We start from the raw sequence: 72,089 nt of genomic DNA, 5'->3' as shown, positions 1-72,089 counted from the left end.
AGGAACATGCAAATAATGTTGTACTTACAGTGTTTTGTAATTTTTTCTTAATTAGCTCCAGGGCAAAACCACTGTGCTTTTGAAAAAAGCCCCAGAGGATTTTAATTTTGCAAGAATAATATCTAAACAATGGTTATGAGATGGCACTGGAAATGGGGAATATACCTTGTTCCCTTTGCACATGTCATTTCTGTTAATTTTATAAAAAATATCTTCATTCAGTTGTTGCTTCTAAATAAGACTTCAAAACATGCCCTAGTGTTAGATTCTTTAATATCCAGTATATTGCACTCCAAGGATCCCAATGCAGCCAAAAAGGGAGTACTCTCTGTTTTAGAGAGCTATGCCTCCATTAGGTTGTTCTCTCAAATTCTCCAGTAAACTTCCCCCAGAAACAATAGGTTTTTCCATTAGGATCATTTTTTTCCCCAAGAAATAATAGTGAGTTCAGAATTACAAGGACACTAGAAATCGAAAATCTGCAATTTTCCAGGGTTACTTCATTATAATTTTTTCATTCATTGCATTTAATCTCTGGAAAAATGTGAATTTTCAATAACTCCTCCAGGTAGATATTCAATTTATTATTACTTGCATATGCTTGTATTGAAAGTAGAGCTAAAGATTTGCTTCTACAAAGACTTTTTGTTCATGGTAAGTGATGCACTAGGAAACTAGGTTAAAAATATGTTGCTAGGAAACAGAAGAGGATCCTAGCAACTGCTCTGAAAATGAAAATTGTATGCCTGTGTAAGGATGGAGCTTCAACCCACAGCAATCCAGCTAGCTAATATTGTTTTCTTAAAGAGTATTAATTCTGTATCCTCAATCTTTGCTATTTTATTAGTGAAATAGTATTTCTTATTTAGAATAATGTTCTTAGAGAAGGAAAATTTTTTTTTTGTCCATTATAGTATCTTACAATGTGCTGGTAGCACACTCAGTATTTAGCTGGACCAGAATTATATGCTTTTGAGATCCATGTTCCTCATTTATATGCAGGGCTCACCAGCTAGAAGGATGCTCATTAACCTGTGGCTTTATGCAGTCCATACTCTAAGAGAGTATTTGTTTTATTGAATTTTTGTCATTATGTTCAGAGATTTAACACCTCAGGGAGAAAGTATGCAGTTTTGAACCCAAATTATTTTTAGGAAAAGAAATAATAAGGGATTTTTGAAATATGTGTAGCCTTCTCTTCATTTAGCACTAGTTTCACTTCCTTCCTGGACTTTCATTTTTCCATCTTTTTTTCCTTGTTGGTTGTCTTCCACAATAGTTCACCTCCTAGCATTTATACCTTTGCTTTTCTGTGAAACCTTTTCTCCCTTCCTCTTGCATTTCTCACACAGTCATCCTCCCTTCTATTTTTCCAGACCTTGCCTTCTCTTCTCTCTCTCCTCTTCCCTGATCCACGCAGTTATATTCACTTTCCCTGATGAACCTTTGCCTTGGAAAATAGGGCATTAGTTACAGGACTAATGTGACACTGTGATTCATTCCAGCATTGCTTCAAGGCAGAGGGGCTTTTATTGGTGAAAGCAGCCAGCATGGTACAGAAAAGTCATTTTTATCTTCAGTGTTTAGGCTAATGCTGTGCAAGCTCAGGACCACTTGATCTACACCCACGTGACTTTTCCATCTGCATATGTATAGACACTTAAATATTATTGTCCTAAATTTATGTGTTTGTTCTTATGCATGCGTGGGTCAGACTGTCTTGATCTTTACCTCAACGTCAAGATAAATTCTTATATCCGAGTACCATCAAAGACTTCAACATGCAGAGCTGGTGTGGGTTCCAGCATGTGTTATTCTTCTGTGTATAATACAGAAGAATATTTGTTGAATGTTCTTCTTGGTTGTTGAGTCAATCTTGGAGCAATAGAAAGAGTAAAGTGTGCAAAAAAAGCCAGGCAGTTATTGTGGTATGACATGCTGTACCCTGCAGGTAATGGCCTGTTAAGGAGGAGAAAATCAGGAAGAGATTTAGATATCAAAAAGGACAGAAATAAGGGATGACAGGTGAAGAAAAGACAATCATATGTGAATTTACTTTCTACAGCTATCTTGAGTAAACTACCTATAAGGCAAATATTGCTGAGGAGTAGCTTTGGAGAAATTGTGATTTATAAAGTGGGAGATGGTAGAAATCACTGGAAGGAAGACAGCAATTCCTGAACCAGGAATCATATCCAAGGCTACTGTAGAATCCTGAGTATCTCTCTTTTAGAAAAACTTGTTTCTCTTCTATGCCAATTTCATGGGTCATTGGAGAAACAGATCCATTTTATACTTGTGTTTGTTTTTTTGTTTTTAAGACGTTCTTCAACACTCCTTTCTACTGTGGCAAAACTAAAGCTATGGTATGTGCTCTGCAAACATGAGAAATGTACTTGGCTTCAGTGGCTGTTAGACAAATATATTGCCAACCTTGTGCAGTGTGGACTCACTTAATAAAGGCTAACTCTGACTGGAAAAAAATATGTACAGTAGCTGGTAAGATAGTAATGGGGCATTGCTTCTTTAAGGGAACCCTGTTTTGAAGTGACTAAGAGTGTAGTCCTTGTAAACACAGTGGAAAACTCAATAAGTTAAGAAATATTAAAAATTAATTAGCCCTGTGTCAGGGTTCTTGATTAATAAGTAATTGAATCTCTCAACCTGCTGAATATGGAATTTAAGTTTGATGAAATTAGATCTCTGTGATGTGAGCTGATCTCCATTTTAAGCCAAATAAAATCCTCATTGCAGGAATTAGTTTGATGATCTCACTCAGATCCTCAAAATATTTTACTTTGCATTACTAAACCACTTAATTGTTTATCAAAAGCTGGTGAAAGTGTTAATTTACAATATATTAGGTCAGGATGAAACACCTCTGTTAAAAATGGTGCTAGTGCAGAGTAAACGTCAAGTATATTCTGGTTTTCTTTTGCTTCATTATAAACGAAGACTGATCACGTTAGATTTCTCCTTGTGTATACAGTCATGTATTTGAGAGCATGGGGCATGCAGTGGAGGAGGTGGATAAATTGGGAATTAGAGATGATTTCTCTATTTTCCACTACGTGTAGTTCCACATCTTGTTATTTCCTGCAGTATTGTCATTTGGCTTATTTCCCTTTGAAAGAAATAACTTGCATTTCATATATTCAAAGGTATGTATTATGAGGAAGTTGAAAGAAAATTGGCTGTCATGAATAATTTCTGTGTGAATGTCAGTCACCTAAGTCTCTAAGCATGGCTGAGCACACAACATGTTTAATAAAACTTTACAGACCCAAAAATTTGGTTGACGTGAGCAAATGTTTATGATTAAATTGAGGATTGTTTCCAGTCCAAAGCCCAGCAAAAACAGTCCTAATGGCTCCAGCAAACTAAGAAGGATTAAAGAAAATGTGTGCTAAAGCTGACAGTGATGACTGATCAAAACTTCAGTCTTTTTAGCCCTAAGGTAACTGGGTCAGATTTCATCAATGTAAGCCTTAAGGTATAAAATAGAAATTGAACTTGCATGGTGATGCAAGCTGGCTATGAAATTAGGAGGCCTTGGCTCACAAAATATGAAAAGTTGGCATACTCAATGGAAATGATGTTCAAAGCAGTTCACAGTAAGAATGAGGAAAACAGCTTGTGCCACTTTGGAAGAATAAACAGCAGTTCTCTTTTTGCAGTACTCACATTTCACACAATAATAAGTATTAGGAAAAAACACAAAATTAATATCAAAGTAGGAATAAAAATAGTGATCCTTTGAAGTCTCTAAATGTTTAGAAAATGTCTATTATGAAGCTACTGCATGTAAATGATAAAAGATATTTTTTCTTTGTGAAGAAATAAGCATTTAGGAAAAGATCCAAGTAGCTACATATAATAGTATATTTTCTTCCAGAAAAAATTCTAATAAGAAAACATGTACTTGAAAGCAATTTGAGAAAATAGCGAATAAAGACATTTTTCTTTTGATACAGATTTTTATGGTTGCAATTGTTACTGCACGAGAGAGGTTTCTTCTGAGGAGACAGGGGGACAATTTATTGTATCTCAAAAGCACAACAATTAATTCTTTACATTAAATCCTAGGTTTTCAACTCAGCAAGAGGATCAGAATTTGAAATGCATCAGGAGAAAGCATTACCTGGTGAGAATATCTGAGCTGCCAGAGCACAATGTTAGTTCTAATTTTACTTTACTTTTCAAAATAGAAGCAGAGCATTGTGTCTATAGGACTCAGTTCCTGAGATATGGCCAGGGATCTCTAAAAGAGCACTGGTTTAAAAAGATGTCCAATGTCTTACCTGCTTCCCCATGCTCTGGGTGTCAGCCCAGGAGCCCCAGTGCTTGTCAGAAGCATCAGCATAATCAGCTGTCACAGTTTGAAAAGATACCCATCCCAACTCATTGTGCTGCAGCACCTGCCCAGGAACACTGGGATCCCAAGAGCCAGCACTTAATCCTGCAGACAACCAGGTAAAACTCTGAGTGGTACACGTGGAAGGAATAAGGCCCTCTTCAGCAATTCATGTGAAAGTCATATTTTTCTTTTTGAGGTGCTCCTCAAAGCTGACAAGCCCTCTAAAGACAGCAAGTACAAAGGGTGCGTGATGCACTGTTGAGTAGGTGGGCTGTGACCTTTTGTTTCTTTTGAACTGTTTCATGATGTGAATTGCCAAATTTTTTCCCCTCTCTTCATTTTTGCCTGTTGATCTTTTGAGTAAAAACCCAAATTTAGGCTGTATAGTTTGTTATGTGTTTCTAAAGTGGAGAAAAAGGATGACAGAGGATGCTAATTTAGAAAGACACAAGTGAAAAGTGATAATGAGAAACTGCCACAAACCCCATATGAAGTAAAATATGCCTTCAAAGCAGTGATGGGCCAGTAAATTACACTGCCATCTAAAACATATTGAAAATAGACTGGATAGCTGGGGGTGCAGCAGGCTGGGGAGTGGAATTTGCTGCAGTACTGGTTGCTGTAGGAGCTGGAGCCTGGGCTTTGGCTGCTGTTGGGCACATGCATGTGCCTCACACTACCCTGGAAGAGATCCTTCCCTTTCCCACATACCCTGTGCTCCTCCACTGCTCCAAAGCTGCCAGCTGCAGCAGGCATGTGCATTTAGCAGCTAAAGCATGAATAAATCAAGCCATGCCTTGTGGCTGGGCATATCTATTTAGCTGGTAAAGGTTGCATGTGGGAAGAAGGTATCAAACTGGAAATATCAGGAAGGACTGTGATGTTAAGGTATATGAGCACCTAAAAGCTAAGCTGGCAGGGGGGTTGGAGAGGACTGCTTGGAAAGAGAAGGCAGCAGGCTGGATTTATCTGAAAAACCCTAACCAAGAATTAATTTAAAAGCGCATCATGCCATGGATGTTTGATTCTGAACCTTAATGATATGTGTATACTTTCTATTAAAATGTAATTTTTTTTTTGTTAAGCTTATTGTCTGCCATCTTTTTTGAAGTCAGTCTCCTAATAATGTTACATTTATTGAAACAAATTTAGGATATTTCCAGTGATGGAAATGTGGTTATTTCCAGGGACTTCTGCCTGGAAAAAACATTGGCATAGAACTGGAAGAACAGATCTCTCAGGAATTTTTTCTCTCTTTCACATGCACAAGATATCTTTCCATTACACTATATATTTACATGCAAACGCACCCAGACATATATAGGACATTTACAAGGTGATTTAGGAAACCAGCAAAATGATAAACAAGCATAGCTTTCCTGAACAGTACTTGTACGGAATATGGTAATGAGTGCATGAGAGATGTAATTATGAAAAAGGAACAGAGTATGAGCACCATATTTATGGTGATACAAACAGAAATAAAATGAGTAAGAACTTTATATGTGTAGAGGGACTGTGGAGTGGAGGTGTTTTCAAGCAGTGGGTGATTTCTGCTGGAAGGAGAGCTCTTGCTGAAGTTCAGAATACACTGGAAAAAAAATACTGGAATTATAAGTAATCACACTTTGACAGAGGGTAGAGAGAAGTAGCACTGTTTCTATTTCTTTTGAGAAACAACAGGACAAAATGAAATACAGAAAGCACACGTTTTCAAAAAACAAAATTCTATACAGTGCTTTGAGTCCAAAATGTGGGGAGATGATGTTACTCATCAGCACGTCTATAGTTTTATTGATAGAGTGCCCTGTTCTGCTTTGATATATACATGCTTGATTAAGATGATGAAGTTAAGTGAAATGATGATTATCTGATGCTAATTTTAAATGGTTAAAGGTGAAGCTCACCAGTGGAAATTGTTGGTCAATCTGCAGTAACATAGTGTAATATTGGTTATTTTCGTGTATTCATGCAAGGTGTTTTGTCAAAATCACTCCTTGTATTAATGGGAAGGCAAAATTACAGTAATAGTTTTCATTTACATTTTATTTGTGAGGCCTCCTCATCCTTCCCCAAGGAACATTGAGAAGCCCCAAGAAGTGTCTGCCTGACTTGAGGGCTGGGAGGTTGTCTTCTGTCAGTGAGAAAAGGGAAAGGACAGATAAAATGCTGGTGCTGAATGTCAACCTGGGGATTAAGCATGGGTATCAGCTAGGGTTTTTTAATTTTTGTGAGGGGCTTTTGATATGTTGTACCTGACTGCTTTTTTTTTTTTTTTTTTTTTTTTGCCATTAGCCACCTGGCAAAGGGCTTTTAAAGGGTTCAGCTGAAGTTGAAGCAATAGAACCAATGTACACAGTAGTTAATTAAATTGGCCGAAGCACTTTTGGCTCCACTTTAGGGAAAGGCCTTATAAAGATTTTCCAATTTGCTTTCAATCATCTGAAAATTAATAGCAGCACACTGTTCCAATATAGAATAAGATCTTTTATCAGAAAATTTCAAAGTGACCTCTGTAAGTTTGAATTGACCTCTGTATATGAAAAAATATATTTTCAGTGAGCTGTGATAGCAAAAATACTGTTAAAACAATAATTTATATAATGGATCTTTAAGAATGCATACAGTTTTACTGGACATTTACGAAATTACCAGCATGTACTTTTAAAAAGAGTTTATAAGGTTGAACCTTATTTACACTGGATTTTAGCGGAGCAGTAAGCTGCAGCAGAAATTAAAGGAGTATTAAATATGAAAATATCGTATTTGTTATGCTTCCATGCTGTCAGTACCATTATACCATCCTACATTGCTTATTCTTGTTAATATTTTGGTTTCCAAATGAAGGCATTATTGAAGAGTGGACTCATATTTTAAGAAAATTATTTTTCTTAGAAATTCAAGGAGACTATTTAAATACTCATTGTAAGTAGGATCAGTTTTAAAATGGAGGAAGAACCCAGGCTTCAGTACACACACAGAGATATGTTTGTGCTTTGATGTATTTTTTCCCAAAACGTATTTGTGTATAGTTTTAAGTCATTTGGGCAGAAATTTGAAAATAGGCACCAAAGATTGTTTTTTTCCCTCCTAAGAACTCAATTCAGCAAGAGCATTCAGGCTGGAGTAGATCTGTAGAACACTGAGCTTCTCTACCTGTGCCTTTAGAGTGGTTGATCTTGTCAGTAAGCTTAGCCTCCCAGAATAATTTTGGATAGAAACTTTCTGCACTAGCTTTCTCATCTTGGACAAATATCTGAAAAATCTCTATACTATATTCAGTTTTTACAGTAAAGTCTTTAGGCTTGTGCTTAACTCTATGCAAAATGTGGAGGCTTTTTTTCTGATCAAAAGCTAGTACTTGTTGACATTGTTCAGGCCATTCACAGACATTTCATGCTTCATATTTGTATTCTGAATTTGAATCTACATTATTTCCCTTCCTAAATGTCTTTAAAATTATATGATACTGTATAACATGTAGGTCTCAGAAATCTGAAGCTTGCTAATGAATCTGCATGTACTTTTTAGCCTATTAAGCCTTACCTTTAATTTCTACTCTATTTGTTAATATGAAATTAACTTTAATTAATATTGCAGGTCAATTGAAAGAGGTAATAAAGTCAAGAGGTAGAAACATGCCAATCTAAAAATACTTCAGAATGAAAATAATAAATATAAAGGCATATTAACAAAAATATGAGGATTGATAAGGAAACAAATGATATAATGAGTTCCTTTCTTATTTATTTCATTTAGTAAGTTTAAAAATCCTGTTTGTTACTATTTCATTTAAATCCTGGTTCTCATCTGTTTGCGTATTGCTGTGCACGTGTTCCTGGGAACACCACAGTGCTGCAGCAACAGAGGAACTGAATAGCTCACACTAGAATACTGGGCATTATCTAGTGTTGTGTAAAGCTGGCTCAAAGAAAAATATTTTGGGATTTATTTAGGGCTATAACTATGACATCTGTTTTCAATCAATCTTCTCATTGATACAAGTTAAATATTGATAGCCTTACTGAAATATCAATTACATAATTACTAGGGGAATGTTGCAAATTAGGTAGGAAGGTACCACTAAAAGATGTAATTGGGAGTTAGAAGATATGAATAAATTTAGAGCAGTTCATAAATTTAGAACAATTTTTTTCTTGCACTTCATATGTACATACTTTCATTTTTTTTTGTTTTGTTGCTTTTGTGGGGGGATTTTAATAACTTTTATAGAATAATTGTGAAGAATAAGATTCTGATGATAATAGCTTAGATGTGTATTTTGTGTGAGCATGCCCATAGAAAAATATTCCTATTATCCAGCAACTCATGCAAAGTCAAATGTCTTTGAATATGTCATGAGAGAAGAGCTCATGATTGTTCATGAACAGTTTCTTGCAGCAGAGGTCAGAGATGCAGTAGATTTAAAAACTGCTAAACCCTTAGGTGTCTTTGTAGTAAAGTTGATATGTGAATTCAGATAGTTCCCAACTGACTTTCCAAGCCCTACCTTGCCTGAGCAGGGCTATTGCACGTATTTTGATGTTCTACTAAAGTATTGCAAAAGTCCAAAGTTACGTTTACTGCTTTCTTAGATGTCATTTGGCTTTTATATTTCTGCTATATCTGATTACCACGCAAAGATTTCTGAACCTGGCAGCCTAAGCCCCAGATGAAAACTGCTGTTAAATGGTTTCACGATTATCTAGGTTTTTAGGTCTTCACCTTTGGCCATACACTTGCCCCTCAATCTGAATTATACTTCTGTGATTTCCCTTTCAAAATCAGTATGCTTCCACTAAAAGGCTGTGTTTTGAAGAATTAGAATTTCTTGATGTTTGACCAAAAATTCCAGACAAGTTCTAACCTTTTTCCAGACCCACCCATTTTCTACTGATTATAGCTTGCCTAAAATCACACTACAAATATGTGCAGGAAGACATGCCTGCACTGGCACATAGAGGCAGGTCTGAGCTCCCTCTGGTTGTGTTAGTCTACAAAAGCCAAAGAAAGACTGGGCAGAGACACCTGTGCAAGTTCAATTAAATTCCAGCAACCTTAGTGCAGCACTTTCACACGGCCCGTGTAACCAGTTGAGAACTCACTGTTAGCTCATTGTGTTCACAACACTGTGTAGAACGTGATAATTTCACATGTTCACCATCCTCTGCTTATGAAGTCAGCTCCTCCCAACAAACATACCTTCAAAATGTCCCTTTTTTCCCATCCATTCCAAGGGGAGAATGGTTTCTCTCTTACCTGTATGTCAATCTGTATGTGGAACAATGGAAATGAGTGATTTTTTTCATAACTTGAATTTGCTTAAACAAATTTTATCCCCACTGATCTTAGCTGGTAGAAGGAGAGGTATGCTTCTGCACAGGGTAAATACACAAAATCTCTACAGTAAATCCAAAGCATGAGGGGTTCTGAGACTGAACTATGCAGACACTGGCTACAGTGTTCATTTATCATGGCACTTTGGCTGGAGGTCAGATATCAGAAATCTCAGACAAAAGCACAGCACATTGTTGAGTTAATAATGGAGGCTAGAATTTCTTACATACTGGCTCCAGCACCCTCCTGACTATAAATCCAAGTTGGATTAATTAAAAAGTAATATAACTAAAGAGTGGCATGTAGAGCTGCAGCATGAATGAAGCCCCATTTCCCATGGACTGGTGCCTTGTGGTTGTTTGGCCTTGATAGTTAAGGTATGAAAATCCTGTGGCTTTTCTTACAACTGAATATTTATAAGTGCTGGCATGCAGATTCTTAGGTGTCATGAAAATTGTGATCTCCTACTGCAGCCTTTTCTTCAGCCACCAACTTACAGGATCTGATCTCAATCCTCAGTTTTATATTTTTACAGAATGTATGGAAACATAATAATCTTTGAGATCAATAAACTTTTGTATCATTTCCACTGAAATCAGACTGTGAGTTCCAAAGCTCTTTAGGAAGCACACATGGGGATAGGTATGGAGTGTACTCAGACAATGTTTGACAGCAGAGCAAACTATGGCAGAAACAACACTGCATTTTTCCCAACTGTCATTAGTGAAAAGTTAGAGTATATTTTTCATAATTCTGGATGTCTGTAGGGGAAAATTGTTGTCTTAAAAATTTCTGCTTTGACAAGTTTGGACTAAATCTTGATTTGTGCCTGAGGAAATAATGCCAAATGAACTAGTTTTCTTGGAACTTTCAAGACACAGAAATAGGATGATGGACAATAAAGCAGGAGATTACGAGACTATAGACTTGCACAATTTTGATTGGTTTTGAAGCTTCAATTTGGCACTAACCTACAACTCAATTGTCTGCTGCTCATAAGAAATGCTTTGCCTTTCTTGCACAGTAACATTGTCTCTTCTTTCAAACAATAACTTGGAAGTCAGTTCTCAATATTTTATAAATTTTGTGATTTTTAAACATTCCAAAGTAAATCCAGATACCTTGGCTAAATTTTAAATATTAAAGAAATAACTTTTTAGGGGAAAGTAATAAATATCTCTGTGTTTATAACATTGATTTAATACTGATTAAAGCAGAAAACCTAGTTTTTCTCTGAGATATGTCTGTGATGCATATAAATGATTGTTTGAAAAATATAAGTTATCCGAGCCTTTAGCACCAGTAAGATATTATTCTTGGCAGACATCAATTTCAATGATATTTGAATCTCAGTTTATGCGAAGTTCTCATAAGAAATTATTGCATTCATCTGTGTAAGGCTGAAAAAATCAGACCAGAAATAACCTATGCAAAATGTGGAGAAGTCTGGAGAATGAGCCCATGGAAATGGCACTGATTACCTGACCTTACTGCCTCCTCACAACTGCTCACGTCCAACACAGCTCACTTTTCCTCTGCTTTGGAGTGTGACCACTCAACAGCCCTTTCTCCCTGCTGGTGTTGTCTCGTGATGCTGCTCCTCTGATTTCTGCAGATTTATGGAGCAATCTGCCAAGAGAGAGCTGAGTTATGAGGCAGTATACTCAGGGGAGTTACCTCATTAGGAACCCTCTTTGCATTTGCCAGTTCAATGCACGTTCCTTCACTGGACAGTGAGCAGGCACTTACACGTGTACTTACTTACACATGCACATGCACAGAGGAACAGTAGCTTTGGATCTGCATCCTAGAAGCAAAAAGATCATATTTAAAACTGAGTAGTCTCTGCATTTGTGAATTAAATGGCTGTTTTTACAGCTGAACCGAGTACTGAGATATTTGCAACGCATTTACCATACTCTTGAGGTGTAGAACAGAGAAGTGGGAGTTTCTGAAGGGAGCAAGGGAATATGTACTCTGGTTGCCAGCAGCAATAGAAAAAAAAAAGCTATATTTTTGAGAAGAAAAAGTGTTACTTATGTCTGGGTTTTTTTTTTTTCTTTTGCAGGATGACTTATATCTGTTTTAATTTCTGACATCCTTGTCCTTTTGATTTGATCTCAATGTTCAACTAAGCTCTATTCCAAGGCTTGCGATCTAATAATTATTTAAATTCAGGAGTGTAAAATAAACCTGTTAAAACTCATAATCAGAAACCAGCTATTTCCAGATTAGTGTGCTACATCTGTTCTGACTTCCAGCTATGGACAGTATTATCTTGAGGCCTTGATGAACAGTAGAGGATGCTGAGGAACCTGTGGAAATCAATTTGCTATGCCATAGGGTGGCTCTGCAGATCTGCACAAACCTATGAAGTCTCAGATGCATCTACAAGCTCTATCACTAACTAATTTTTTTCTGTTGCAATTTTCAGGTCTTATTGGAATATCTGAAATGAGTGATGCTAGACTGATAATCACAGATAAGGTGCTTTGTTAGTCTATATCAAGGTATAAAAGAACTCTTTGAAGTTAGTTAAGCATGTCCAGATTAAAATACTATAAAATATATCTGAACACTGAAGTTTTATAGTGGTGACTTTTTCTGATTGCCTTTAGAGTTGTCAAAAATGTTATATATTTTTTGTGCTGCCTCAAGGTCCAGCTGTTCTTATCTAAAAACCCTCTTTATTTGCATGTTATTGTCTCTTCTGAGTAATAAGATTTTCAGAAGTACCTCAATTAGATTGTTAAGGCCTTTAAATAGTTTTAGAAAAGTTATCTAAATAAATTCATTTCCTAAGGGTGTATATGAGAAAGACCTATAGAAACAAACAAAAAAGAGTTCATTAGGGGTTTGGAGCACCTCTGCTATGGAGACAGGCTGAGGGAGCTGGGGTTGTTCAGCCAGAGTGACCTTTGAGCACTTTCAGGTACCTATAGGGGCCTAGAAGAGAGCTGGAAATCAACATTTTACATGAGCATGTAGTGAGAGGACCTGGGGGCATGAATTTATGCTAAAAAATGTTGGAAGGTCCCTGGAAACATTCAAGGTCAGGCTGTCCATGGCTCTGGGCTCTGTCTAGTTGACAATGTCCCTGCTCACTGCACAGAGGTTGAACTAGATGAGCTTTACAAGGCCTATGACAAAGCCAAAACATCCTATGACTCTATGAATAATTTCATTAATCTTGAGTCCGAATAACCTGTGATATTACATTCCTATGTCAACAATGACTGCAATATTTTCCTATTCAGAAAAACCTGAGTTGATACTTTGAGTCAATGTTTTCCAAAGGCTTTGGTGAAGTATATGGAAATGCTTTTGAGGATCAATATAAATATTCACAAGACTAAATTTTAGCTTGTTAATTTGAAAACATTGGGATTTTGAATTTCTCTTTGTATAGTAATCAGAGTATTTAGAAACACAGGAACTGTGACATCTGTGATTAAGGGCTGGAAGAAAACTCATGGGAAGTATTGTGAGTGCTTGCTCTGTTCTTCTGCTCTTCCTGGACGTCCACATTCAATCACTGTCAGGAGCAAAATATGAACTAGGCAGATCTTTGTTGTGACTCAGGTTCTTGTAAGTACTTTCTGCATTTTTCTGTTGCTTGAATTGTATTCCATTACAACAGTGAAACCTGTAAGCTCAGGAGCTGTGCATGTTTTTTCGCTATGCCCAGCATAATGGGACATTAACCTTTGCCACTTCTTGGTCTGCTCTGGAAAAATATCAATAACATGACTAATAATGTAATACTACATTATTTTCTCCCTCTAATGTAAAACTACGGTTTTACATTAGAGGGAGAAAATAATGTGAAAAAACAGTGCAGGGAAATAAAAAGTGAACTTCCATGAAAGTAATGGGAGTGGAATTAAAGAGTAAGCTCAAACACTAAATCAGTGTTCAGGTAAGAATGTGATCTTCTGCAAGTTTACTGAACCTAAAAAAAGCTGGGACATTTGGGCTTCACTTTGTATCCACCCATAATACCAATATCTGTATTCATATTTTAATGCTGTTATTTTAGTAATCCCAGATCCTTCAACCAGATCATAATATGCTGGTATCCTTTGCTTAATCAGATTTCCAGCTAATGTGGTTGTTTTTATAACTGTGTAAATAATTTGAAAATAAATATTGCAAAGTTAACTGAAAATAAATATGTGCATCCACAGTATGATTGACAATTTAGCCTGAAGTCTGAAAATATGTCTGCAACATTGTTCTGTAATGAAGTAGTTGTGTGGCTTAGAGAAACTCTTGAGGAACGGGACAGATGTACCAATAAAGTGTTTTTACGTACTCACACCTCCCTTATGCCTTAGCATAAGGAGTTGAAGACACAGGACTAGGTGCACATTTTCTGTGACTCAGAAAAGCTGTTCTTTCTCTAGATTGTTGCATGCCACTGATATGTGCGTGTCCTCTTTCCCCCCTGTTAATTTCATCAACTAAATCAAGGTTTCAGATGACATAGTCCATTGAAGCTTTTGATAGATCAGTGCATTATTTGAATAATTCAATATTGCTGGTGTGGGATTAGATGAGTTGTTTTAAGGATCAATGGAAATGTGAGTGCGTGACCGTAATGTCTCTCATATCAGAATAGAAATTAATTGCCATTGCCATTCCTCTTGTTCATCTTGGCTGTTCCTCTAGAATATACTCTATTGTTTTACTGCTGGAAGTCTTTGTCAACCCATGTTCACCTTTTAAAAATAATCCTGCTAAAGAAAATAGATGCAAGCTTTCTCTCTCCAGGGTTGCTAATTAAATGAAATAATTCTTTTTAGTTATGTCTTGGTGATTTTTTTTAACATTTAAGTGACATATCATCAAGTGGCCCATCAAAGTGTGTAAATTTCATTCTTTAGCAAGGACTCTTAGGACATGCCACTGCTGCCAGTAATATTCTTTATATCTATGATAACAGATGAGTGTATTTTCTTCTTGAAAGACTTAAAATACCATGCTTATGTCTAAGTGTATTTTTAATAAAGTGCTTATCTGGCAAAGAGTCATTTGAATATTTCTTCCAGAATGATATGAAAACATATGTTAAATATATGAGCTCCTTTTTCTTTATGGCTGAATGTGTATAAATTAAAAAGTGTACTAATACTTTTAAATATTCCTGAATTATATTGAGTTGAATTATAGAAAAATTTGGCACATATTTTTGTATTATCATGCAGTAATATTCATGCTGCAGAACAAAATATATTTCCAAACTTTCAGACCTTTTATTTGGCCTTTAAATGTCCTTTCTTGAATTCTTACATTTATTTAATCTTTTACAGATCTCTAAGGCAGAAGAAAAATTATTGAAAAATAATTCCACGCAATCCAAGAGACTTCTACCAGAGGGGAGGCAGTGCTGGATCCGATGGTCAGCAACATAAGGGAGCAAGTCAGGGACTTCAAGACTGAATGCAGCCTGGTGGAGTTGGTGGAGTTTTCAGTCCTAAAGAACAGGAGTCAGGCAAGGATTAGAGTCTGGCACCTGAACTTTAGGAAAGTAAACTTCTAGCTGTTTAAGGAGATGTCAGTTGGATCCCCTGAGAGATTGCCTTCAGGGACAAGGGAGTGAATTGGAGCTGGCGGATATTTAAGGATGCCTTCCATAAAATGCAAGTCGTCATAATTCCCAGGACCAAGAAGCTGGGCAAGCAAGGTAAGAGACCGGAATGGCAGAGTAGGGAACTGCTGGTCACACTGAAGGGAAAGAAGCAAATGCACAAGCAGAGGACAGGTGGCCTGGGAAGGGTGTAGAGTTGATGTATGGTCATGTACTTGGCAAAGAATAGCAGGAAGGACTTCTACAGGTATGTAAACTTGTAGAAGAAGAATGTCAAAGAAGGTGTGCCCTCCTGATGAATGATACTGGCAAACTGGTAAAAATGGAGAAGGCTGAGGTACCCAACAGCTTTTTCAATTGAGTCTTCAATGGCAGCTTCTCTTCCCACTCCTTTCAAGTGGATGGATGGCAGGATGGGGGAGCGATGTCTTTCCCACTGTAAGAAAAGATCCAGTACGTGACCACCTGAGAAACCTGAATGTCCATAAGTCTATGGGATCCAACGAGATGTACTCAGAGTCCTGAGGAAGTTGGCTGCCATTTTCTTGAGCAGGGTTAGCTGCAGACAGTGAATAAAAGCTCCCAGAACGACATACCTCTTTGAATCAAAAATATCCCTCATCACACTAAAACAAGTGTTATTTTTCAGCCTGGTATTCCTGCTATAATTTCACGATCTCTGGGCAGGCATTACAGCCTCTGAAGCAAAGCAGTCTTAAACACAGCAGTTTCAAATCCTGCCTCCTCTGATATCTGTGGCAAAAATCCCAATGGAGACAAGATTTCACCATGTTTATTCAGGCTCAAGTGTATTCCTTGATGTTTATGAGATCTCATTATGCAAACAGAATACTATAAAAGTTCCTTTGACAGCAATTTCCTGTCCTCTGGCATAAAAGCAGGTCTGGTTTGGCACAATTATTAGCACTTGGCACAAGGCAGGGTCCACCCACCAGTTCTAACACTAGAGAAGCAAAATGTGTATAACACAACGATTTTACCCCACCTCCTAGTCCTGTCTTCCATAAGATAGATCTCAGCCAACACAGACAACTGCACAAATTCTTCCAAAAATTAAACATTGAGAAAATGCTTCTCCAAAGTTCTATGTGTTGCATAGAGAATTCATGTGAATGAGAGGTGTTGTAATGTTTTATTAGTACTCACTTAGGATGACCTTACACTGCTCACAATTGGCAAAACCACAGGTGAGTCACCTTGGTTAAACCACAACACATGGCCATCCTAAATGCACACCAAGAAAGTCTGCATGCTGCACTGCACCAGGAAGGCCACTGAGCCATCAGTGAGGCACTTATTAAGTAGTTGACAAGAGTTATTCTCTTCTGGAGGGTAACTCTGGTTCATTATGGCAATCCACAGGAAAAAAAAAATGACACTTTCTTTGGTTTCTATGATGTGAAGATGAAGATTAAATTTGCAGATAGTTGAGTCTAATCAGCAAACAGGACAGGCCAGCTTAACAGACTTTTGAGCATGGGAAAAATAAAAACATCCATTTTTTTTGTACACTAATGGTGTGCTTATTTATCAGTCAAAAACTTCAATAAAGACACAAGTCATGGAACAACAATTTAAATACAACAGTTAATTCTAGACTGTGGCATTTTCCAGGCTATAGCTGACATGTCTAATATGTGAAGGTATGTGACCTGCAATATGGCTGGCTTTATAATCAGAAGAATAAATTGTTAAATTTATATCATTTTACAATTATGGAGGGGAAAACTGCTTCAACAAATCTTTTGCTTTCTGCTGTCCTAAATTCTGTATGCAGCTCTTGTGCTGACATCATGAATGTGACATGCTGCTCTTGGAAACAGAATAGTAATTTCAGTATATTTGTCTTCTTTCCTTAGTGAGTCCCTCTATTACCAGTCTATATTTCCTGCTCCACTTTGATGTCCTATTTTGAGTTATGAGTTTAGGATCTTCCAGAGTTTTGTCCCAAACTCTATGGGTGCTAATATGTAAAAGAAAGATTGAAAGTGTTAGACCTGCAACTTGTTTCAGATGGAAAGGAAAATAAAACTTTAATTTTGGTTTACTATGGCTATAGAATTAATCCTGTGATAAAAGGGAATAAATTGAATGTTGAGAATTGTAACTGTAGCTAGATCTTAGATAGTGAGAACATCCTGTGACAAAAATCTAATCTATTTGCCTTCATGTCTGATATTACTTGTGATTTTCTCTTCTTCTTCTTTCCTACATATGTAGCACTTCTTTCTGGATATTTTCATTTTCAGTTATTTCTGATTTTCTCACTTTTGCAATGTTCCTTGTAAATTTCCATATGAAAATCCTGTTCAGACTTGTAAGTTTTGTAACAATTACAGTATTTTTATTTCAATTGCAGTTTCATCCAGAATATTTTGTTTCATAGAAATAAGACACTTTTAAAAGTAGACACTTCTGGGAATGAGGAGAGGTGGCAGTATAATGACAAAGATGCTAGAGAGTAGCAAAAAAATCATTATTGTTTAAAAACTTGTCACTGGACTGTTAATAATCATGTAAAAATTTAGAAAATATATTTATTTTGTTACCTTTTTTTAAAATTATGCTGTAATTCTGCGAGATTTAGTCACAATTGAATTCACAACATTGAATTTATTCCCCCAATGAGTATTTGGAGTGGCTGAATTAGTGAGAGCATTTGAATCTGTGGTGCCAGAGAGTCTAAGCTTGCTGTTTTAGGATAATCCATTCCTGATTTCTTCTTGCTTTTTAATGGAGTGACTCTTTTTAGTTTTACTTAGAAATTCCAATCTCTTATGTCAGAAGGTTTGGCAGCTATTTGGATGATTTACTATACTGTGAATTTACTATCTTGCTTTTAATCCCAGACAAATGATCCACCTGCCTGGTATTCACTTCCCTGTTATTTTCTCCAGTAAATCTCGGAAATAGGATTGGTATACTGGTTTGTGTGTTATGGTGCTTTTTTTCCCCCTAAAGTCTGCTAATGCTGTATATTTTTTTAGCTTTGCAATCAAATAGTTTTGCTCAAATAATATGCAAAACCACTCACACTCTGCCACTATAACTGTCATAGATCATGAGATATTCATAGAGTGACCAAAGAACTCATATTACTTAGCAGAAAGTTAAACATCTTGTGAGTTAGTATTTAATCAGATAGGCATAACCCCACGTTTTAGGAGGAGAGGTAGCATGCTCCAAATCACAGTGCATGTGCCGTGCTGCAGCATTCCAGAGCCGTTAGAGCTCTGCTGATGATCAGGGCATTGATGCATATCCATGCTTAGAGAGAGGAAAGATTCCCTGCTCAGGATGTCAGAGATACAAACGAGTGTATCACTGTTCAGGGGTGAAGCAAAATACTTCAGAAGGGAGCATCCATCTCCCTAATAATCTTTCCAGAGTCTTGCCTGTATGGCATTAATCTTAAGGTACAAAATTTTTTATAAAAATATTCCTTTGTGTATTTTTTGTTGTTTAAAAAAAAAAATAGCATCCCAGATGAAGTAAAGTGCCTCAGAATGATATTTGTATCAACCAGTGAGTTGAAAGGATGTAGTCTAGTAGCCAACCTGGAAGTAAGAAGAGATTTCTGCACCCTGGTTCAACAGCATGTAGCTGTTGATTTTGAAGGAAATGCGAATCTATTACAGAGTTTTGGAGCTATACGCTTAGGTGAACAGATTTTTTTTCACAAAAGTTCAGCATTGGAGATATTTACTAGAATAAAAGTGATGTTGTTTCAATTACCTTCTGTTTGACTTAGAATGGCTTAGAAGGTTTTAAAGTTATTTCTCTCATGTCTTAAAGAATGTCAGGAAAAGTGGGCAGTCTAGGATCCTTATTTCCCAGTCTCTCAGCTTGGAATTGCTAGATTTTGCAGAAACAAATGTTAATTTTAGGAGTCACTTAAACTTCTCTTTTCCTTGACATTATTAAGTTTTATGGTTATGAAACTAAAGAACCACTTTCTTATATTTGATGGTGTGTGTGTTTCTGTCTGTACGTCTGTCTCCTGCCATCATTCAATGACTGTTTTTGTCTGGGCAGAGGAGTGACAGAAAGTATTGGGTGAGCACTGAACCACTGAATTTCTGTGTAAAATAAGAAGCAAAACCTCTCCTAAATCTGTTTTCATCCCAAGCCTTTTTATGGAGGTCTCATTAGTGACTGTACTTTCAGAGCATCCTAGGGACTCCAAAGAGCAAATGATTACAAAATCTGTTGGAGTGATTCACACCAGCAACAGCAGTTGATCCAGTGTTTCATTAGGGCCATCTTTGCTGGTCCTCCCAGGCCTTCTGAATGTAATCCTGAAGCTGTGAAATTATTTAGCTCAAAGGACAAGCTGGACTTGCCGTGATAATGGAGGGAAGGTAAGACAAAGACAGAACGTGCACAGGGGTTTCTTCATGTGCTGCTCAGTACTGTTCAGTGTTTGCATGGTTGGTTTTGTAGTATTTTGTAGTATTTGGTTTTCAAGTATTTGAAATTTGAGAATTTCAGATATTTGATGACATAGCGACCATCTGCTATGTTAGACAAGTGTACCAATTTTGGATCACAGGGAACCAAACTATTTGCTTTCCGGAGTACCTGTGCTTCAAATCTGCTAACATGAATGCAGTTTTTAAGTCAGAGGGGATGGCTTTTTCACTGTCTTCTTCACAAATGCACTGCTGTTAGTTTACTGGTAACTGTTTTAACCACAGGAGGTGTAACCTGGGACTGTTTCATGCTATTTTCTCCAGTATAACTTCATAAAGCAACAGAATAAGAATATGGTAATTGGGAAGGAAAGAGAATGTGACACATGTATTACAGGAAAGAATACTTAAAATGCAAGATGCAGTTTTCAAAATACTTAAACAGTAACATTTTCACATTTTTTATTAACATCAGGGAGATTTTTCAGCCTATTCATTAGGATTTTTTTTCCTTTAAGTAGAGGTCTTGTTATTGCAATTAATTTCATTTTTTTATCTGCTGTTATGGACAAATATGGTTGTTAGGTGGTATCCAGAACAACCTAATGTGCAAACTAATGGGAATAAAATATGTTCTACAATGAGCACATCTCATATCTAGTCAGATGATGACAGCAATTCTGCTATTCTAGTCCAGATTTCCTTCTCTTTTATCTTTTAACTTTTGTTTCTTTTCCTTTTCTGTACTCAAGACAAAGTTGCAGCAAGGTTTTTGTCTTCAAAGGAATCTCTTTGGTTTTGAAGTTCAGTCCACTCAGAAATGGATGACACATTACTGGTTTAAAGGCAGAGTTTCAAAGTTTTTATAATGAGAAGTTTTATTTTCAAAATATAAACTTTTTTGTGTGCTCAGGGAAACAAACATTTCCAGGAAAACTGCCACTTTTTCTTTTTCCCCCTTTATTTTAGCGCTGCTTTTAGAGACACTAAATTATTTCAGTTCTGTCTGGAGGATTTTGTGTTGAAAAGCAACCTTAGCTGAGGACAGTGTCATGCTTGCATAACTGCATGCCATATTTTTCCAATTTGCACCACAAGAGATGAAATAAAGTTTATAGCATTTATCAGGCACTGGGTAGAGTGCCAAATCCCAGACAAGGTTTTTCTGAAGTCTGCATGTGGCAGGAAGGTAATGGATAATGGATTGGTAGTAAAATGTCAATGCCGGGGGAAAATTCTGGCCTGCCATGAAAGTCCCACAAGGAAAAAAGAAAGCTGTAGCATGAGAAGTCTATTGCCAAAAAGCAATGAGATCAAGTAAATGAGTGCAGCTGCCAGGCAGCAACATGAGTGACATCTTTATGGTTGTGAGCCTGTTTTTCTAATCTGCACTTCCAAACTGAGTAAAAACACACTAATGTTAATTCTTAATTCCTACCACCAGGCCTACTGAGGTGCTCTCTCCCAGTGGTACTGTGGTCACTGAATGGGAGCTATCAGCAGTGGCACAAAGATGAGACTTCCCTCAGCAGAGCCACTCACAGGTTGGATAAAACAAAGGAGTCCTATGGAATAGACAAAATTTATTTTCCCTCTTTCAATAGTTCTGTCATAGAGAGCCACATTTGTCTTCATGCTCACTGTTTATGTGACACAATCACACTTCAGCTTTCGTATTCCAGGTCTGTTTACCATACCACAAAGACACTGCTGAGGCTCTGCTAAAGTGGAAGGTTGGAGGTAGGTTGTTCTGTGACTTAAAAGAAATAATGGGTTTATGCCTGGTCTGATCTACGCCACTTCATTAAAGGAAATTGGAAAGACAGAGACTACCAAAGACTAATAGAACAGTAATTCAATTAATTTTATTTTTTTAATTTCTAGTTTGGTTCACTTTGATATGATGGTGTATAAGGTGTGAAATTCAGTTATTTTCTTAACAGAAGAGAGCCAGTATATAACATAGGCTTTAAACAGTACTGGGAGCCAAATTTATATGAAAGTGAAAAGCTGTGAAAACTGGGAGAAGTATTTTATGTCAAATAATACCTTTTTCTGTCCTTAATTTTGTATATTTCCTAAAATAGCATAAACCACTATTATTTTGGAAATGAATTAAAATTTAGTCTTTATTGCATTCCACATGTGTTGCAAGCACAGAGGTAGTTTTTATTGAGGTTTTGATTTTTGGGGGTTTTTTTGTTTGGTTTGGTTTGGTTTTTGGGTTTGGGGTTTTTTTGGTTTTTGGTTTTTTTTTTTTTTTTTGGTTTGGTTTGGTTTTTTTTTTTTTTTTTTTTTTTCCCTAAAGAGAGAAATAAAATGATTACTCAGTTTTTCACCAGACAGAAAATCAGAGAAGAAAAAGCAAATTCCACGGGTAAGACCCTTTCTAGAATTCAAGACACAAACTAGATTTGCTGTGCTACTGAATACTTCCAATACATTCCTGAATATATTGCTTGGTTTCCCTTGCACTTTGGCTTGGCTCAGCAGCACTCCTGTACCTTGCAGGCCATTCTGAGGCAAAGCTGCAATAAAGGCTTAGGAGAGCTCAGCTCTACAGGCACAATGTAGACATCCTCTATTGAATCTTGCAGGTCTATTGATGTGACAAGGAGAGACCTTGCTTGGGGAACAGATTACAGAAAATATATATCATAATCAGGTAGTGTGGGCTACAGAACTTCTAGAATTCATTGGTAGCATGCAAACAGGAGCTCAGGGTTCATAAAAATTAGTTTAATCTATAAATGATGCCTTTTGTCTGTATCTTGTTAGGTGTCCCAGCTGCTGTTCAAGCCTCTGTTTGCAAAGGCCCCTGGATACACAAATGTCTCCACAACCACAAACCAAATAAAGGACGTGATTGCAGGTTGGTTTTAGCAGTGAGGAGTAACAGAGCTCCTAAATTATCATAGGAAATCATATTTTATTAATGTTTAGGCAGATAACGCAGTTATTCTTTGCTGTAAGTGAATCTTGCATGTGCTAAAGATGCTGAGTTGAACTCTCTGCAAAATGATGTGCAGGGGTCACTCCACTTGTATCCAGAGGAGCTGAAGGAGCTCAGCTCCACCAATTTCCCTCCCTGAGAGGCAGAAAGAGAGAAAGGTTTCCTGCTTGCATACTGACCCTCCTTTGCGTGCCTATGCAGATGACAATTTGAAAACTATGATTAGGTTACAAGATTAAACTACTCAAAACTCTTCTGGGAAGTGGTGCTGCTGTGCCTTGTTCTGAGATTTCCAAATAAAAAATATTGTAACTTGGTTCTCTGGAAAGTAATTTTTATGTTGAAGGGAGTATGTTGTAATCACTTCTGTCCTCTACCTATATTTATTCCTTGTTAATCCATAGCAGTAAGGATTTGCAGTGAATAGTTTTATCTCTAGATATCAGGATTAAATTTCTGCTGTATGTTCCTTCTCTTGTTGATGTTGCTCTTAATTACAATCTTGTTTCCTTTTCTCTTTTGTTATCTGGGATTTTTTGATGTATTCTAAAATAAAGAGAAAAAAATGTATATATTATTATAATGCAATGCAATGTATTGATAAAATATTAGTAATGTAATTTACTCCTAACTGAGCAATAATGGATCAAATTTTCTCTTAGAATGTATGATATTGAATTGATATGAAAAAGGAACCCTGAATGTTAGTGATATATTTTTATAATAATTTAGTAATCACCACAGCCTGACCATAGCCTTAGCCATACTTGAAAGAGTTGTATTACCTTAGCTCTTTCCTTTGCCCAAACATCTGCTTTTTCATATTCCATGTTTGTTTTTAAACAAAAAAAAACCCCACTCACTACAATATCTTTTATTTTCTTATGAATCATATTCTTCACAAAAGCAAAATTGAAATTTTTTTTTGTGTAAAGTCTCAATGGGCATGCAAGAGTTGTTTTTATCTCTCTGAAAGTGCTTGACTTCATTTTTAGGGATGATTAGAAACCAGAAATGATGTAGAAAAAATACCACAGTTTAAAAAGTCTTGAAGGAGTACGTGTTTCATTTCTCATTTGGTTTAAGCTCAGGTGCCAGAGGTTACTGGTGATTGCTGCTGATTAAGGCTGCAGGCTGGGGTAGGTTTTTCCAGCCTAGATCTGGGAAAGGCTTTTCTTCTCAGTCTCCTCTTCTGTGTTGTTTTTTGGATTAGCACAAGTGAAGAGTTGCATTATCAAAACATTTGCTTTGAAAAGTTGAAAGTTTGATTTATTTACTTGTATCTGGTGGTGGTGGCAGCCTGTGTTATTCCAAGGAAGCAATGGTAAAAAGGAGGTCAGTGTTGGAGAGACATCCTGAGACTCATAGTAAACATACCATAGGTAAGAAGAAAGGTAGATCTAAGTTACACTCAGGAGGTATGTTCTGGAGGAGGGTGACTTTGTACTTGGTGTGTGTAGTGCTCATGTGTTGGCAATACTGTCAAGTGCTGGAACGTGGAATTGTCTGGGAGACAGGAATCTGGCTTTTGTGTGTGTCTTCTTCTGGCTTGGAAAGACTTTCATATAAGGAGATGTTCTGAATATTGCTTTCAGTCGATATCATTAAGGGTAAAGGATGCAAATTGTGAAGGAGCAGCCCCATACTGTGTTCCTGTATAAGCTGTGTTACTGCTTGCTAATATGTGTGCTATAATTATATAATTAGGGAAGGTTTTGCCTCGTTTGTCCCAGAGCCAAATAATTTTACATAATATAAATGTTGATCTCCTCCCTTGCTTTATTGAATATTGAACTGCTTTATTGAATATTGAACTTTCATTCACTAATGGAACTGTACATGTGATCCTAGTAGAGTATTACACCTTTTGTTTTTTTCACTTGGAGAATCTAATTTGGAAAGATGAAGCAATAGGTAAAACTGCAGTTAAAGTAAGTCTGTTAATACTGAAAACTCTACAGAAGAAAATCATTATTATTTTACTCTCTCTTCTTAAGTGTAAATCATATGCTTCATTGGGAATTTTGCTTCTTGGTGAAACTTTAAATAAATCCTTACCAATACTAAAAACCAGAGATGAAAAATACCCTTCCTAATTCATGAGTCTCTGATATCAGCAAGTAGCTTGCTTGTTAGATTTGACTTTTTTAATCTATAAAAGATATAACTTCTCACTTGGTATATCTAGCCAAAAACATTGCAAAACTTTGCCTTGAGACATAATCACAGTTTTCTTGGGCCTTCTGATATAAATAGATTTCCTTTAATGTCTTTTAAGAGGCATTAAAATGGAATTATCATATTCATGGGAAGTAATGTGAAATTAAAAAGCACAGGGAATAGTGTCTTGTAGCTTTGCTTCTGTGGGCCATGGTGACCTGGCAGGATCTGAGTAGTGTGTAAGTGAAGGCACCTGCTGCAAATTCCCTCTATAATGTTGTTTTTTTGGGTTTTTTTTCCAAAGCTGCTCTTTGGTTCTCTGCCAGGGAGCTTTGTCAGTCAGTCTGTTTTCATTCAGTTGAGACCAGACGTGTTTATTTCTCATGTTTTCCATGTTGAGGTGATGTGGCTTCAGACTGGTCACTGAAAACATAGTGAAGCCCCAGACATCAATGCTGGCTGAGGGGAGAGCCCAAGAATTTGGGATGGCATTTGCAAGTGGTTTCAGAGATCCTTGGTGATTTTTGTGTTTTGTAAAGTATTCGGAGGGTTCTGTGGTGGGTATACACTGTTCTGGGAAATGCCATGTCATTTGTGAGTGAGAATGGCCATGGTTTGGTGGTTTTGGTGCCTGTTTTTTCAGTGGTTTGGTTGTTTGTTTTTCTAGACTGCCTGACCACTTGATGTGGGCACATGCTAAAAGACTGGACAATTGGGATTTGTTATAACTTTATGAGGCATTAAATAGTAATTAGTGTTGGTGCTTTAGGTTACAGAAGGAAAAAATCATCAATATCTGTGAAGAACAATAATGAAGTTTTGGACAGTAGGGAATGTGTTTCGAGATCATGTTGGACTTAATTACTGTGCTTTTTTAATAGTGATGGGGGAGCACATTATACTTGAAATAGCTCACCAAGGCTGCTTTGAGCTGTTTTAATTTAGAGAATTAAAAAAATTTTTAATGGGAAAGTAGCCTCTCAACAAAAAATGGAAAACAGTAAGTTCTTTTCATTGTCTTGTTAAAGTATACGCAACTTCTAGAGAGGTATAGTTGTGTGTATGTGTGTATATCTGCTTATCGATGTTTACACACTTACATGAATATGTACATATCATAATGAATTTTACCAGGTTGTCAAGGGTTGGTGGTACTTTTTTGGTCCTTCTAATAAGTGGCAGAAGTAGCACCCAAAATACAAGTGCACCATAGGGCTTATTTAGAAACTTCTAAGAACTTTCCCAAATGACAATTTTTGGTCAAATGCTGCATCTGTGGGCTTTGGTATGGAACAGTCTTAAGAATTGTCATGCTGTTTAAATAATTGCAGCAGCATGTATGGGCCAACCAGTCACACATTTTCTTTTCAAGCTTCTAAAAGAATTTCAATAGCAGAAATTGAACTGTCACAACAGTGTTAGATGTTCTCACAGAATTGAACTTTGCAATAATTTTCCCTTTGTACTATTACTTCATTGGACATTGTGAGGCTCAGCAGGCTCTGTGAGTGAAGATGGAACATTGTGAAAACTAAATTCCAGGGCTGTCAAATCAGGACACACAAATAATATTAACTCTTGTAGCACTCTACATTTTAAAAGTCTTCTGTGTAACACTGAACATGGCAACAACTTTGGTGATTGCGAAATGGAACCTGTGTCTTGGTTCATGCCTCAAAAAACCAGTTATGACACATAACCTGGGCAGAGAGAGAGGGGAGAGTTTGGAGAACTGGATCACTTCATTTCACAATTACTAGTTATTATGGCAGTGTTTACTGAGATTTCCATCAAAACAATTCAGAGGGCTTTCAAATTGAACTAATCTGGTCTAAGCATCACAGGCATTGTGGCCTCTGTTTTGTTAAGAGTTGCATAGCCTAATGAATTAGAAAAAAAAGAGAAAAAATTAAGCATGTCTCTGAGTACAAGCTTCATCCATCTGAGTCCTATTAATTTGTGTGCAGAACTGAGAGCAGATTTAATATTGCAGGGCTTCCAATTTGAATTTTTAGGACAAGGCTAGACTTCCAAACAGATTGACTGGCAATCCACTCCAAGATTAAGAAAACTTCCTGTTGTCTCTGGAGATGTTGTAAGAGGCCTCTAGATTTTGATCAAAATTAAGAGGTAAACAGGTTAGAACCAACTGACTATAAGGCAAAATAATAGCCTTCAGCTGAATATTCAGAGAGGCTGAAGTATCTTGGCCAGTAAAGCTTTTGACAGTCTTGTTATTCTGCTTGTCAGCTTTGAATCTGTGTTGTCAAAATCTTGCAAATCACTTGCAAATAGATATATTTTCAGGCAGGGCTTTTTAAAAGTAAGTGACTTTGAATTTTATGATTGCAAACCGATCAACAAACACAATTGCAGTTGCCATAAAAATTGATCTGAAGATTTAATATTGTAGAAAAAGTGACATAACTTGAGATTAAAGGAACATAATGAAAACTATTTGTCATATACAGTTTTAAAAGATAGACATAAGCAAAACCAATAGAACAATCATGCAAGCATTCTTTTTACTGTGGGCCATCTACAGTCTACATAAGATGCAGAGAAACAATATAGGCCTGGCAAAATTCCATTTGTTAGACATTTATAAAGAAAAGCCTTTTACTTTTAGATGAGGTATTTCCACAGTCTGGGGAGGATATCAGAAGTGTAAGCAAAAATTTCTGAAAGAAGACCAAGAAATTTGTTACACTGCTTTAGTCATTGGCCTGTCTTATTTGAAATACTTTATTTTCCATAGAGCCTATAAATTCTTTCAAGAAAGTTCAGTCAAATTTTGTAGCCCTATAAACATCTGAGCTACAAATCAGCCTTAGTTCAGAAGTTTGGGTCTGTGACAGGAAGAAAATAATTAAAATTATTCCCTGAGAAGAAAGGGCAGACGGAATATTTTGGCAGAACCTAAGACATTTTCATTACTGGTATTAAGGGATGAAGGTTCCCCTTGTGGCAAGTATACCTTGGGTTCTCCAGCAAAAGTGACTGACAATGAAATTTAAAAGGAAATGAGTCTGGCAAAAAAAAAAAAAAAAAAAAGCCAGCAAAAAAAAACAAAGAAGGGAAGGCAGTAGAGGACATTTGAAATGCAACTGAATTTGCTTGTGGATATTAAATGACAGTAGAGGAAGTAGGGTTCTCATTACATCTGAATCTATTTGCCTGGGAAGGGCTGGCAAAAAATAATTTGCATGTTCCTCAAAGAGCTCTGATTGCTGTCAGCCCACTCTCCTCACAGAGTCTGATGCCATATTTCACATAGCTTGATCTGGGATGTATAAAGTGTTTTGGAGAAAAGTAGTAAAATTCGTAGTAAAATTCAGCTGTTGCTGGTTTTGGGTTTGCTAATTTATTCTAAGTTTTGGAGAGTAGTATTGCTACTGTGTGTAGACAATTTCAAGTGACCTGGTAGAAAAAAAGGCTGGAGCCATTATGGCACTACTGTTTGCGATTAAAAGAGAGGGAAGTGCAAAGTCACATCATTTGCCACCAAGATGCTTTCTATCTTAGGAGACCTAACGTGATTTGAGGCAAAAGTCCTTGCCTTGGGAAGTACTCTGTCATCCTGAAGAAACATCCCTTTCAGTTCTGAGCCTGTCAGCAAAGAACATAAGCTCCATCACCCAGTACATGTAGATCACCTTTTATGAAGTAAACAGAGACAAATTGCTCTGAAAGGAAAATGGAAAATACTGGTGGATCCTTTTGTAGAGCAACCAGTCCTGGAGCCAGTAGGTGATGTGCTCTGACTCACACTAAATTGTTGCCCTTCTGCTCCTCCCCACTCTCTGCAAAGCCATGATTAAGTGCTAGAAAGAAAGTCTGTGTTTCAGACAGCCAAGGGATGGTGGGAAAGAAGTGATCTGTGATTTAATCTAAGTGGGTTCCTGGGTGTGGATGGGTAATGCAGAGACCTCAAAAGTCTGTGTAGAATAATATCAAAAAAAAAAAAAAAGAAGCAACTGGTGACTTTAAAATGATTTAATGTTTTTGCACACATCACAATTTGAAAATGGCTTTTCCTGAGTCTGGAATGTTCCATGTAGAACAATGTGCATCTTGAATAACTCAAGGCATAGCCTCAACTGTAGTGCATTTATGCTCATGATAGCTGGGCTACATATCAGTAGGAAGACACATATCTATAAAATTGACCCTTCATCTGATAGAGAAAGAAATCCCATTAAGATGGGGATATTTTCCAGATTAGTTGCTTTGGGTAATTGTACCACATCCAGGAGCTTGGAGAAACTGAAGAGATAGAGAAATATAGATTTGCTCTATTTGACAAATTTGTTCCTTTCATTGTTAATAAAAGTTATCTCCGGAGTCTTTCTGTAAAAATCTGTACATCCCTGTGTTCTGTGTTTTAACACTTTAGAATGTGGTACAGAAGTGCCTGGTGTGGATAACAACCCAGCCTGGTAGTAAGAGTAGCACATCTCAATGCTGTGCACTGTGGCTGGAGTAATAAACATTAATTTCATGCTAAGAACAGAGCATGCTAAATACCATTTTCTGTTTTTTTCCCCACCTTTTTATGTTGCGGGAAAACATGACATTTTTTGTCCTATTTTTTGGTCAGGACACAAGAGAAGATCTATTTGAACAACGTGTGAAAGAAATGAATTTGCATGTAAAAATACTTGAATAAATACTTTGGCATGAGGATTAAAATTGAAGCATGTTCCATCTCCTGCACATTGCTTTCCCCCTCACTCCTTCCTCCTTGCTACTTTCTGAATTTGCTTGTCTTCAGGTGCCCGGAATTATGACACTATTCCATCCTGGACTTTTGGGCAAGGCTGGTATCACAGGCTGCGCTTCTTCAGTAAAATAATACCTGTCATCTTTTTTTTTCTCTGTAGTAGCTAGCTTGACACAGATCAGAAAGTAGGACAGAGTAATTTTTTTTAAAATTCATAATAAGTATAATATACTTTTTTTTTCAGGTTGCTTTTCTCCGAACAGATCTATTCCAGCCTCCACAAACACACCAACATCCAGCAACTGAAATCATTTTAAAAGAATAAATAAGGTTAAATTGGCAGTGTAAGTATCTCTTGCTGTGACTTGAGAAAATTTTACGTGACCCGTAAGTACAGAATGATGAAGTCTGTTTCCAGCTGGAAAAGTCAATCTTTCCATGGGTGAGGTGGGAGAGGAAATGGCATTGAATGTTTTGTGACTCTTGTTTCCTTGAAATCCTTCAGATGCAACATCCCCAGAGACAATTTTGCTGAGAGGAACAAGTATTCAGTAACTTCCTAGGGAAAAAAATAAGCCAATGTGTATGTCTTTGAGAAGTTATACTGCAGTACAGATGCCTTCTTTCTCCTGTGTTTTCAGACTGCCTCTTAAGGCAATATTATGAAAATTTAAAAATATTTTTATGTTGTCTTCAGTAAATATGATTGCCCAAGATATTAAACTCCAAAGAATGTTATTAATCAGTAGAAATTATACATTAAGGCCAAAAAAATTAGTTTTTCCTTTGTGCTCACATTTTTCTCACTTAAAATGTAAGTTTTGTGGATCATCTGGGACAAAATTATTTCCTACTTGAGGCCATTTAAATTCATTTACACAAAGCCTTATTTTTGCAAATATTTTTTTTTTTCTTCACAGATAAATAATTAGATGAAAAAAGTAAAAGGGCACCAGATACCAGAAGCAATCATATTTTCTGCAACATTGCTCTAAGTCAAGGTGATATATCCTGATTTTGCATATAGAAGTAAGCATTTGTCTTTGGGCAAATATGTCCATAAATTCACTTTCTCATGTGTCAGCATCAGTCTCACCAGATTCTTTCACGTCAGCCAAGACATTGAGAATCCTAGAGACACAGGGTGAAAAAATGAGAACCAACCATTCCAGAGACTGGATAAGATGGGATCACGACATTTGTTGAGAAGTAGCTTTTAGAGGGAATATTCCAAAGCCCATGTTTTTGTCTTGTTTTGTTTATTTGGTATTTGGGAGACTCATTCTCTCAGACTCTGTTGCTTGCAAAGCACTGCTGGTGGGTTCCAGAATGCAACACCAAGTGAGGTGAAGCAGGCTGTGCCAGCTGCTGAGGGTTTTGGTGAAACCCTCGACTGTCCAGAGGCATTGAGGCATTGTTCTTGTGCTGCAGCTCTGTGTCGAGTGCCCTGGTCTCTGAAATGTGCAGTTGCTCCAAACAAGGTCTGCATTTCTAGCAAGGCTGTTCTGGGGCTGCCCAGGGGTGTGTGTCTGTGATGGGCGTGTTGTTGTGGGAACTAACGCAGTTCTAAAGTCAGCAGTAAGATTTCCTTCTGCTTTGATTCCCTGGAGAGGATGAGCAAGTCCTTTTCAAATGCAAATCTTCAGTGTGCAGCCTTAGTAGGGGGAATAAAGATGGGAAGGAGAATAAATCTGTATTAAGCTTCAGGCATTTTCAAATTGCTTGTGCTACTGGTGCCCTTTTTTAACCTTTCCTTTTTCATTTCTGCAGAGCATTACCTTGCATAAGCTCTGCTAAAATCAGCCTGATGTTTGGGAGTGATTTTTTTTCTCTGTGTGCAGGAAGTTGGTGATTTTAGTGAGAGTCTACATTCTTCTTTCCTCAATGATGGGGAAGTAGAAAGCTTCCTGCTCCCCCAGAATGATCATGTGCAATTTTTGACCTTTTTCAGTAATGCACATTGTGGTTTTTTCCTGTTTGTTTGTTGGGTGTTGTGTAAGGTTTTGTGGTTTTTCCCCACAAGTTAATAGAAGCATAGGATGTGGCATGAATCCTGCCAGTGTCAATTTATAGCTCTCTTATTCCCTGGGCTCAGGGAGTTACCATTACCCTTGTTCCCTTCTTTTCCTCTGTCTGTGACAGCCCCCACCTTATGGTTTCATCATTGCTTAATACTGGATTGCAGAGAATTAATTTTACATTTCCTTTTTTGACTTGCAGAAATACTGTGTTCTGCAACTTGTCATCACTGCTAAGTACTAATTACAAAGTACATTCTTCCAACATTCCCAAAGTATTTATTTCCTCAAAAGCCTGCAAAGTGTTCAGCACCTTTCCTGCAAGGACATGCAGAAGCCTATCATTTGGGAACCAAACTCTGTTCAGTGGAAGTTCAATCAAAAGTTGAAACTAAAAGATGACTGTTAGTTGCAAAAAGATGTCGTCTGCTTGATGATTTGAAACTGCCTTCTCCCTGAAAGGTTTGCAATTCACATGCTTTAGGATAAACTTAATGGCTGGGTTGAGATTGCTGCTGCTGTTGGAGAGAAAGTACTTCAAGTGTTGCTTCTGTGTTCCATCAACCTGGGACTGCTTCACTGAGTTCCTTTGAGTAAATCAGCATTTGGTACTCTCTGTCTCTGCCACCAGTGCCACTATAGGTCTTTGAACTGCAATCATGGGGTAGGGCAGTAACAGGTAAATGCAAGAGAGGGCAGTGCTGCTGGGAGTTGTGATACCATTGAATGCCAGAGAATCCAGCCTGAGGGCAGATACAGTTCTGTAACACCTTCCTGAACCACCCAAAACCTCTCTGAATCACCCCCAAAATGGCTTGGATCAGTTAAAAGAGGAAAAAATATTTTCTGTCTTGCAGATGGGGCAGTTTTGATGTATCTATTCCAAATGAGTGATCAATGAATCAAAATACAAGTTTTCCTTATTCAGTAATCATTATCAAAGCTATACAGCAGTCTTAATTTTGGGAGTACTGTTAGTTCCATTGAGTTCAACAGCATGACTTCTGCTTCTCAAGGGAGGAGAAAAAGTAGCTGGACTCATGTTTTCAGTTTCTTTTAATTCTAGTTACTAAGTAGGTCATGACTTTTGCTCGCCATGTGTTTCCCATAAAAGCCCTGGCTGCCTTGAGTGCTATATGATAGGTTGTCTGGAAGCTGCAGACAAAGTGCATGCACTATGCTAGAAAGACTTTCTGAATTATTTTGTGTACAGTAGCTGGGGCTGCCACATGCTGCTTGTGCTTCAGTGTCTGTGTGTGGTCACAGTTACAGTGTTCACACTGCAGCATCCTCCAGAAAAATATCCAATGATGAAAGGGCTTTGGTGCATACAGGATGATGTAAAAAAAAGTTAAAAATAAATCTGTGCAACATCTAAGGAGATGAAAAATAGACTGTGCTTTTGTGGACAGTGGCAGGGAAGGGAGAACTAAAAGCACATGTCAAAACAATACATTGAAGGATATAAGAAATGTTCTCTCCTTTGAGATTTATCTTTTGCAACAGAAATCAAGATTGAGAGCTAAAACAAAACAAATCTGTGTTGTGTCAATGTAGACTAGCATGTTCTTTAGCTTGTAGAAGGGGGGCTAAAGGGTGATCACCCAAAGCCAGCACTTTACCAAGATTTTATTAAATGTACTGTTTATTTGGCAATACAAGCTACCAGGATTTTCATGCTGGCGAGGGTGTGTGGGAAGGGTTATTTTAGAAAAGTCACCACTTGTGTGTAAAAGTCACCTTCATGAAAGAGAAAAAATAATATTTTTTTCTACCTTTATTCCCTTCTTGAAAGACTGTTTTTTCAACCTTGCTGAATTCAGTGCAAGATCTTCCATTTTCAGTTATTGTAGGACACTACTTGTTATTCACATCATCTCAGTCTTGTGGCATAGATGGTCTTGCAACAGCTGCTGTGGTTTCCTTTCACTGGGCAGGCTGTGCTGTGCACAAAATACACATCCCTGGGACAGCACAGTTGTCTCTAGTGGTGTTCCAGAAGGGACACCGATGACTTGGTAATCTTTCTGGGAAGGAGCAAGGTTTGCAGAAACCATTGTCTGCAGGGTAGTTGAGCTGCAGAGCAGATGGATGAGCTGCTGGCGTCCAGACCGTTCCCCATCAGCGAGGACTCAGCGCCAAGGTGTGACATCATGGACTCATGGATCAGGCTGGTGCATCAGGAATGCTGCTTCTGTCCTAAGGAACAGCTTCCTGCAAAGGCCAGATGTAACCTTTGATGAAGGATAAGGTCCAGGCAGACAAATTTTGGGCAGAATCCTGTAATTCACTGCTTCTGCAAAGAGGCAACTGAGTAGTCACAAACTCTGGGCTTTACCCTATACTCGTTAAAATTTGTGGACTTTCTGCTGAAGAAAACATATTGAAATTACCAATGCTGTTGTAATTCTTAATGGCTTTGAAAGATAAATATTTAGAAACCAGTATTCTTGTTATTAAAAAAAAATAAATTAAAACAGCAGTGCTAATTCATGTCTGTGAGTGATGTCTTTTTTGTTATTTCTGTACACAGTTTTAAAAAATTGCTCCGTAATTTAGGAGAAGGGGAAGAGAATAATCCCTGGCATGGAAAAGAGAAATTCTGAATAAGGATGATGACCATAAAATCTTTCTGTCTGTGCTCTAGTATGGCTTTCACCATCTGACATATAGATATGATAGCTGAGGAAACTCTGTGATGGTTTAAGTGCTTTTTGGAATAGCTAGCCTTTCCTGAACAGACAGAACCTTGGATGGATGGATCAGGAAAGAGGCAAATGTCTTGCTGAAAAATCTATCTTTTCTGCATCTAAATGAAGTTGGGACTGTAAGGCTTTTATGAGGAAAAGCTGATGATTAAGTCTTTTCAGTGCACATAAGCACGTAATAAATCTGGATCTGAACTCTGCAATGTGACTGACTGTACAGTAGGGTGTATCTGAAAAGCTATAACTTTGAAATCTGTGGAAAGATTTTGCAGTCCATTCTCCAGTTCTGCACCTTGAATTAATCAGTTGCAATTTATACTTCTGTTTTGATTATGGAACACTTGAGTAACTTACAGTTAGCAGTACAGGAGCCAGATTTATAGTGGAAATGTATTAATCCTTGTGAGATAAATATCTAAAGTCCTTTTTGTAGTCTAAATAGAAGGAAAATGTGTGGGAAGGTGAGAGGGATCTGGCTGTGTATTTAGTCTTTAGTATCTGTTTAGCAGGGGTGTTCATAGATAAATAGGAGCGGTCTACTTCGTTGCAAGGGAAATTCTCACTGGTTTGTATGAATTTCTTGGTTGTCCAGGTTTGTTCTGTAGAATTATTCTGACTTATTCATCAGCAAGTTTACCCTAGCTAAATGAGGTCTAGCTCATGTTTTCTGTAATACTGTGAATGTTATGGCCAGGTATATTTCATCTGAATTCGTTATGTTAGTCAAACTCACTTACATAAACTATTACAAACCTCAGGAAAATATTCCAGGGCATAAATGGCATCTTACTTTTTAGGTGGCTAAATCTGAATATTGATTATGTATCATGAAAAACTGAGAAGTAAAGTTGAAGGAGCTCATCTGCACACAGAGGGGCAGAAAAACAGGAAAGTTTGGATGGTGGCTTAGTTTCCATTAGCTTTGTGGTTGTTCCTTTCTTTTTTCTCTTTTTGTTTTTTAAATTTCTTTGTTGTTGTTCTGGTTTTGCTTTGTTCTGTACCTCTGTGTCAGAAGTCTTAATTCAAAGGAGAGCTTGAATTTAAGACCCAAAAAAGGAAAGAAGACAGGATGCAATTCTCTAGAAGTTTCTGTTGTTATGTAATTAGAAGAAGGAAAATGGATATTTTTTTCAAAGATGAAAGGGTTTTCTTGTTTTTCTTCTTCAAAGAGTTAGTTAGCCTCCTGCCATTGTCAACAAGTGAAAATAAAATATTTGGGTCTTACCTTGCTAAAGTGACCCCATTTTTTCTTTTTTTCTTTTCCTGGATTGTTTCAACATAAATCAGGACTCTCTTCTGGAGCAGTGTCAAGAAACCTTGACATATCTGTGGTAATGTTTTCTGGGAGATGTACATCATCATGTGAGGAATTATTTGATTATACCTTTCCCTGTACTAAATTTCTCTTTACTCCTCTGCCTGTGCCTCAGACATTTTACCATTTCTGTGTGGAAATGGAGGCCTATCCACACCCATCAAACCTCTTAAAGCAGTCCCCAAAGCATTGTCCCTTGTTAATGGTAAATGTGACAGATCTGGTGGGCAGAAAAAATGAGCGTAAGGAGACAAGTAGGGGTTAGTGTGCCCCTTCCATCTAAATTACAGCAAAATCTACAAAAAAATTTAACAAACCCTTTATGGGCAAACACATTTATGCACAGCAACTATTCATGTTGTGCACCCACCTCACTGGGTCTTTTCTCAATAGGTACAAAACATTCCCCTTCCTGTAAATTGCCATGTGGAACTGAGGGTCCACATGAGATGGAGGAGAGTTAGACGTTGTACAGCAATATAAATGTTAGTCAGAATGTTTTGTAGCTGTTACACTTATTTGAAGATAACTGTGCAGCAAAGCTAAAATATTACTTTTTTTGGTGAGGGAAGAATACTACTATATAAGTCTTAATTGTACCTATTGGATTCTGTGCACACGCACACATACATGGTTGGTTATGCAGTTAGGATATATGTACTTCATTTTATTTATCTGTTTGTCAGGATCAATTCTATATGATTGTATTTATCCTTTAATGTGTAATTGGTTTTCAGAAATTTACACCTATCCTCAATTGATCTGTTAGCATTGTTGAGTTTGAATGTCCTTTAATTTGCTTTATTATCAAAAAAGGCTATACATAGGACAGAAATATTCATGTCTCATCCTTTTTCATTTTCAGTTTAGTCTGCATCAGTTTTATTCCATTTACTCTTAGTAGTCTAAGGGCCATTGTAGAGCTTGAATACAGTCCTTTCAGCAAAAAAATTAGCCTGAACTTTGGCTCTTTTCTTTTTGGTAGAGGTTTCTTTTGTGAGGCCACTCAGAAGTGGAGCACTCTATTTATCTCTTTCAAAATGAATTTTGGAAAAAGCAGGCTGGATGCTGGGAGCGCACTGACCTCTTTGCCCTCACCACACAAATTCTTAAGGGTTTTTTCTCCCCAAAGTGTCTTGCTACATAAACAGATGACCTACCTGTTTACCAGACTCATTCCTGGATATGAAATAAATTTCAGTGACTCAGTGCTTCCTATTAAGCAATATTACCAGTATTCAGAGGAAGGTAGTGGAATTTTCCATGCTGTCTGTGGCAAATTGTTTATTTCCAGCATATCTGAAAGACTTGCTGCAGATGCCTTTCTGATATCACTTCCTTTTAGAAATTAAATAAGAGATATTTAGAAACTAAAGAAGAGATATTTTAGGTATCTCAGGACCAGGTAATAAAGGAGTATCTATACATGAATAATATTACACCAGTAATCATTTCCCCAACTGTAAAATGAATGGAACAGCTACAAACAGACAGTTTTCAGACATGCCATAAGAAATGTGAACACAATGTGAATAATTTTCTACAGTCACAATATGAAAAGCTGCTGCTACCAGTGGACCATTCCGTGGTACACTGTTATTTTATTTAATCATAATCTTTGATTATGATTAAATCTTCAACACCACTCAGAAATTTTGAGTGGGGTCCAGCACTCATCTGTAAGGGATGACTTTGTTACACATGGGCATAGATCCCCATGTGATTGTTGTTGAGGCTGTGTCCGTATGTGGCCATTTACCTGACAAAAGTGGATCTGGGATATAGGGAATTTAGAGCCTACGAGTCAGTCATGAGTGAATTTTTTGTTTCAAAGACTGAGAAATGAGTAAGATCCTATTCTGCCCTTTTGCGTCTGCTTGAGTACTGCAGTTTCTTTTACCAACATGAAGAGGTAAAGTGCTCAGCAGGCAAGAAAGCTGAACTTTTAAGGGTTATATTCCAGAATAAAGGCAAGTAGGACTCTAACATTTCTATAATCTCTCTTGGTAAAGATTCCTCTGTGAATCTTTCCTAAGCTGTGTGCTAAATAGTTGGAACGGTGTGGGTATGCATGTGGATTTATGTGTGTACTTATATAAACAACAATGGATATTGGGAGCTGTTTCCAACATATTTTTTCTGGTTTGATAAAAATTGTACAGAGATCAATACTGGTTGGCTAATTCCCATGAATGCAGTTTGTGGGGGCTTCATACCTGGCTAAATGTAATGTTGGTGTAGAAAAAGAAATGTTAAACTAACTCTTGGTTAAAAGATCCTGCATAGTAATCAAATCTCTTCATCTCAAACCAAACCACCTTTGCTTCAGGTGTGAGTTAGAACTTACCAAAGCCTGAGCTGAGAGCCAGTGAAGTTGGGTGAGTTTGCCCTAGCTAAAATATCAGAACACCCCAGTTTGCATCATGATGTGTATCATATCCCAATAGCATCGGTATCGGGATGGGTTTTGGTGGAATTCATAGGTGTCCAGCTGTAACTGTCCTCCTCTCCTCCAGATGTCTTTCATAGCTCTGCTGAAGTGTGAAAGACGGATCTCTTACATCGTCTGCAGTGTAACTTGGAGTGATTTGCGTGGTTGAGTCATTGATCTGACTTACAGTGACTTGAGGCTCGATGTTAAACAGTGAATAGAGAGTAATTGAACTGAGGGCAGTGGCACTGGATGTAAAAAGGGATATGGAAGACTAATGAAGTCCTGGAAAGCAGAGTGAATGGATATCTTGAAAAAAAATTACAGGGCTGAACTAATTCTTTAGAAAAACAATTTGGCTGAACTCAGGCTATAAAGTCTTGTGTGGCCATGGCCAAAGAGGAGGTAATTCTTGTCATGGTCGTGAGTTTACATTGCAGTACTTTTAATGCTAAATATAGAAAGATATATTTAGCATGTATATATAACAGTAGCTTTGAATAATGTATTGTGCTATTATAGCTAAATGTTTCACCCAAAGATGAATTCACAATAGATTTTTTTTCCTCCTCTAAAGATTTTTATTGAATGTCAACTTTATAATGAGTAACAACAAAACACTTAGATAATTTAAAATCTGGAAATTAGATTACAACTGTCAGACAACAGTTTTAGTGAGGAGGTGTAATATTCTTAATAAATTTTACCTCTTTTCCTCTGTGTTTCCTTGTGTACACCTGATTTGCTTGATCATCATCATATTTTTAACCTGTAGTTTTGTAGGTACTGTCTATGTTTCAATTAAGGGATTGGAGAGCGACAAAAGACTGTCCTCTGGAATGTTCCCTAATTTTATTTTATTACAAAGTACTTAAGTGTAATATGTGCGTAATATGCGTTGCAGCGTTCTGTATCCTAAATAACCTGAATGATAGGTAGCTATTGTCATTATTATCACTCTGATTTCTTCATGACTCATTTCCTTAAAGTGAAACTGTGTCCAGTTGGTCATTTATTTAAGGAAAAATACGATTAATCTGTCAATTCTGTTATGCTCTGAGAATGCATGAAAATAATTCTCCTTGCACATACATACTGGCTTATTGCAATATATTTTTAAATCATACTTGAGATGTTAGTGGATTTTTTTGGTAGCTTACATTAAAAATTCACCAAAGCTGTAGGATTTTTCAGGCTCTTTTAATCAGTGAGATATATGTATTTCAATTTACTGAGCAGTTTATTTTCTTTTAATTTATTTGAAAGGCCACCTTACCTAATTTTAAAAGTAAAAACAAGGTCAATTTTTTTTCCATTGAAGGGTTGCAATTTATTATGAGCTGCTACAATCTTCTTGCTCTGTTTCCAGGAAGACAACTTCAATAAATGTCAGATGTAGAATGCCATGACATATAATGACATTGCTGCATCAAAGCCTGTAGACTTGTCACATGTGCCTTAGACCTTTGTCACAAAACTACCTGGGGAAAAAAATCCAGTGTGTTTTTCATTTCTTTTACTTTCTTTCCTCCCCAGACTAATCCCTTCCAGACACCATGCTGAATTCTTCTTTCTAATATATTAAGGTAAATGAAGACTGAAAAGATCAGTGTCATCCCTGTAATAGTGTAGTCCTTGTTGAAGGAGAGAGGCTTTTGCCTGAGAATTGTGATGATTCTGCATTGGGTACTTATTCTGGAAGAGTAATTTTTCATTGATGTGTTTTTGTGGGGGTTTTTATTGTTTGCTTGCTTTTTTGTTTTCTTTGTTTTGCTGTTTTGTGTGTGGTGGTGGTTTTGTTTGGCTTATTTGATTTTTTTCTGTACTGATACATGGAAGGTATGAATTTCTTCCATGTCTTTGTATTTCATGTGTTATTCCCTTTTGGGAATGAGAATGTTGTGTCTTCTCAAAAGTAAATTAAAGTCTAGCATCAGTCACTTGGAACAAATCTCAGTGATTTCTGTCTGGAGAAACAGCACAACATGGGTCACATTTACTCCAAGCTGTTGTATACTCTGAAGTTATATATAAATGCCTTAAGAATCAGTTTGATCACACAGGAGGTTTCAAAGGAACTTGAATGACAGCAGCCACCATTTAAGTATCACCAGCTGCCTCCAAGCAGTTGCAGGGACATCCATCTAGTGCTGCTCTCCGTGAATCTCTGTGCCTTCACTGTGGCCAAGGGACAAAGTTTAAGTGGCACCTTTTTCTCCTAGCCTTGGGAAGGGGAGTTTTCACAGTGAGCTTGTGCCTCGTACTTCGAGAGAGGTGAAGGTTACAGTGGGCAGGACAACCAGTCCTTTGGATGGAATAAGAGAGAAAAGGAAAATTTAACCTCCTGCAGAGCACCTGATTGGAATATTTGCCAGTGTTTTAGGACATCAATGCTCCACCTTTGGAGCTTTCTAAAAATAAGGGTTTTGTCTACTCTGGGGGCAGGCTACAGAAAAGCATAAATGTAAGCACGTTTTAATTTTTGTATGTTGGTACTACTACCTTGGTGCCAAGCTTGTGTCAGTCTCTGGATTCACCATGCATCTCCTCCAGGTTTTGTTCATTTTCTTTGTAATATATACCTATGTATATATCAAGTGTTCTACATTAATTTTACAGCAGCTGTAGCACTTCTTCTACAGTGGAAAAAGAAGCATAGTGTAAGGCTGGCTTTCCTGACCTTTTTAATTATGACTTTACATGATTTTTTTCCCCGTAGAGTCACCATGGTAACACTTGTCTTTTAAAAAGTGATAGTTGCATTTACTAATAGTAGCTATTATATTTTTAAGTATCTATAACTTTAAAGAACTTGCTTGCAGTGCAGTGATAACTGCATGCATAATCAGTAGTAAAATTTTTAGCTATTAATTATTTTAATTGTTAATTTTATTAAAAAATTGTTGAGCTTTTTCATCAAAACAAAAGATATGTTATTCATTTCTAGTTTACTTTTAGGGATGGGTGATGCTGGCAAATTATGTAGAACAAGAATGTAGAATGCAGAATTAATGTTCTTTTCATCTCCACAAATGAATGTGAGGCTTTCAAATTGCATAAGGTGCCATGCTGGAAGGATTTTAATTCCTGATATCTATTTACTTGAGTTTCTGCATTGCACAGCTTAAATGTCTTTTGTCCTTGGACTCTTCACATTTATGTGTATAAATATCTCCCTGCAATGTTTACAGAGACTCTGTATGGCAGCCACATTCACGTGGAGTAAGGGTGGGATCTCTGTTGGTGATTTAATACAACTGTTTCTCAGTCCTTGAGAACTTTGTCATCCCTACTTGACTCATTTGTCTTTTCTTCTCTCTTCTCCCTGCCATTAAAAGAGTTTATTTTAACTAAATATTATAAGTGCAATGTCATCATCTCGGCTTAGAACAAAAAGAAAAGCATATCCTGGTGGGCAAAGCAGCATTGCACATTATCAGTGATAGTGGGGGGGTGTAATATGTGGCTTGGAATTACAAATGAGTTTGTGCATCTGTTTAAGATAGTCAAGTATTTTAAAGAACAAGAGCTAATGTACAAATTAAAAAAAGAGAAAAAGAGTTCCTAGCCAATGGTGATCCTGTAAGAAAAGATGGAAGTAAATATGAGAGGACAACTAGAAAACTAAGTAAAGAAAATGTTGGGAGATATTTTTGTTTTTGTTTTTTTTTGTTTAATTTATAAGTCTAATGAACTGATGCTGAATCACAGAATAGTTAGGATTAGAGGAGACCTCTGGAGCTCATCTGGTCCAAACCCCTGCCAAGACAGGGTCTCCTCAGGCAAGAGACATAGGACCTTTTCCAGTTGAGTTTAAAACATGTCTTGAGAGAGCGACTCCGCAAGCTCAAGGGTAGCCTGTTCCAGTGCTCTGCCACCCTCAAAGTAAAGTTCTACCTCGTGTTGAGGTAGAACTTCTTGTGGTCATTTCTCCTTGTCCAGTCTCTGGGCACCACTGGAAAGAGTCTGGCACCACTCTCTTGACATCCACCTTTGAGATGTTTAAGCGTCGTGAGTCCCCTCTCAGTCTTGTTTTTTCTGAACAGGCCCAGCTCCTGCAGTCTCTCCTCATAAAGGAGATGCTTCAGACCTCCTCTTCTTTCTCGGATTGCAGGGACCAGAGTTGGACACAGCACCCCAGATGTGGCCTCACTAGGGCTCAGTAGGGTAGCAGGATCAATTCTCTCACCCTGCAGGCCACACTCTTCCTGACGTACCCAAGGATCCCACCGGCCCTCCTGGCCCCAAGGGCACTGCTGGCTCATGGACAGCTGTTGCCACCAGGACTCCAGCCTGTGCTGGCACGGGTTATACCTCCCCAGGTGTGGGACCCTACACTTTCCCTTGTTGGACCTCATTAGGGTTTCTCTCCATCCACCTCATCCAAGGTCCTGCTGAATGGCAGCACAGCCTTTGAGTGCATCAGCTTCTCCCCCACTGTTTTTGTCATGGCAAATGATTCTGAATTATACTGTAAGGTATCAAAATACATTGATCTTATGCCTCTGTAAAAAAATATTTTGTCTTGTGTCGTGGGACAATAATTAAAAGCAAAATAGTGCTGAAAGGAAACAGCCAGAGGCAATTCTTTAAAACAAAATATGTGAATGAGCACTTGAGCCAGAGTTGCACAACGGTGAGTGCCAAGACTAACTATTGCTGTGTCTGTCAAATTTGGGAATGTATATGTCATGCCAAAAATGAAAGAAACCTTCACAAAGAAGTAAGAAATGCAGAACTGTTGCCAGAAGTGCACAAGAGTTCATTTAGATGCTTTGCAAAATCTCACCAGGGTAATTCATGGTGAAAGTTTAGAAAACGTGAGAGCTGTAACTTTTCAAACTATTGTAGGAAAATGATCATCTGTAAAAGCAATCCAATGACAAAACAAGTGAACAAAATCAGTAAAGATCTGAATATTTAACATGAAGTGACTTTTTATGGTTGATTTCCCAGATAGCCAAGAGTTAATAATGAGCTAGGAGGGCAGCAGGGATGTGACTGATATGAGTTTTGCATTTGTCTGCCTCTTCTTGGTTTGGAAATGGTGCTTGCCTCTGCTTCCCTGCTTTTATACCTTCATTTCTGCAACCTGGAAGATTACCTTAGCGTTTAGGGAGGAGGGCAAGACAGTTGAGCATAGCTGTGTTTGATTTTTCTCCTTGAAAAAACAGACCTGATTTTGAAATTCACTGAGGAGAAGAACAGGGAATTTTGAAAGTTTGAACTTGAAATAACAAGCAGGTAGAATTTCTGTCATGTGGAACAAATTTTACTCCACAGCAGATTTAATGTAATGAGTGAAACAAACCACCATCGCAAAATACTATTATTGAGATTATTCTTGATTCTCTATGGGATTGCTCAACCTCCTAAAATCATATTGTTGGCCCACAATCATAGCTCTTTTGACCCTAATACAGTATATATATGAGGTTATATAAAGATAAAACTTGCATAATGGTAGTTGGTCTGGGTATAAATACAACAGCCTGAAATACTGTGCTGTGCCTTTTGGTGCCTTATAGCTGGTTTAAATTGATATTGTATATTTGTTGTTTTCCCACACCTGGTTCTAGTACAGCTAGAATATAATTTGGCTTTACATATAAACCTAGCATGAGGGAGCAGGTGGAAGAGGGAGTACAAAATATAGTAGCGCATTGGCAATTATTATATCCACTTCCCAGCTAATAATGAGTTTTCATTCTTCAGTGAACAGAAAGCAAGTGAACTTAAAAATTAAAAACCTTTCAACTGTTGAAAAACATGGCTGCATCCACTGAAAAATAAGATCAAAGGAGTTGCTTGAACAGCCTCTCTCTGAAGGCTGCTCAGTCACAGTTTTGCTTGTGGAACACAGAGCTTTGAACCCCTGCTCAGTTCTGGCAGCTGGCAGCAGTTTGTAAGGCTGTGTTTTAACCCTCCATCTGCCTTCCCAATGCTATCTTTGGTCTGGTTCCATGGTATCTCAAGGATTAGCTGGTGCATACTCCAACAGCTTTGCATGTCTCTCGGCAATATCTGACTTTAAACTTAATACAGTAGGAGGTCATTCTTCCCATTGCTGTGCTTCTTATTTGTTTAGATTTCATGCAGTCACTAGATCTGCCACAAGCTTTAAATTCCTGCAGGATTGGTTGGCCAGAGAGAGCACGTGTATAACTTACTGATAAGTGACACATTTTTGTCATTGTTTCCAGCCTGGTGTAGTTTGCTACGCCTGCCCTTTTGTGTTCAGTGGTAATCTAGTTCAGCTGCTGTGCTAACGTGTCTTAATAAACTATTGCTTTGGACAAAGCACCTGAATAATTTCATTATGCTTATATAAACAATTATCTTGGCTGTTTTAACAGTTATCTTTCTAAGCACAGCTGAGATGAGAAAGCAGTAAACGAGTTTTCAGGGCTCAGAGCTGGAGGGTGTGGGTATGTGCTCACTACCTCCCTCTCACCCCTGCCCAGTGAGGATAATGGTACAAGAGTCACCTAAGGAAGCTCAGAGTTGACATTGCCTTAAAAATTTTCATTGTGGGGAATGCCTGTGAAATTTTATTTACTTGACTTTGTACTTACTGGAGAAAAGGCAGGTATTTGTCTGAAGGAAAAAAGGGAAAATATCTTCTGTGATAACAACCCTAGCTGCTATAAAGAGGAGTGTAAGGGCATTGCCATGAATTTCAACGCTGATCTAAGAAATAAAATATAAGAATTGACAAATAATAAATATTCTCTTTCTGTTTCACTTTCCAGAAGTCCTACAAATGTAACACTGTAAAAACCGTACTGAATGTTATCAAATGATTTTAAATAGGCTGTTACCTAAGAAAAGCTCTGCTCTGACTCATGTGGTACTTAATCAGAATGAAATGTGTCAAGAAGCTCTTAACTCTTGCTGATGTTGCCAATTGTTTTTCTAGACCATGATTCCTTGCTTTAAATTTGATGACTTGTTGAAGCACTCTTACAGCTTTACTTAGTTCAAATTTATTTTAAACCTGACAATGCCTCCCTCTAATTTGGATTTCTTCTCCAATAGCTTAACACTGAATAAATGCATTTCAGTCCTCTAATGTTTAAGAATAGATAAACTAATCTTCCCTACCTTGGAACTTGGTAGTTTGGTTTAATTTTAATTTGGCAGTTTTTGGTTTAATCCTGAGCATGCAGTCACACTTTGGAAATGCCCCTCACCCACTTCTAGCTCTTTCCAGAATGAAATAAGAGATTTAATTCTGAGATTTCTGTACCCATTAGCCAGTAGTCTCATGCAACTGTATAAAAAAGGAAAAATATAATTAACCAAAAAACATTTTGTGTTACTCAAAATTCGTGTGCATCTCAATTTGGAATCCGCAGAGGGTTTCCCTGCGTTTTGCAAACTGTGTGGGGAATTTCCAGCTGATGCCCGGCTGTCGACAACCCAGCGCTGGCTCCTGCCCCGGGCAGAGCAGGGAGGATGCCCTGGAGGGCAGGGATCACTCCGTGCTGTTCGCTTGGGCGGCCACCGGGTGTCATTCTAGGAGCAGGCTTCGGCCAGCCCTGGAGCACCACTGTGGCACCGCACTGAGTCACTTTATAGCACCAAATCAGCCTCTAAAGAAGTGATTATTTACCTTCTGAATCTGTTTTATTTTAAATTATTCTAAAGTATAAACAGTGTTGTTAACTTCCATCTCTGCGTTCAGAATGTGAATGTTGGGATGTAGAAAAAAGTGCTGAGGGAATCAAAGGCATTTGTGTTAAGATGTTCTGTAAATGCTACACTTGCAGCTAGGGAAAATTCTGCATCTACCCATCAAATTTGCATGAGCTTTAATACAGCATTTGTGATGTTAATATGTATTTTCAATGACTATTTGTTTTAAATATGTACATAACTGACATTTTATATTTAAAGTGCAGGAGAAATGAGGAGGTAGAATGACTTTTAGGCACAAAAACCAATCTCTTTACAGTTTTGGGGTTTTTTTTCTCCATGTGCAATAGAGAGGGGAATCCTAGAAAATGTCTGTAGCGCCATGTAAGGCTCTGGTATGGACTTAGGTGGGTATTACACTGAAGAAAGCAGATTTAATTCAGTGTTTAACATGTTGTTGGGCTTGTTTTAAATCCTTTTTAGGACTCAGAGGTTCATCTGGAAGAATGAGCAAAAGGGTGCACTGGGTATCTTCAAGAACAGAAATGGTAGCATGAAAAGAGCATGTGAAGAAGAGGAGAGGAAGGTTTAATGAAGTGGAGTAAGGTCCATGGTACATAAGGCAATAAGGGCAGATTTCAGTAGGGCAGAAAGTTATGGTGCTTTAAAAGTGAAAATGTGAAGCCTGAACTTAAAGCAGAAGTACACTGGAAGAAAACTAGGTTGCTAATAGGAGTAGGAGTTGGGATATTAGAGAGCACTTTCAATGCACTGTAAGGAGGGAAAAAAAGGAGTTGTTTTGACTGTGTGTCCCTGTTTATCTTCAGCTTAGTGTATCTGCTTCTTTAAGTGATAAAATACATTGAAGTTGAAAGAATTGGCGTCAATCCTAATAAATAAATAAATCCTAATAAATTTAGTAGCATGTAGAATGCTACTAAATTGCTAAGAAGTTTTTTAAAACAACAGGGGAATGGATTAATAGTGAGGCTTTTCAAGTAACATGTACCAGAATCTAGATAGTACTGGAATTATTATTGCACCATATTGCATATGATCCTTAAAAAAACCCCAAACCCTCCCACTCTCCCCCCGCCCCCTTGTAAAGTGTTAATTCCCATTTATTCCATTTGGCATTTATCCCTCAACAAATATACTTAGAGTTTAAATTTTAAACATATTTGTATATAATTATATAAAAGCCACACATTTAAATGGTTTTGTCCTAGATGATACACAGAGACTCGTCAACTTCACCCTGATCTACCGAATTGAAACCATTGCTCCTTGTCCTGTCGCTATCTACCTGTATAAAATTGCTTCTCCTTTTCATAAAACTCTTTTAGCTACTGGAAGGCTGCATTGTGGCCATGATTTCAACCTGAAAGGGAACGGGTTCAGATGAGATATCAGGAAGAAAATCTTTACTGTGAAGTTGGTGAGACACTGGAACAGGTTGCCCAGGGAAATTGTGTCTGCCCCATTCCTCAAAATATTTCAGCAATATGAGCAACCTGCTCTACTAAATGGCATTCTTACTCATGGCAGGGATGGGGGTGGGCTGGAATTAGGTGATCTTTAGGGGTGCTGTCCTACCCAAGTCATACTATGACTCTATGAATGCCCAGAGGCTGTCAGGGAGCAGATATTTATGGTCTTGATAAGCAAGAGCAAGTTTTATGATGAGTTTATATGATGCAGAGGATTTTGGGGTGTTGGTTGGAGAAGGGCAGACACATTTGTGGCAACCCTGCAGAGAGTGATACTCCTCCTGTCATCTTTGAGCTGAAATAATTCTCATTCTCATACTTAGAATTGCCAAATGCAGCTGGGTTGATGTAAAGATTTTTTCTGAAGCAGTCAGACAGCTTGAGATTTTCCAAAAACTTGTGAGTTAAGTGACATACCAATTTTGGGATTTGGTTGGATCAGACAAAGGAACATTATATTTTTTGTCATTTCACTTTGGTTGCATTTCTAGTCGTTTCAGATCTTGAAAACTTGCCACCTTTTAAACCAATAGCTGCTTTAAAGACTGTCACATCTACAGCCAGTAAGTTTTCCTCTGAAGGTACTTCCACAAAGAATACAGAGTAAGGCTCTCAAAGAACTTGGTTTCATTTGAGCTATTTTTACATTAGAAAATAAGTAGTTTTTTAAATCCAGATTTCAAAAAAGTTTTGTGGCCTTATTCTTTGTACTTTGCACCATTATTGTCTGTTCCATGCTATCTGAGCATCAGCTCATATTGGGTTAATCAAGATTACTGCTCTCTCATGAGCTTTCCTTTCTCTTCCCTATTGCCTCCTGAATTTCTCCCCAGGAAGAAAATGGTGTATATTATATTCTGTATGTATGTATGTACACATGCTACATGTGCAGGTGTTAGAGATGGCAAAGTCAAAGTGCGTGTGAGTTTAATTCAGAAGAGACATTCCCCTCAATAGCTGCTGATGTGAGGGAAGGCTGATTTCAATTCAGGTCAGAATCTGCTTTCTGGGGATTTTGGACATCTTATGTGTCAAGCTTTTGATGGTTTGAAGGAAAAAGTCAGGGGACTCAAAACCAGCTGGATGGCAGCTGAAACAACTTGTCATCTCCCAACAGCTGAAAGTAGCAAAACTGACAAACATCCGAGTCAGGCAGGAGTGGAACCTGAGGGGTGAGAGGGTGGATCAGCCAGGTGTGGCTGAGCAGTTTAAAACTCAGTGGCACAGCACTGTGCTACCAGCTGCTCCAGAACCCCTCCTGTACATGATAGCATATTCCTCTCCTTAACTAGCTCGTTTTAATTAAGGTATGAAGTCATTTAAGTATTTCTTTGGCAAAAGCAATATGATCAGTGATTGTGAATGATCTTACTGCTGCTGTTTTCCAGCTTTTAGAGCTCTATTAAAAAATTATTTTGTGTCATTTCTAATCACTGCTCCAAAGATTGTCCCTTCAGTTGCCAATAAAGTTGCTTACTGGAATAATGCCATCAAGAAAACACAAGTCACATCCATTCAATGGCTACAGATATGAGACTGGAGGTGGATTTCAGATTTTAAAATGCATATTGGTGTTCCTGTTCCTTCCAGGGTTTTTAACATTTTTAGTGTTTTTTGCTGGATGCTTGCCACCTTTTTGGGAGTGAAAACATTTGTCAGCCTCGTTTTGCCGGGGGTTATAATAATACACAGTTCATCCAGAGCTGTTGGTGTGTCTCTCAACCACCTTTCCTTTGCAACAGAGTATTTATTAAGTTATACCTGCCTGAGGGAGTTTCTTCCCAGAAACTGTCATGGGCAGTACAGTTCCCACTCTTTGCAGGCTGATCCTTGACAGGAAACACTCCTTAGCCCATGGATGCTGTTAAGAATTTCAGTTTCCTTCTGATTCAACTCTCATCTTCCTCCTCCTCCCCATCCAAGTTTTAGACAGGCTCAACAATAAAACAGAAGGATCTATATATCAAATATTTACAAACAAGACGTTAGCTTACAGATGGGAAATAAAGATATTTGTGAAAAGCTTTCGATTAATTTTTGCTTTATAGCTTGAATTCATAGCTTCCTAGCTTGCTTAATCTTCTTTCAACCCCAGCATCAGTGCTAGGAATTCAGTGTACTGTGACACCTTATTTCACAATGGTTGCAAGTGCTTCTGAATTTTCTTCCAGTGCCTCTTTCTGCCTTAGTGGTAAATGATAGGAAATGAATTGCCATGAAAAAAAAATGACAGCTAGAAAGAGAAAGGCTGGATACTTTGCAGTGAATTCATCTACCTCAACTGATATGCAGTTTACTGGGCCTTAAGTGAAGCACTCTTGACTGGATAGTTACTAAAGAGCTACTGAAGTGTTCAAGGGATTGCACAGCAGCTGTTCACTTTGACTGAGTAGCTTAATTTATATTAAATGTCACCACGCAAACAACACATATTCTGTGAAGTCTGTGATTTGTAAGCAAATACTAAATTTGTCTTGTAAGACAAAAGATCTTGTTGACAGATAAGTGATGTAGCCACATATTGTTGGCTTAGATGTATCTGTGAGATCTGGTCTTGTTTTAAAGTGTGTTCCCAGTGTGTCTTCTTAAACCTGTATTGGAGAAAAAGGGTTTCAGATTTTTTCTATATCTTTTATACCAAGTTATGCTAAACAATTTGGGGAGGTTGCAACAGACCTAATTATACTATTGTGTTCTTAACGAGACAGAAAAATGGTATGTTGCATACAAGTAGTAATTACTGGAAGACTTAGAAGATATATTTGAAAAAAAGATCCACTGGTAATGGTTTAAAATATTGTAGCTGCTGCAGAGTTTGCTTTTAATGTTAGGTTGGGTATATATTCATACACAATACATCCAGTTACCAAGTTTGACTTAACTAGTAGTTGTCTTGCTTATGATGTTGAGCAAATAAAACAAAGAAAAAAAACTACATTTTTTTGAGGTTTACTTTTAGTCTTGGTTTTGTTTGGTTGGTTTTTCCCTTCTTCTTAGAGGAGTAATATTTTTGAAATCTAAGAACTATGGGGTTTGAATGTGTTATCTTGAGCTGGGTGCTGCCAAAGCTAAATTTCACCAACCCTCTATCCATGTTTTTTAATGTGGGACATCTTTAGAAGATGGAGGGGGGAAATCTTAGTTTTACCTAAAGAGAATATTCTCCACAAATGTTTGCCTATATAGAGGCACAGAGAGAAAAATCTGCTGCTTCCACAGTGATATCATCCTTTTCTTGAATAGTTATGGACCACAAGGACAAGAGAATAAGGGAGGGACGAATTTAAGCAGGCCCTGTTAAGACTAAATTTCCTTGTTTAGGCACTGTTTTTTCACTCAGGACCACTGGAAAGTGACTCTTACCTTCTAGCTCAAAAAAACTTTGTTTCTTTCTGGTAATATGATTCTAAATTGGAACTACATTTGTGCGTTCATGGCCTGATCTCTTCTTAAAAGACAGAAGTTTTTGGGTTTTCTTCAACAGTAGAAAACTCTGTAGTTGTTAATCATTGCATGGGATGGATCGGTCCTGGTAATATAGTGTGATGAAGTGTTTTGAGTATTGACCATCTTTACCTCTGCTCAAATTTATTTGAAAAAGAGAGTCTATATTCACATGTACTTTGATGCATGAAAATGCTTGAATCCAATGTCTCTATTAGAAAAATAAGAATAATAAACATCAGAAAATTAGCTCTGTCCTTCTGCCTTGTTATTAGTGTCAGGCACAAATGAGAGACTTATAACTCTTATAGTAAGATCTGGTACCTGTGGGAAGGTAAAACAGAATTATTTCTCCTTCCTCTAGTTCATAAGACAATACTCAGGTCATGAAGCTAAAGATTAACACATGGAGGTTTGTGTTTGTTGGGAAAACAGTGTTTGGTGAAAGTCTTTCTCTCCCTTCAGGTATAAATTAACTAAAGGTTGGCTAACAAACCTATGCAAAAAAGTTCCATTAAGATTTATATGTAAATATAAATTCAATGTATATGTAAATATAAATTCCATTCCATTTATATATATATATAAAATATCTGTATTTAGTAATAATTAATGCTGTGTAAATATTCCCAAAAATTAACTAAGATATTAAAATCTCTTTAGTTTAAATATTACTTGGTATGGTCTTCATTTGCTGACTCCAAGGCTTTCACTTCTATCTTCAGCAAACAGCCAGGATCAATATGCACTCAAATATCATTGGATCTGTACTTCCAACCCAGAGATTTACTGCTGCTCTGATGTGATTATAGCAATAATGAGAGATCTGTGTGCCTCATGGTTGTGCAATTCATGCCTTTCATGGTTGGTTTTGCCCTAATCCCGCTAAGTGCTGTGCAATATTTGTCGGGAGTTACTGAGTGACTGGAAGGCAACAAGTTCAGTTACATTGGCTCCATTTTGGAATTGATTTAGTTCTCTGGAGATATTAATTGAAACTTTGTTGAGAGTAGCACAGATCTACTTTGAGGTTTAATTGTCTAGCAACATAGAAATTCTGAGTGGCACTCATTTTATTTTTTTTTTTCTTTTAGAAGATTACAGATCCCTAATAATTTTGTACCAGTATCTTCTTCTGTTTCTATTGGAACAATTGCTCTAGTTCATCATACTTCAAAGCATGGAGTTTCCTATTAGTTTCACTGACAGACTTTTCTCAAATATCTGAAAAATATCATACAAATACTCTCAGCTTTAAGAGTTTTTGCAACAATCATGGCACCTCCACAAGGTCAGCTATAATACTTTGGAAATGAGGCCTGGTACATTTCTTTAAATTGTGTTGTAGAAGTTTACAAAGAAATATCATGTCTACTTACCAAACGTTTGAATACTTGATTTCAGAGGCTGTAGTTGCAAATCATCGCAATTTGTGTGTCTGAGGTGAGGAGGACCTAAATCTGATTCTAGAACCACATGTTTTCTCCACAATGTTTTAGCAGATCACTGATTTTTAAACTTCAGATACAAAGCAGTAAAGTAATAATATGAGTGAAGGTGAGAAGGAGAACTTGATCAAAACCTATGTGGAAAGGTAGTGGCAGTTTATGACATTGAATATAGCAAACAAAATACACAATAAAATAGGGTTGATCAAGATTTATTTCTTGTTTGTGTTTTTTTAATTAAAGTCATTGGTTGTGGAATATTAGGAAATAATTTGGACCTGTAGGTTTTAGAACGCACTGCCATTTTGGTAAGTTCTCTGAGACTTGAGTTAGAATCACACACATTTGATTTGTTTAATTTTTGTTTGGTTTTTTTGTGTTTGTTTGTTTTCCTTGCTGTGATCACTTGTGACTGAGACAAAATGTGTTCTTCAACATCACTGATTGATTTATAAAAGCAATAATAAGCTAGGTATTGCTTTCTTCCATGCATTTTGCATCTGTGTATAACATATTTTTCTGGTGTAGATCATAGGGCTGCTAAAATTCTAAGTCTTTGCTGAGGAAATCCCAAAATCAATGTTTTGGGAAAATAAGGATCAAGGAGCGGGTAGACATAAAGATTCTTATTGGGGAGAGGGTAGATGCAGTGAGGGAACATAATTATTACCCCTTTATCTCTAGAAAGTGATTACATTTTCAGACAGCTTGATGCATGCTTTGACTTTCTATTTATGTATTTTAGTAACATAGAATAGAAACCCACGCAGTTGTGTTTTACAATTAATTTTTGTAACTTCCCAATGAGTTAGTTGTTTTTCCCAACCAAAACGCATTTTGTTTCTTTGCCAGGAACTAAGTAGATTAAACCTCTGTGGGTATATTGGAATAAATACAGACTTGGTTTAGATGGAAGTTGAACCATGCATTCCTCCTAGTCAGTGGGGACTTGATCTTTTTCTATAGGTGATGTCATTTGTATGACTGTTTGAAGAAACTCATGATAAGACAATTTTGGTTATAGGGAATCTGGAGTTCAGTGACTTACAAAGTCACTTGGCTTTCAAGGTAAAATACAGCTTTATACAGTAATCCTTATTTCAAGGCACCAAACCAGATGTGGAACACTGAATTTGTATATAGATGTTGCAAACATTTAATTGATGGGATGGGTAGCTCGTTCCAGCAGACCACAGACACCTGCAGAGAATGGCACTGGCATTTGTGTAGGGACAGGTAATAACACTGATTACATTTTGTACTCATATACAAATACCATACTATGCATAAAAATTTAAAAAGCTAAAACTCTCCCCAGGTCAAGTACCATTCTCTGTTAGTTCAGCTGTGTCTTTTTACAAGCTGTCTTTAATGCTTTCATTGGTTGTGTTCTTAAAAGGCAAACACTGCTCCCTTTGGAGGCAGTTTCATAATCAATAGACTTCATTACAGGCAGTGTTTTCCCTCACTTTGTTCTTTTTATTAACCCTAGATGACTCTTGCAATCTCTCAGGAATCTAATCCCTAACTCACTTTGGATCTCTTCCATACTTCAGCCCCCACCCTTATCCCACATAGTTTGGAGATACCACACAATGCCTCCTAGCAAAACCCTTCAGGAATTAACTTCTCTTTGCACTGTTGAACAAGGAGTGCACTTAATTACTCATCTGATATACTTGCCAAAACTATTGCTTTTTTTTTTTTTTCCTAATGACTTTGCTTCCTATTCTCTTTTACTACCTGGTCCCATTAGGAACAAAAATATCCTTTTTTATTTCCAAATGTTTGGAAGAACAGAATTGCTCACAGGACTAGGTTTGGAGGATGCAATAGACATTCAACTGTGAAGGATGTTAGATTTCCAATTGTCTTCCTAACTAGCACATAAAATCTCTTGCAATGAGAGAGATACAAAGGCTACACTGATGCAATGTAGTGGAACAGTAATTAACCTTTTTCTTTTATATTCTTTATTTGCACAATATGGTGAAATGGGCCCTTTTGCAAGGACAAGATTAACAGGAAGTGATCCTATATTGGTATGAAGTGAGAGAGTTTGATTTTTTTCCTCATTAGTGTAGGAAATAGAGCATGTATGTGAGGATTAGCTCAACTCAATATGTCTCAGTTTATGAAAGATCTTTAAAAGGTGAATCCTGAAGTAGTTTATAATAAAAATGAATAAAAGTGCTGTGAGGAAGGTGAATATGAAGCAATGTACTTTTCAATTAGAATATATTTATTTCTTACATGGGCCAAAATATTTATAGGAACATGTTGAAACTCTTGTTCTTTCTCTAACTTGCCTTAAAAGCATATCTCACTGTAATCTTAATCATGACTTCTATTCTTTAATGGTGTTTTTAAAGCAGGAGCCATTATGTCTTTTCAGATGGTGGGAAAGATGGTGTTTTCTATGGTAGAAAACAGCTAAAATTGGAAACTGAAATGCTTGAATGTTCACCAAGATGAAACAAATTATTAGCCTCTCTTTATTTTGTAATTAGAATGTAAACAGTGAAGCCTGTGATAGATAAGAGTATGAGAAAATGGAAAAGCAGATTCCTTTCATTTTGCTTGCTTCCGATCAGGTCAGAAAATGGCATAAGCTATTTGTGGCCTGGCAGAGTAGGAAAAAAAGCAGTAAAGAACATGAAAAATTATTGATGGTGTCTGAAATATTGCCTAGTTGCCACAGATGTATCATGGCACCTTTTCAGAAGCGGGCAAGCACCTGCCTTATTCAGCACTGCCCTGCAGGGCCACACTGTGTAAACTGTGTTGCTTAAAATCAGATTCTACAGTTTTTGACATAAAAGAAGAAGTAATTTTTGATTCTTTTAACTGTTTATATTGTTTCAAAAGCAAAATAAATACTGCAGAGGAATTAGAATAGGCTCTCCCTGATCACTTTCTATTCTAAAGTGCTCATATCCCAGGACTTGAAGGGATGATCAGCACAGGATTCTGCTTGTGCTGTTCAGTGCCCTGAGGTTATGAATATTTATTAAGAACCAAGCCTATTTCATAATTTACTACTTTCTGAATGAACGTATAAAAGGCTAGGAGCATAACTATAGTTTGTGTGAGAAGGAGAATTATGGCTACCAAGTTTCTACTATATTCTCAATTAGCTCCCAATGTTTCCTGATAATTTCAATTTTCCTCTTGCTCAGAAATATCGATAAGCCCTATCTTGCTCAGCTATTTTTCTGATTTTTTAAAATTTTATTTTCAATGGGCAGGAAAGGGAAAAGGTTAAGATATGCCTTTATTGTGGGATTTAATGCTTAGACCATTATTCCAAAAGTCATTTGTGACTTTTCCTTCAAAGACCAATCTGCTCCTCAGTGACTGAATTCAAAAGGTCACTGAAGATCCTGCAGTAAGTAAGCTGTGTGCATTGATCCAGTTGAGAAACTCGTGCAAAATATGATTCAGTGTGCAAGCTCCCATGAAATACATGATTAATTGTGTGGAGTCTTCACCCTGAAATTTGAACACTGCTGTGTGATGCAGGAAAGAACATTTTACATCTCTATGGGCTAATAATTTATTTAGAAGTTAGAGAAACATCTGTTTGAGGACAGCAGATGACCATGGCTCACCCAGCCATGGGACATTGGCATTTCTAAAGAGATGGAAGCAGTTTATATTCCAAAAAAGAATATAAACCTTCAAGCTGTTCTGTGAATAAAGAACTGGCACCAGTTTTGGGTAGGTATCCCTCTTTCCTAATGTAGTCCTGGGAAGAACTTAAGCTTTTCAAATGGAGGATAAAAAAAAAAAAAAAAAGAAATGGGGAGCTTGAGAGGAAGAAGTGTTTGTGCACAAACTGTACTTCTGCTTGCTGATAGAAAAATTGAAGAAAAAGCTCTTGCAACATGTGGGATTGAGTTACATGACTGAAAAACATTAGAGCAGCTTTACAGTTCAGTACACAAGAGTAAGAGACCATGGGATATGGCCCAAAAACCTTAGCATGTTAGATTTTTTATTTGCTTTTTTGAATTTCATATATTATTTTTATTTATATAACTATACAATATATATATTTACATATAAATATAAATTTAAAATATATTTATTTTTTATTTAATACCATTGGTTAACCTGCCTTTGTAAAACCTTGTGTATGTTTAGAATTGTTAATGAATATTTTTATTCTTTTCCCAATCCCTTTATGTAAGGGTCCTTCATAATAAGAGTAATATACACAATTCTATTTCACTCAATGAGATGATAAAAAAGAAACCAAACCAACCAAGCAACACCAAAGAAAAGGGAAATAATGGATAGTTGGAGAACTTTTATAGAGATCTAAGAAAATTCTTGTTATTCTGCAGAAGAGGTTCCTTTGTGAAGCTGGAAATACATGTAGGAGCATTCATAAATAAATCTATGTCTGAGACATTTGTGATGATCAGAAATATACTTGGCATAAAAATAATAAATCGGAAGAACCATAAAATATTCTTTTCACAATCGAATTGCAGGAACAAAGAAAGATTTTTTTTTTTGAGGTTTTGCTTTGTTTGTTTTCAACTCTCACCTTTAGCTAGAATATTATTTTTATAGACTATTGCCTTACAGATAAGCCTGAGTTCCAGAAGGGACAATTATGATTTATTTCTCCTTGGCCCAGGCATTGGACACAAACCTTCTAGAGACTGCAGCTGATCACTTATCTAAGGTTTAGATCACTTTTAAGGCTGTGTTTATTCTAATCCAGAGGGAGTAAGGCACTCATCTGCAAGCTACTCCTTTAACAAGCACCTTCTCTAGACCATTTGGACAACTCTAGTATCAACTGTGTCCTTATAGCCCACCATTATAATTGAATGCTTCATTGTTCAAAGTGAGGTGATAAATATGCTAGCTGTAATGTTGCAGCACTTCTGATTGCCCTCCTTATTGGGAACTTGTTCTATTCCACCTGATAGAGGAAAAAACTTCAAACAGACATGTTTTCAATCAAGTCATATCAGATTAAATAAATTCTGTTTTGAAGTTTATTAAATAGTCATCATCTCTGGTGACACCAGAAATGCAAACAAGTGCTCTGGCAAAGCTGGTGAATGAGTCATGACTAAAAAGGTTTATTAGTTTGATGGGGGCTTTTTGCAAGTATCAAGTATTTGTACTACTGGGACATTGTTTTGATATTCCTATGCAGTCTGAGTCCCTGGTAAACAGGCTGAGTCTTCAAAATATGTATTAAAGAACAAAGTGGGATACATGTAGGTATCTTACAGACCTATATCTCACCTCTCTGCTGTTTCCTTCTAACTCTCACTGTCTACACTACTCCTTGCTGCATCAGGTGGTCTGTGTATATTGTATATTTTTTGGGGAAATAGCTAAAAATAATTCTATAATTGCAAGCTTAGAATGTGCCATTCCACCCTCTGCCTTTGCTCTGTGTGTGTGCATTAAATTCCAATTTTCCCTTGACTGCCAGAGTAATTTCTGTTGTCACTATTAGCAATGCATTAATTTCTCCCTTTAGATGAATCACTAGACACTCTCACAGTAATGAGGGAAGGATGTGAGTCTGTGCATCCACTAGGATGTGGGACCCCAGGATTTATATCACTATAAGAGGAAAGAAGGTAAGTTTCTGTGAGAGAGCAGAGCAGCAGGAGCTGCTATAATAGTTAGAAAGAATTATTCATAACAGTGCTAGGTATAAGAGTCAAGCCAGTAAAAAGCTGAGCCTTGGCTCTGGATGCAGAGAACCTGCACCTGACACAGGAATTTCTGCCAGCAGCACAATTGGGATTTCCTCTGGAGCCAGGAAGTTCAAGCAGCTGCAGAATGATTACCTTAAATGCACACACTCAAAGGTGGGGTCTACTGTTGGTTCTTTCTTTATTTCAGGTGCATCCAAGGAGGAGAAGTCAGTATTTGGACTCTCTGTAGCCAAACTGCAGATCTGCCACAATTTACTGTACATTTTTCTGCTTTTAAGGTAAATGTTGAACCCAAGAGCAATGTGCATACTTTGGAATGTACTTGCACAATAATGTTACTACTCCCCAGTGAATATTTTGTTGGCCTATTTAGTAGAGTATCTTTGATTTTTTTTTTCCACTTTTTTTCCTCATTTGTGGTGCATTTTTTAGTTTTGTTTAGGTTTTACACTCAAGAAATTATCCAGGCTAGTGGCTACTGCAGCTGCCAAGTCCACTCTGCCCTGACAGAGAAAAATGCAGAGCTCTTGAACTTTGTAGATCCAACTGTATCACAGGAGCTCTCACTGTAATATATGATTTTATATGGGATGTATTAAAAGAAAGCAACATTTTTCTCCTTCTTTTATCTTGCCATTAAGAATTTTATCTGGTTTCATCAAGAATTAGCAAAATATGAACCTGGAAAGGATTATTTGCCACTTCATTTTGAAAAGATTCCTCCTCAGGAGAATACCTTTGGATTTTTTTGCAGTCTGTAAAACCTACACAAACTCATAAATTTTATTTGGGAATCTTTTATTTGAACTGAAGGAAAGTATAAAGATAATTTGAATGGAAATAAAAAAGAGAGAAAATGGTGGTCTGATAGGGTTTAATGGAGAAAGCAGACTAAAAGATTTGCTTTGGTTTAGCTAAAATAGATTTCCTGAGTGCTCCTAAACAGCTGTCTACTTGTGCTCCTTTCTGAGGACTTTTTGCCTTCCAGATTGGATATTGCATATTTAAATGACTGTTTTAAAAAACGGAGCCGATTTAGAAATTCTTACCTTGAACAAACAGTTCTAATTGGTTCCATTCTCTCTCATGTGCTTACCAGTTTATTTTCTCTTTTTTAGCTTTTAGATGGCTAAGCTGCCAAAAGTACACATATAACACATCCTGTTTCTGGGTTTTTGACAGTTAAATTACACACAACTAATATTTTGGCAAATATTAGGTTTTAAAACCTAATGCATGTATCACCCCAGTCTAATATCTAATTTAATTATACAATAAATGGAAATGGGGCACAGGGAGTAAAATCCTTTTTTCATTTTGTAAGGCCATTTCATGTCTAAAAGCAATAAGCAACTGTTCGGCCTTCTGGTCTAGAAATGATGGCACATCTTTTATTTCAGCTTTTGCTAGATTTTTAGTACATAAGTACATTAGCATTTATATGAGATTTTGACTTGTATTTCTTCCTATCTTGCAGTTCTCTTCTTCATGGCATGCTTTGGGCATCAGTTACAGTTCAGGATAAGAACTCTGGTTTATTGTGAGCATTCCTTTCACAATTATATTCTGCAGTAAAAGGCAGCAGTCATGGCAATTAATTTGATGTAAAGATGGGTGTTAAAATAGGTATTGAATGTCCGTATTTTTGGGGGTGACCATAAACCTTTTGTCAGATTAGGAAGATGACTTTAGAACTGTCTTTTCTGAAATGGCATGAAGTTGCTGGGAAAAGAAATATTTACAAATGTTTGTACTGAAACAAAGCAAAATACACAAACAGCTAAGCTTTGTATCTTCCCTTGCCACTACACCACCACAGAAAGTAGACCTCACACTATGAAAAAAAAGCAGGGAAAACCCCCTGTTTTGGGGGACTGTGGGTTTTTTTGTTTCTTGGTTTGTTTAAATTTTATTTAATGGAAGAGAAAGAGCAGAAGAAACTGAGTTTCTGGTGGATGATGAGGTAGCTATGCTGAGCTGTTGCTTGCAAAGAATCAAGGAGTGGTGGCTGTAGCAAAGGATTTTACTTTTTAAATTGTCTAGAACTAGGGTTTTCTGGAGAGTTATTGCACCAGAACTGGTTGTCCTCACTTACCCTTAGTAAATTTAGACCTTTTATCTACAGGAGATCTGATCATCTGCATGGTTAAATTTCTAGGAAACCTGGAAAATGTTTTATAGACAATATGTTCCAAACAGCCCAAATAGAAAACTGCCCTCATTTCTTGGAGGGAAGTATGATCATTTCCATGGTGAAAAAGTTTTAATCTTGTAAGTTTTGAATTCAAATTTTGTAGAGATGTAGAACTCCAAACTTATGTTCATGCAAAAGCATTCTGATTTTGCATCAGTTATATTCTCTCTGTATAAATGGTTTTATATAAAATGACAATGTGAGAGTCCACAACTCAATTTCATGTGTGTAAAATTGCGCCAACAGGATTTGGCAAATACTTGGATACATCCAAATATATGGGCTGTGCTTGCTTTAGTCTGAAAACTGACAAAAGAGAGCCAGAGCTGCCTCATCAGTAAGCACAGCACTGAGATCCATAGAGCCAGACTTCTGCAATATTAAAAAAGGACCACATCCCATAGCAACAATGTTGATAGTTCATCCTTCATCTTGAGGGTACTGGAGCATATTTTGTAGTCAGTTTAAAGGATTGCTCTGTAAGGTTTGATGAGGATCCAGGATTTTTTCTGCTTTAAGGACCCCAAAGGGCCAAACAAACACAGAAAAGGGATACTAATGTCATGTCCTTTGGACATCAGGCACTCAGCATTAAGCAGTGCAAAAAATTGAGGCAGGGAAGACAGAGGAACAAGATTTTACTGCTGTATTTTTATATAAAAGGATATTGTTTAATGTTGCATAAGAGCATAATACTAAGGGGAGTCTTAAGGCTGTGCAACTGGTGAGAGAGGAATCATTTTCCTCTGCATATTCCCATGACTTCCCTGTTTCTGTGTCTCTGAATATACCAGTGTTAATTTAGCCAGTTTGCATGCCAAAAAGCATTTATTTTATTTTTCTAGCTTGGCAAATGTGTTCTCTGCATTGAAAATCTAGATCTGTATGAAAAACGGAAATGAGTTCTCATTGTCATATTCCAGCTAGAGTCTTAAGTAGACTCCAGCTAGAGTCTGAGGGGTGTTCAAGGTATCCTGAACTATGGGGCATTAGCAGTACCTGACCTGCTTCTCTGTGCTGGATGGCATCTTGGAAGTGTCCTGGTCTTCCTTGAAGGTCTCTGGTGCCTGCATGGTAGGATCAGATCCCATGAGATAGAGGTAGGTAGCATCTGCTGAGGACCTGAGCCTTGACATCTGTTGAAGAATAGTGCCATGGGAGGAAAAGCTGTACATGCATTCTGTTATAGATTAAGTGGTAAAATTGATTGAAGACTTCTGACAGACCTATTAGGGTGTCATTGCATGTTTCAATTCTGTTGGAAAATGTTCAGGAATCTCACCAAGATATGGATCTGTTAGATTCCCTTCCTCGTTTGAAGTTTTGGGTTATTCATGTTACTGCAGTCTGGATTTCCACTGATGTTACGTTGCAAGAAAGTAATTCCCAAAAGGTAACTGTAGGGGTGAATGAATATTGGAATACATAATCTATATAAACATGAACTCTTCAGCAAATGACTAACAGGAACATTCTAATCTAGTTCTTGACTTGAATTGAGAACTCTTCCTGTTGAAGTTGATGAGGAACTGCTGCCATGTTGTTCTCCATTGTGAACTTTGAGTAGAATCAGCAGCATGAGTGAAAGTAAGAGTTTCAAGGATCTTTAGTAAAGATATTGCTATATGTAAGAATTTATATTAGCATTTAGGATGTGGGATTTTGTAAGTTAGGTTTTGAACTACTGTGACTAGAGAGTCTTTCGCCAGAAAACGGTACTGGAGATTTCACAACCATTTTGAAGTTTTAAAATATTTTTCAAAATGGAAAACCAGTTAGATTTTGTTTCAAGAAAGAAGAATAAGAAAAATACCCTGTTTAAATAATCTCTGCTCTAAGACTTTCTTAGGACTGTAAAGAGCTATATAGACCCTGTAACTGAGAGAGGAAAAGGGCAAGCTTGAAAGGTGGATGGACCATATTTCGTGGTTCTGGGAGTACTATAATGGGTGTCCTGTTTGTGAAAAGGAGGATGAGATATAGAAGAACAGGCAGGAAAATTAGCTTCTTGTAAAAAAAAAATCTCAGCAGTAAAGGGAGAACAACTGACATCAATATGCGCTGGGAAAAAGGTGACAAGCTTGGAGCCCATTGCATAAAGACTATCTGGAATTCTGTGTTACCCCTCACCTGATGTCTCTCTTAAAACAAAAAACTTTTAATCTGAATGATTGGCAATACAAGCTCATTTTCTTTCCTCTGTTTTTAATCCTGAGAAGTGTAATCCAGAATCCTGTGTATCAACCAGCTAAAGCTGAAACTGAAAGGGGTGGAAAAGGGAGGGATCATCTTTCTTTTTTGTATGTTTCTAAGGTAACCTTCAACTAATGAAGAGGATTTTTTAAAAAAAAATCTTATTATAATAAGGCTCATGCTTGCTTTTCAGAAAAAAAAAAAAGGTGCCTAGTGCATGGAAACTTCCTAGTGGGGGGTGGGATTTAAATATTTTGGGTCACATAAAATAATGTAAAGCACAGCACAGAACGTTGGTAATAATGAGAACTGACAAAATCCTTACTTTGCATTGCAGACTGTGTTCTGTGTTACTGAATGTACTTGCTACTGAATGTAGACGGCTACCTAAATCATCACCCCACCTCTCCAAGCCCCATGTTATTAAGTAGCAGATGCAGTACTAGAAATAAAAGAAAGAGTCATTAAGGTTCTGTAAGGCTGAGAAATGCAGGCTCCATGCAGCAACAGCTGTGCCAGCTGTTGCAGTCTTGTAGGACAATGGTTGTAGGGGTGGTTTTGTAGACGTTTCTAAACAGGTTATCACTAGGAAAGGGTGTTATGGATGGATTTCAGTGTGCTATGTCACATCTTCAGATTTGCATCATGACAAGTTCTAAATGAAATATGGTTGCTATAGGAGAACTAATATTTTTTTGCATATCTTTGTAATGTACTGCAAGATTCCATTCTTTCATCAGCAAAGATAACCCAAGCAGTGCTAAACATTGTGACCATGAGCAAAGAAAATTAATGGAAAGTTAATTTGTCAGACATTTCAAAAACAGAAAAAGTGATGGTAAGTGATGCAAATTTCTGCAGGATGCTACAGCATAAGTTATGCATTTTTCAAAAAGCCAAATGCAGAGCATTTATTTGGTGTCTCTTCTGTTAAAAGATTTGAAGGAAGATTAAAACTGATGGACTGCAGTACTTCTGCATAGTTAGCTCTGGACATATGCTGCAATTTCCTCTAGCCAATACACAAACCCACAGTTTTTAATCTTAGGCTTTGTATCAGAACAGACCTGAAAAATTCAGTTTTTCCAGGTCTGATTCAGCATCTTCATTTGGAAAGTCTGCCTTGCCTCATAATCGGAGTACATTATGGTTACATCCTATGCTATCCCAGTGTCTGTTTTTGTCAGTTCAGTAACATAATGTACCAGCATTGATGTGTGTAGTTGAGGATGAGGATCCTCAGGCAAGGTAGAGGCATTACAGGTAGGCTTTTTTGGTGCGTATTATTGCATATGGCTCTCCATCCCCCACAACATGCACAATTATATTTTTCTGTAAGGAAGGTAACAGAGGAAAATGTCTAAATCTGCATTTAAATTTACAATTGCATAAGAGATACATATATCAGAGATGTTTATTAGCAGTAACCAGCTCTTGCTCAGCTTGTTAAATCAAAGCTGTGCAATCTCTGAAGTCAGTTTGCCCATGCCCCTGCTCCCCTCCCTGGAGCACAGCTACCTGTCCCAGTCTTGCTTTGGACAGGTTTCTCTGCTGGAGTTATAACTAACCACATCCATTGAATTTGGATGTATCAGAGAGTTGGGTTTTTTTTCTCAAATCCTACTGCTTTCCATTCTGTAGATGTACTTGCCATCTGGAGTCAAACAGAAAAGCCATAGCAGTTGGCTGCTGGATGTGTAGCCAAAAGAAGAGGAATTTGTAAATAATTGTGTCTGAAATCTGTTAACTGGAGAGAATAAATGGATAATGAAGAATACAGGAAGGTAAGTGATTGTGAATTGAAGCTTGTAAATGTATAGGAAGTGTCAAGTGTCAACATAACATAGCACTGAAGGAGAAGCTGTATGAGCAAAGCTCATTTGAGAAGCTTTGTACCTTTTGCCGCTCACAGGAGTAAGAATAATTTTGTGTAGAGTACAAAAAATGCTCCAGAGCTCTCCACTTAAGCTGCACAGTTCAGTCCCACCTGAATTCTGTTTGACACAGTTCAATCATGGAGACCTAATTCTTGGTGTTTTTAAGTTGTGAAGAACATTGCAGATCTGCTGAGGAACAGCTGCTTAAAAAAATGAAAAATATAAATAACCCAGGTCTAGAAAAATATTGTGTTCTATTCTTAATATATTTGGGTGATCATCAGATAAAAGGATTTTTATTCAGAAAAGTTAGAGATTGTACTACTTCTAGATACTTAAAAATGGAGAGAAAACAACTAACAGAACAACCTACTCTTATGTAGCATCATGCAAGTAAGTTAGACTTGGGCAAAAAATAATTGCTACAAGAGATGTGAATAAGCATTGTCAGTTTGAGTCCTGTCCTGAGCTGCCTTAGTTGACTCATAAAGCACAAATGTAACTGTGGAATTGATAATTTGCTGCACATTAACACAATAACTGGTCATGAAAATTCCTTTTGCTAATGATTTTTATATTACTTGGTGTAGCTGTGTCTGTATATTACTATGCCTTGTGCTTTAGGATATCCTGGATGTACCAAAGAAATGCTGACAAATCAGATCATTCAACTGTAAAGTTCTCCTTGTGATCCCTGCTTCTCTGTTATGGCTCACATTATTACAGTACCTCTAATTCAAGATCTCACATTTTTATAGAGGGCAGTAAGAACTCTTGCTTAAATTACATAACCCAAGGAAAGCAGGGAAGGAAAATTAGCATGGGATAAAGTAGGATCTAAGGCACACAACCACAACTGCTAATTATTTCTGTATAAATAGCAGGTAGGCACTGGCTGAGGTAGATCTCACAAGGTAACTGTGAGGACAGCTACTTAATTGCTGCTAAATGCATCAAAAATTTTAAAGTAAAGACATATTTGCAAAAGCCCAACAGTTTTTTCTTTTTTCCTTTCCCTTCTCCAAGCCCTTTCAGGTAAAAGGAGAAAGGAGAATAACATCCAAGTGAAATAGTCCCATCATATCTGTAATACAAAGAGAGGATTTTTATAGTTTTCCATTTTAAAGCATTGTTATGGATTAGAGTACCAGCAGATCTTTTGTTTGCTGTGTTTTGTGCCAAAAGCTTATACAGTCAGTACCAAATAACTAATAGAATGTCATTTCAGTGTGTGCTATTAAATGTGAATAAGTGTGCATTGAGGACAGCTCAAAAATAAATTTCATCAATGTTAAGAGCTTATAAAATATAGAAATAAAAAAAACAGTAGAAAAAGGAATATATTCCTGGGATAAGAGGGCTTGTAAGGAGACAATGCTGGAAATGCAGAATTTTCCTCTTTTCCTTTCATTGATCTCACAAAAGCATTGTATGCAGTAAGTTGCTGTGCTCTTTGCAGCCTCACAGAAAATCCTTGTCTGTTTAAATCATTTGAGGTGGACTTCCGAACTGCTTCATGTGAGTACCAAATAAAGCTCAATAGGCTTTTTGATATTTTCCAGTAGGATGACTCAAAGAATCCATCTTGTAACTAGTCTTGTTCATGCTGTTCAGTACAGTGAGGTACATGATTCCTGTGACCTTCAAATGAGCATTTATATTTTTGAAATTTACAAGTGTCACTTGTTCTCTCCAAATTGTCTAAAAAAGCTAAATGGACAAGTTAAGAATTCTTGATTATAGCCACGCATAGGTTTTCCACTCCAATTTCTAATTTACAAGTGCTGGAACAAAAATTTATTCTTCTCCAGACAGCTTTTAATTTGGCTGTCAGATGAAAAATTAGGGCTGCTAGAGGGAACAACAAAAAAGAGTGTCTGCTGACCCTCTAAACTGAACTCCTTGTCTGAAAGCTGCTTGTTTTTTGGTATTTGCTGAGTAAAAATGAATGCCTACTAAGAGATGGACCCAGAAAAAACAAGGTATTCCTGACAGGCACTTTCAAGAAAAGAGCAGTCTGGCATCAGGCTCTCCAGCAGGCGCATTAATGTTTTGAACTTCATTTCTCCTGCAGGATAACTCTATGGGAGCTGGACAGAAGATAAATCTGTGCATTGGACTTCTGCTATGGAAGCTACAGCTTTCCCTTCTCTGGAGGACACTGCGCAATGAAATGATCAGTGGCAACATTCACACTTTGTGTTCACCAAGGTGTTACTGAAGTCCAGCTGTGAGAGACCAGAGAAATTGTCCATTTGAACTCAGGAGTGCTCAGCTCCTGTGCAGTGAGGTCAAATGAGTCAATAGGAAGCAGGGTTACTGCCAGAGGGCTTCGGGAGCTGTAAATGGTGCTCCTGACTATTTCCAACACAGCACGAGGCTCTTCAAGGACCCAACCATGTGTAATGGTGCAAGCAGCCTGGCTTTTTGAGGGATCACAGGGGTCTGTCCAAACTCTTTGGCTGGAAAATCACTCAAGTCAAAGGATTCACCCAGCAGCAGGAATGCCTTGGCCCACAGACTGAATGGCAGCATAGGTTATTTAATGCCTGTGTAGTCACCAAACCTTGACTCACCATTGCCTCAAAATGCTTTCATCCTTAGCTTTAAGAATTTTCCTCTAATGACATCAAAAATTATATTAACTATTATATTGACCCTAATTTTAAACTTGTATCAAATTGTAAGTAATAAGCTTTGGACTACTTGAGTCAGAGGTGAACATGTTAAAACCACATTTACTAATAATCTAACTAGGATTAAAATTTTATTCTTCCTCGTGAAATCTCCACAGAAAGTTCAGGGCTGGGAGGGAAACGTGAAAATTAGATGTGAAATTACACAAGGTTCTCTGGTAGGTGTGCGTCCATGGCTTTTTGTGAGAGTTTAGTGATATAAATTATCTTTTTTTTTTCCTTTCAGGACAACACTGCACATGCTTATTTTAATATGGTAATTGGCAATGTAAATAATAGACTTAAACTGACAGTGAATGTAAATGTGTGCTAAGATCAAACTATGGAAAATAAGTTTGTTTTTATGTGGGTAGTTGTCTGCAGCAGAGGGATGGTATGAGGTGATTCAATAGCATCAGCGTTTTGAAGTGTTAGAGCCAAATCTGCCAAAATTACTTCTGTCTGAGACCTAGGCCCTGTAATTATTATTGTCTGTAGGTCCTGAGACAGTACTTTTATACCTTAGACTATTTTTCCCTGAGTTTACAGCTAAAAGCAACGTAAGATTTGCAGAGCTGTCTGTATCTAATAGAATGAGACTAAAATTCTCCAATTATGTGTTTATTAATATGTTGTATTATGAACATGAAAGATGCCCACCCTTGTTCAAAAAGAAGAAAAAGTTAGACTTTCTGCCTCCAAGTGCTTACGGTCTTTGGACCTTTTCCCTCCTGAAGCAGAGTTCTGCAGTTGCCTGTAAAAGGTGCAGGACTCAATTCTAAATAATCCTAAGAAAGATTAAGGCTCTATTAAATAAATGTACTTTTGCTAAGGAGCTGAAGAAAAAGCCACCAGTCTAACTTATTCCATATAACCAAGAGGGTGATTAAATGTTCCAAATATGCAGAAGTCAAATGTCCCATTTCTGCTTTAAATCTTTTCCTTTTATAGGCTGTGGGTTATACTCCCTGCTTTGAAAACCTGTGCTGTTTAGGAACAAGAATTTATTTACAGTTTTAAAAATTTGCAACTAATCTTGGATGAATAGTCTGAATTAACCTTTGGCAGAGAAGTTGTAATTTCTAAGCCAACACATAACTGTATTTTGCATTAGTTTAGGAATATTGGGTACTTTGAGGGGTTAAGAATAAAATATTTTCCATGATTCATATCTCTTTTAGCTTAAAAAGTCAACAACTCGATTCCAGTGCAGCCAAAAGGGGTTTTCAGTCCAAAATGTCTCATTGCTTGCAATTAATTTGGGCTCTTGCAATTAGGGTTTTGTATCCCAATGCATTAATGCATGAAAGCAGCTGCACAATGAGTAGTGCCACATGTTTGAACTAAAAATAATCTGTGTACATTGTTGCTGTGCAAACAGTTGTACGTTTTGGTCACTGAAGATAATCTCTGTGTTAGAACAGCAGAGCTGCAAATTGTACAGCTGAGAGGGACAATTGTGTGTGCCTGCTTGTGCCACTTACCCACGCCCTCTCCCTTTCTGGCTTAGCAAGTGTGCTGAATCCTGTTTAAATCCATCCTCAAGTGCATAAAAACTTTGAGTGAGAAATATACTTAGGCAATTGGAAACAACTATATTTTCCATGAAATAAGGATTTTGGAGCTTAGACTACTGACACGGTGCTTTAGGGAGGGGGGAAAAAAGCTGTGCTAGTTTAGAATGAATTCTGTCTTGCAGGTGTATACATGGGAGAGGGTAAAAAACCCCCTTAGCTGAAAATGGCATGCTTTCCAACTTTCTGAGCTCAATCCTTCTTCCACCGTGCTGGTTTTGGCTGGGGTAGAGTTAAATTTCTTCGCAGTGTCTAGTGCAGGGCTGTGTTTTGGATTTGTGCTGGACACAGGGTTGATAATACAGAGATGTTTTTTGGTACTGCTGAGCAGGGCTTACTCAGAGCCAACGCCTTTCCTGATTTTTGTACTGCCATGATGGCGAGGACATTGGGGAACCATCAGAGGTTCAGAGGGGACACAGCCAGGACAGGTGACCCAACACACCAAAGGGGTGTTCTAGACCGTATAGCATCATGCTCAGTATGTAAAGTGAAGGGAAGAAGGAGAAATAGGAGGACATTGGAGTGATGGCATTTGTCTTCCCAAGTCACTACTACTTGGTGTGTTGGGGCCTGCTCTCTTGGAGATGCTGAACACCTGCCTGCCCATGGGAAGCAGTGAATTGATTCCTTGTTTTGCTTTGTTTGTGTGTGCTGCTTTTGCTTTCCCTGTTAAACTCTCTATCTTAACCCACTAGTTCTCTGGCTTTTACCCTTTCAATTCCCTCTCCAGTCCCACTGGTTGGGGGGTGAGTGAGTGGCTGGGTGGTGCCTGATTGCTGACTGGGATAAACCACAACATCCATTTACAGGTCAGTGTTTTGTGGCACCATTGAAGAGTCCTTGCCTTTCAAGAAACTCCAGAAAATTTATTCTGATCCTCATCCTCTTAACATTCATGAGTGGCTTGCCAGTGGGTGACTCCTTTATCCAAACTTAGAGTAATCTTTGTGTCTCAAAAGCACTTGCTTCTACTTCCAGCCTTGCACCTTAATCTCCGCTCCCCATTCCAATGTAAATTATACAGAGGAATAAATTGTGTCTAACTTTTTTTTTCTTTTGTTGCAGTTCTTCAGCCTACATCTTACACTCTGTACACTGGTGGGTGTCCAGTGCAGCACTGCACTAGACCAGAGCCCTGGGTCATCACAGGTGCTGGGAACTGCTGGCAAAGAGCACCATAATGCAGGAGACTGTTCCATTAGAAGATAACAGGACTGCCAGCTATCACTGCTTTGTTGGGAATAACATCTTAGGCATGTTGTCTGTCTTCGTTTTCCAAGCCTCGGTACAGTGCAATGTGCTTGGCTGCCAACAGCCATTACTGACAGACTTTGGCTTCTGCCTTTCAGCATGGACCCCTACCTCCAGTCAAACAGCTTGGATTATAAATTTCCAGTGGAAATGATGGAAGTCCATTCCTGCCAGTAAGTCATAATCTTATTTGGTGGGATGTAGTTGCAGGTGGCTGTTGGTCACCAAGCAAAATCTGAACAGCCTGTGTGTGCCCTGTCTGAGCAAAACAGAATGGCAATATTGGTGAAAAAACATGCCCAGTTGTAGTACTAGCACATAATTTATAGTAGAGAATAATATAGTTATGGTTCATAAACTAGGTGCTTTTAACCATTTACCAGTCCTTAGATAAATATCTAATGTTTTCAATAGTTCTCTTATGTCTGTTAAATTAGGTTAATGACAATATATTATCAAGCTGATGCATGCACTTTCTGCTTTTCTTTCTTCCAAAAAGGCAGCATCAACTGAATGCTGACAGTGAAGAGAGGGGCTGGGATCCTGCAGCTGAGCACACAAGAAATGCAGCACAGAAACTGAGAAGTGTTTAGTTTCTCATTCAGAAGGAGTCAAGAGAGGAAGTTTTTCAGTCCAGAGTGTTAGCTTTGATTTGCTGATAAAGAAACTGATTGCTATTGCATCTGTTCCTTAGAGAGTGGGAAACAAAAAGGGATATATTCCCTCTAATTAGGATTACAGCTAAACCTGGTTATTAACTACTTCTAAAGGTAAAAACTTGAGTATTTGGGCTAGAAAGAATGATGGGATTTGAGCACGTCCTTCTCTTATTTCAGACGTGGTCTCTGCTTTCAATTCTGTGTTCATTTGTTCCTTTAATTTTTTCCCTCCTTTTTTTCCCTTTTGAGTGTGAGACAAGAGTAATGTGTGCCCGTGGGAGGACTTGCATTGTACAAGGGTTTCCACTCCATGTTGGCAGACAAGTAGATGCAGTTCTGGCATCTCATTTGTGCTCATTTGGGTTTGTTTACTGACAGCAAACAAACAAAAAATAAACAAAAAGCTGTGAGATAGCAAATTTTTTACTTGTACTTTTGCCAAGTACTTGTGTACTATTTCTGTGCCAGATTTTCAGTAACGATGGCATTAAACCATACTCTCTTTTCCCTTTGGTCATAACAAGTAAGCTCATTTATTTTTACTTAAATTGGCTATTTTAGAAATGCTCTTATGAGTTAACCCGGCTTCTCTTTTCTAGAATAATATCATGGTTGTGTGATTAAATCAAAAGATCATATTATATATATAAAAGATCATATAAGATCATCATATAAAAGAGATCTTGTAATGTAGAATGAGGTATTAATTTCATAATGTATTAAAGATTTCTGTGTTTTTCCCTCTCTTTACCATTGTAGTTTGTTTGGACAAATTTCAAGGTTCTGAACTCTGGATTTTTACGGTTTTTTTGAGAGGCTTAAAGATCCTATACATCCAGCATTCCTTTACCTGAGTATTGTTCTCAAATTTAAATGTATAGACCATGAAAAAAGGAACTAAAATATTTGTAAACACGAGGAAAAAAATAAAAGGAGTCTTCAAGAATACCCAGAATGCAGGTTGTGTGCCTTCCAAAAAAAAAAAAAAAGTAGTAGATTATTAACACATGAGAATTTTTCAATTTCTGTTGATTTAGGGAGAAGATTTGATAACCAGCCCTAGGCTTCAGAGCCTACCTTTAAGACCATGTACACTACAGGGAGTACTCAGGAGGGTTTCATGATCAAAATGGAATCCAAATATTTACAAATGTCTGTTTCAAAACACCTAAAGGTGACCAGTTTATAAACTGTCAGCATTTATATTTTTTTTGCATCTTATCCTTCTCTTCTTGGTTCTTGGTGTCTCTTTTTCAACAGAATCCACATTCTAGAACCCTCTCTTTGTAGATTGTGGAAAGAATGGAAATCTTTTTTGAATATAATAACTTCCTTGACTAGGCTGTCTGTCCAGCATGTCCAGCATACAGGGGAATTTCCTTCTCTCCTTGAAGAGATGTATCTGCCCCCTCTCCCCTTATTCTTTTTTTTAGAAGACACAATTCAGACCAGCCTGAATTGTGGGAATAAAAATACATCATTCAGTAAATTGGAGGGTGATCATCAGAAGGTATGTGACAAGGTATTAGCTCATTGTTCATCATCTGCTGGGATAGAGAATTGCCCAATTATGTTAGTATTTAATATGAAATAGTAGATAAAGAAATTATACATTTAGTGTAGGTTGTCCTTGCATCAATGCTTTTGGCTATACTCAGCTAAGGAATATTTTGTCTTCATTTTAGCTTTGCTAGTAAATAAATAAAGGTAGATGTTTACTCATAGGTGCTTAAACATATGAGCTACTATTCTTACATCTCCATTGTTTTTACTGCCTTGTCCTTCAGTGCTATATGCCACCATTTGATTTGCTCTTTTTTCCCTCCCCCATATCGTTGGAAAACTCAGCCTTGAGGAAAATGAGATGCATCTGGAAACATTCAAAAAGTCAAAATTCAGACACAAAGAGGAGGGTTTAGTAC

The 72,089-nt window shown here is 37.4% G+C and overlaps 1 long non-coding RNA gene across 4 annotated transcripts; it reads left to right on the top strand.

Annotated features, from left to right (window-relative positions):
- The first annotated feature begins 23,848 nt into the window (after window positions 1–23,848).
- LOC135446655 (uncharacterized) lies at window positions 23,849–71,113 on the top strand. Of its 4 annotated transcripts, none has more exons than XR_010439858.1 (8): window positions 23,849–24,052; window positions 29,798–29,897; window positions 57,929–58,019; window positions 63,770–63,912; window positions 66,080–66,216; window positions 69,323–69,510; window positions 69,607–69,681; window positions 70,008–71,113. It is a non-coding gene; the product is annotated as an uncharacterized LOC135446655 (long non-coding RNA). The 4 variants fall into 4 exon arrangements; XR_010439860.1 differs by adding an exon at window positions 65,465–65,523 and having other exon boundaries at window positions 69,323–69,681; XR_010439857.1 differs by having other exon boundaries at window positions 69,323–69,681.
- The last annotated feature ends 976 nt before the right edge of the window (window positions 71,114–72,089 follow it).

This window comes from Zonotrichia leucophrys, chromosome 4 (assembly GCF_028769735.1).
Source record: "Zonotrichia leucophrys gambelii isolate GWCS_2022_RI chromosome 4, RI_Zleu_2.0, whole genome shotgun sequence".
Classification (NCBI taxonomy): Eukaryota; Metazoa; Chordata; class Aves; order Passeriformes; family Passerellidae; genus Zonotrichia; species Zonotrichia leucophrys.
Note: the sequence above shows the minus strand (reverse complement) of the source record. Positions and strands in the feature narration are given on the sequence as shown.